The 56,446-nt window shown below is 56.7% G+C and overlaps 1 protein-coding gene and 1 long non-coding RNA gene across 2 annotated transcripts; both read right to left on the reverse strand.

Annotated features, from left to right (window-relative positions):
• Nucleotides 1-1,014: 1,014 nt before the first annotated feature.
• On the reverse strand, nt 1,015-1,886 carry LOC118950609. Its single transcript, XR_005042537.1, has 3 exons — nt 1,875-1,886; nt 1,435-1,496; nt 1,015-1,051 (listed from the first exon to the last, which is right to left on the reverse strand). It is a non-coding gene; the product is annotated as an uncharacterized LOC118950609 (long non-coding RNA).
• A 6,266-nt stretch (nt 1,887-8,152) lies between these two features.
• On the reverse strand, nt 8,153-25,692 carry LOC118950608 (serine/threonine-protein kinase 24-like). Its single transcript, XM_036973782.1, has 6 exons — nt 25,414-25,692; nt 24,909-25,094; nt 23,347-23,498; nt 22,908-23,082; nt 10,401-10,537; nt 8,153-8,482 (listed from the first exon to the last, which is right to left on the reverse strand). Exons 1-6 carry the CDS (start codon nt 25,453-25,455, stop codon nt 8,443-8,445), a joined length of 732 nt encoding a protein of 243 aa, XP_036829677.1. The 5' UTR covers nt 25,456-25,692; the 3' UTR covers nt 8,153-8,442.
• Nucleotides 25,693-56,446: the final 30,754 nt, after the last annotated feature.

A 56,446-nucleotide genomic window follows, 5' to 3' on the forward strand; every position in this document is an offset into this window, starting at 1 on the left:
CACACCTCCTCCACCACACCTCCATTAATACAGTGTATCTATAGACACACCTCCATTAATACAGTGTATCTGTAGACACACCTCCATTAATACAGTGTGTCTGTAGACACACCTCCATTAATACAGTGTATCTGTAGACACACCTCCTCCACCACACCTCCATTAATACAGTGTATCTATAGACACACCTCCATTAATACAGTGTATCTGTAGACACACCTCCATTAATACAGTGCATCAGTAGACACACCTCCATTAATACAGTGTGTCTGTAGACACACCTCCATTAATACAGTGTATCTGTAGACACACCTCCTCCACCACACCTCCATTAATACAGTGTATCTGTAGACACATCTCCATTAATACAGTGTATCTGTAGACACACCTCCTCCACACCTCCATTAATACAGTGTATCTATAGACACACCTCCATTAATACAGTGTATCTGTAGACACACCTCCATTAATACAGTGTATCAGTAGACACACCTCCTCCACACCTCCATTAATACAGTGTATCAGTAGACACACCTCCTCCACACCTCCATTAATACAGTGTATCTGTAGACACACCTCCATTAATACAGTGTATCTGTAGACACACCTCCTCCACCACACCTCCATTAATACAGTGTATCTATAGACACACCTCCATTAATACAGTGTATCTGTAGACACACCTCCATTAATACAGTGTGTCTGTAGACACACCTCCATTAATACAGTGTATCTATAGACACACCTCCTCCACACCTCCATTAATACAGTGTATCTATAGACACACCTCCATTAATACAGTGTATCTGTAGACACACCTCCTCCACCACACCTCCATTAATACAGTGTATCTGTAGACACACCTCCATTAATACAGTGTATCTGTAGACCCACCTCCTCCACACCTCCATTAATACAGTGTATCAGTAGACACACCTACTCCACACCTCCATTAATACAGTGTATCTATAGACACACCTCCATTAATACAGTGTATCTGTAGACACACCTCCTCCACACCTCCATTAATACAGTGTATCTATAGACACACCTCCATTAATACAGTGGATCTATAGACACACCTCCTCCTCCACACCTTCATTAATACAGTGGATCTATAGACACACCTCCATTAATAGTGTATCTGTAGACACACCTCCTCCACCACACCTCCATTAATACAGTGTATCTGTAGACACACCTCCTCCACACCTTCATTAATACAGTGGATCTATAGACACACCTCCATTAATACAGTGTATCTGTAGACACACCTCCTCCACCACACCTCCATTAATACAGTGTATCTGTAGACACACCTCCATTAATACAGTGTATCTGTAGACACACCTCCATTAATACAGTGTATATGTAGACACACCTCCTCCACACCTCCATTAATGCAGGGTATCTATAGACACACATCCTCAACACCTCCATTAATACAGTGTATCAGTAGACACACCTCCATTAATACAGTGTATCAGTAGACACACCTCCTCCACCACACCTCCATTAATACAGTGGATCTGTAGACCCACCTCCTCCACACCTCCATTAATACAGTGGATCTGTAGACACACCTCCTCCACACCTCCATTAATACAGTGGATCTGTAGACCCACCTCCTCCACACCTCCATTAATACAGTGGATCTGTAGACCCACCTCCACACCTCCAATAATACAGTGGATCTGTAGACACACCTCCTCCACACCTCCATTAATACAGTGGATCTGTAGACCCACCTCCTCCACACCTCCATTAATACAGTGGATCTGTAGACCCACCTCCTCCACACCTCCATTAATACAGTGTATCTGTAGACACACCTCCTCCACACCTCCATTAATACAGTGGATCTGTAGACACACCTCCATTAATACAGTGGATCTGTAGACACACCTCCTCCACACCTCCATTAATACAGTGGATCTGTAGACCCACCTCCACACCTCCATTAATACAGTGGATCTGTAGACCCACCTCCTCCACACCTCCATTAATACAGTGGATCTGTAGACCCACCTCCTCCACACCTCCATTAATACAGTGTATCTGTAGACACACCTCCTCCACACCTCCATTAATACAGTGGATCTGTAGACACACCTCCATTAATACAGTGTATCAGTAGACACACCTCCTCCACACCTCCATTAATACAGTGTATCAGTAGACACCTCCTCCACATCTCCATTAATACAGTGTATCTGTAGACACACCTCCATTAATACAGTGCATCAGTAGACACACCTCCTCCACACCTCCATTAATACAGGGTATCTATAGACACACCTCCTCCACACCTCCATTAATACAGTGTATCTGTAGACACACCTCCTCCTCCACACCTCCATTAATACAGTGGATCTGTAGACCCACCTCCTCCACACCTCCATTAATACAGTGGATCTGTAGACCCACCTCCTCCACACCTCCATTAATACAGTGGATCTGTAGACCCACCTCCTCCACACCTCCATTAATACAGTGGATCTGTAGACCCACCTCCTCCACACCTCCATTAATACAGTGGATCTGTAGACCCACCTCCTCCACACCTCCATTAATACAGTGGATCTGTAGACACACCTCCTCCACACCTCCATTAATAGTGTAGCTAGCCAACTTTAGCCAGTTAGCTTGGGTGGGTGACTGCTGGTGTGAGGTCAGGATCAACCCTCCTCCTCGGCCAGAGCGTCCAGTGTGAACGCTGTGAAAGCTCCGAGAGCGAAGCGCCCAGAGGACACTCTGGTACTACCAACCTCCAAAACACACATTTTCTTCTTGTGGGAAGTGCGCTAATGACGTCACCACTGTATGCTCTTTCAGGAGCCCGATTGGGTCCAGACTGAGGAGGAAACCTGCGCACATCCCTGACCACCACCTGAAATGGTCAAGACAGATCTGAACAGGAAGAACACTTGTGTGCGTGTAGAACCCGTCTTTTCAATGTGATCTTCTATTCTGGTCGCAGAAGTCCCATGTCAGTGTAGACACAACCTTATTTCCTGTCCAGTTACGACACAGGAAGTCCCCTCGGCTGGTAGTCTAACTCATAAAGGACCTTAATTGATCAAATCAAGTGAAGAGAGAAAAACCCCAGACACACAAGGCCCTCAAGGCCTGGAGTTTGATACGTGGTGTCCAGGGTCTTCTGCACGTGTGACGAACAGAAATACATCCAGGGACCAGAGTCTGTTAGCAGGAAGTGTTTATTGGTGAGGTCACTGAAAGCTACAGGAGCTTCCATTACCTTGGAGGGGTTCGGAAGACAAGCAGAGGTGATACACACAGACAGTCCTAGAAAGCAGCAGATCGTATAAAGGAACCAAAATGTCCGTGTTTCAGTGTTGGCCGTCTGCGGCCCATATCCTTACTCTGATACTGGACTCTAACGGTATAAACATGTCAGATCTCTCTTCAGTTCATCCCTGGGTAGATGATGCAACTCCTCAGCCTTGTTGCTACAGTAGTCAATCAGAAACATATCGTCAACGTATAAGGCTGGGATTCAATACCATCGGCCCTTTTAAACCCTTAAAGGGGCTACTAGGGTTATAGGGGCTAGCGGTATCATACTAGGGTTATAGGGGCTAGCGGTATCATTCTAGGGTTATAGGGGCTAGCGGTAGGGTACTAGGGTCGTAGGGGCTAATTGTGTGTTTAAAATGTGAAATGACAAGGTTGCAAAATGCTGTTGACCTCTAAAACATAATTTAAGAGCATTTCATTTCTAACGTTGTTTTACAATTTGAAACATCTGCTTTAGCAGGTCGGTGAGTTGCCCATTAAAGGAATGCCATGAAATCAAAGCTAGTGATGACAGACAATAGAGATATATTGAGATGCCCATTAAAGCCATGAAATCAAAGCTAGTGATGACAGACAATAGAGACATATTGAGTTGCCCATTAAAGCAATGAAATCAAAGCTAGTGATGACAGACAATAGAGACATATTGAGTTGCCCATTAAAGCAATGAAATCAAAGCTAGTGATGACAGACAATAGAGATATATTGAGTTGCCCATTAAAGGAATGCCATGAAATCAAAGCTAGTGATGACAGACAATAGAGACATATTGAGTTGCCCATTAAAGCAATGAAATCAAAGCTAGTGACGACAGACAATAGAGATATATTGAGTTGCCCATTAAAGGAATGCCATGAAATCAAAGCTAGTGATGACAGACAAGAGAGACATATTGAGTTGCCCATTAAAGGAAAGCCATGAAATCAAAGCTAGTGATGACAGACAATAGAGACATATTGAGTTGCCCATTAAAGGAAAGCCATGAAATCAAAGCTAGTGATGACGGACAAGAGAGACATATTGAGTTGCCCATTAAAGGAATGAAATCAAAGCTATTGATGACAGACAAGAGAGACATATTGAGATGCCCATTAAAGGAATGAAATCAAAGCTAGTGATGACAGACAAGAGAGACATATTGAGTTGCCCATTAAAGGAATGAAATCAAAGCTAGTGATGACAGACAAGAGAGACATATTGAGTTGCCCATTAAAGCCATGAAATCAAAGCTAGTGATGACGGACAATAGAGACATATTGTTATGGGATTTCCTGGTCTGCGCAAATACAAAAAATCCTTTCAAAATGCATATCATTATTTACTGCCTGTCATCTTCCATGTGTTTCACTATATATTCAGCGCCTGTCATTTTAATTGTGTTCTAAACATATAAACTGTAAAATATAAAATATAAATTGACATGCATTTAAATATTAAACACGAATGTATAATATTTGGTTAATATATAGATATTAGTCCTGATTTAATTAGGCCTATCTTCAGCAGACAATGTAAATGAATGGATCATTTTTTTTTTATAGATGATTTAAAAAGTCTATGCAAATCCAACACTAAATCAGTTTACCCTGATTGGTCAAGTCAACCAACGGGGTTGAGATGTTTGTGATGCATTCTCTATCAAAGTTTAAGTCATGTAGTCAAAAATGATTCATTTACGGCCTATATTGAGGCTAAATACACATATTTTGCAGAACCCTTTTGGTGATATTGTTTCTCTTGGTGTGCCAGTTAAAGGGATGGAGGTGTTGTTCAGGGGTTGGTGGAGACCACATTCACGGGCGGTTCAATTTAAAATGTGCCCCTTTAAAAGCCGCAATGCCTATAAACCGGAATAGGTTTGAATCCCTGCCAGAGTCAACGTATAGCAGAAGACGGACATTAGCAACACTTCTTTTCCTTCAAACACTCGACACAGCTGAGTGAACTCACTGCCCATCAACAGAACAGTGTCTATATATACACTGAGCTGAGAGGAGCTGAGTGAACTCACTACCCATCAACAGAACAGTGTCTATATATACACTGAGCTGAGAGGAGCTGAGTGAACTCACTACTCGTCAACAGAACAGTGTCTATATATACACTGAGCTGAGTGAACTCACTACTCGTCAACAGAACAGTGTCTATATATACACTGAGCTGAGAGGAGCTGAGTGAACTCACTACCCATCAACAGAACAGTGTCTATATATACACTGAGCTGAGAGGAGCTGGGTGAACTCACTACTCGTCAACAGAACAGTGTCTATATATACACTGAGCTGAGAGGAGCTGGGTGAACTCACTGCCCTTCATGGGTTTAAAGCAGTGGATTGTTATAAGGACAAGTGCACACTTGAAGGGAGTACAGATCAGAGGGTAAGAACACATGTAAACTCAGTCCCTGTGTAGTGAACTTCCTGCTGTGGTTGGTTACTATGGTTACTGACCTAGCCCAACAGGGTCAAACTCCCAAAGAAAACCAAGTGCTGTTGAGTTTCACTGCTCAGTAAAACTGCTGAACAAATGTTTACAACGCATCTCAAAAAACAAAGTCAAGGCATTTTGTCCATTAGAGTCTTAAATATTTACCTTCAACATTATCTACAAAAGCACATCATGACTGTTTGTACACGGTGACTGATGTCTGCAACGTCAGTGACAGCTGAACATATATACAGTTTGGTTTGTTTACAAATAAATCCTACACAGCACAGTGCCCCCAGTGGCTTGGAGGAGCCATCCATCTAAAGCCGTTCACCTGAGGTGCACAAAGACTGCTGCAACAGCCCTGAGGAGCAGGGGGGAGTCTGGAGACCACAGAGAGGAGCAGGGGGGAGTCTGGAGACCACAGAGAGGAGCAGGGGGGAGTCTGGAGACCACAGAGAGGAGCAGGGGGGAGTCTAGAGACCACAGAGAGGAGCAGGGGGGAGTCTGGAGACCACAGAGAGGAGCAGGGGGGAGTCTGGAGACCACAGAGAGGAGCAGGGGGAAGTCAGGAGACCACAGAGAGGAGCAGGGGGGAGTCTGGAGACCACAGAGAGGAGCAGGGGGAAGTCAGGAGACCACAGAGAGGAGCAGGGGGGAGTCTGGAGACCACAGAGAGGAGCAGGGGGGAGTCTGGAGACCACAGAGAGGAGCAGGGGGGAGTCTGGAGACCACAGAGAGGAGCAGGGGGGAGTCTGGAGACCACAGAGAGGAGCAGGGGGGAGTCTGGAGACCACAGAGAGGAGCAGGGGGGAGTCTGGAGACCACAGAGAGGAGCAGGGGGGAGTCTAGAGACCACAGAGAGGAGCAGGGGGGAGTCTGGAGACCACAGAGAGGAGCAGGGGGGAGTCTGGAGACCACAGAGAGGAGCAGGGGGAAGTCAGGAGACCACAGAGAGGAGCAGAGGGGAGTCTGGAGACCACAGAGAGGAGCAGGGGGAAGTCAGGAGACCACAGAGAGGAGCAGGGGGGAGTCTGGAGACCAGAGAGGAGCAGGGGGAGTCAGGAGACCACAGAGAGGAGCAGGGGGGAGTCTGGAGACCACAGAGAGGAGCAGGGGGGAGTCTGGAGACCACAGAGAGGAGCAGGGGGGAGTCTGGAGACCACAGAGAGGAGCAGGGGGGAGTCTGGAGACCACAGAGAGGAGCAGGGGGGAGTCTGGAGACCACAGAGAGGAGCAGGGGGGAGTCTGGAGACCACAGAGAGGAGCAGGGGGAAGTCAGGAGACCACAGAGAGGAGCAGGGGGGAGTCAGGAGACCACAGAGAGGAGCAGGGGGAAGTCTGGAGACCACAGAGAGGAGCAGGGGGGAGTCTGGAGACCACAGAGAGGAGCAGGGGGAGTCAGGAGACCACAGAGAGGAGCAGGGGGGAGTCTGGAGACCACAGAGAGGAGCAGGGGGGAGTCTGGAGACCACAGAGAGGAGCAGGGGGGAGTCTGGAGACTACAGAGAGGAGCAGGGGGGAGTCTGGAGACCACAGAGAGGAGCAGGGGGGAGTCTGGAGACCACAGAGAGGGGCAGGGGGGAGTCTGGAAACCACAGAGAGGAGCAGGGGGGAGTCTGGAGACCACAGAGAGGAGCAGGAGGGGGGGGGGGGTCGGGGGTGGTACTCGGGTTTTAGGGGTGGTAGGGGGGGGGGGGGGGGGGGGGGTTGGTTGCGTTTGATTCTCTCCCCTTCAGGCATGGTGCTGCAGAGACACAGGTTAGTTAACTCTGGTTCCAGTCAGTCAGTCAGTCAGACGGACTGGGTCCATACTGATGAGTCTCCCTCTGGTTCCGTCAGACTGGGTCCATACTGATGAGTCTCCCTCTGGTTCCGTCAGACTGGGTCCATACTGATGGGTCCTCCTCTGGTTCCAGACAGACTGGGTCCATACTGATGGGTCTCCTCTGGTTCCAGACAGACTGGGTCCATACTGATGGGTCTCCCTCTGGTTCCAGACAGACTGGGTCCATACTGATGGGTCCTCCTCTGGTTCCAGACAGACTGGGTCCATACTGATGGGTCTCCCTCTGGTTCCAGACAGACTGGGTCCATACTGATGGGTCTCCCTCTGGTTCCAGACAGACTGGGTCCATACTGATGGGTCTCCCTCTGGTTCCAGACAGACTGGGTCCATACTGATGAGTCTCCCTCTGGTTCCAGACAGACTGGGTCCATACGGATGGGTCTCACTCTAGTTCCGTCAGACTGGGTCCTCCTCTGGTTCCAGTCAGACTGGGTCCATACTGATGAGTCTCCCTCTGGTTCCAGACAGACTGGGTCCATACTGATGGGTCCTCCTCTGGTTCCAGTCAGACTGGGTCCATACTGATGGGTCTCCTCTGGTTCCGTCAGACTGGGTCCATACTGATGGGTCCTCCTCTGAGAAGCAGTGTCTCCTTGCTCTTGGGTTAATTCTCCAGCAGTGTTAACAGAGTGACTGGGCTCTACTGCCCCCTCTGATCTCCACAGGTTTATCAAGTTACTAAAAGAGGCCTTGGAGTTGATCACCAAGCGTCGGGTGTGTTCAGGGTTCTCCAGCAGGAATGTGTGACGGACACCTATGGTGTTATCCAGGCTGACCTCTAACCTCTGACTGGACCACAGACAGGGGGCGGGACCTGGGAGAGGCGGGCTGGGGCAGAGAGCCAATCACTAGGGAGAAGAGCACGAAGACTTCCTGCCTGAAGAAAATCTAAGAGAGAGGAGAGAGAAGATGGAGATAGGTTAGGACAGTGGACAGGTGTGGGTTTAGATGTATCTATAGGGGTTAGTGGTAGGGTACTAGGGTTAGCGGTAGGGTACTAGGGTTAGCGGTAGGGTACTAGGGTTAGTGGTAGGGTACTAGGGTTAGCGGTAGGGTACTAGGGTTAGTGGTAGGGTACGGGGGTTATAGGGGTTAGTGGTAGGGTACTAGGGCTATAGGGGCTAGTGGTAGGGTACTAGGGTTATAGGGGCTAGTGGTAGGGTACTAGGGTTAGTGGTAGGGTACTAGGGTTAGTGGTAGGGTACAAGGGTTATAGGGGTTAGTGGTAGGGTACAAGAGTTATAGGGGTTAGTGGTAGGGTACGAGGGTTATAGGGGTTAGTGGTAGGGTACTAGGGTTAGTGGTAGGGTACTAGGGTTAGTGGTAGGGTACGAGGATTATAGGGGTTAGTGGTAGGGTACTAGGGCTATAGGGGCTAGTGGTAGGGTACTAGGGTTTGTGGTAGGGTACTATGGCTATATGGGCTAGTGGTAGGGTACTAGGGTTAGTGGTAGGGTACTAGGGTTAGTGGTAGGGTACTAGGGGTATAAGGGCTAGTGGCAGAGTACTAGGGATATAGGGGTTAGAGGTAAGGGTACTAGGGCTATAGGGGCTAGTGGTAGGGTACTAGGGTTATAGGGGTTAGCGGTAGGGTACTAGGGCTATAGGGGCTAGTGGTAGGGTACTAGGGTTAGTGGTAGGGTACTAGGGCTATAGAGGCTAGTGGTAGGGTACTAGGGGTATAGGGGCTAGTGGTAGGGTACTAGGGTTATAGGGGTTAGTGGTAGGGTACAAGGGTTAGGTTAGTGGTAGGGTACTAGGGTTATATGGGTCTGTGGTAAGGTACTAGGGTTATAGGGGTTAGTGGTAGGGTACTAGGGTTATAGGGGCTAGTGGTAGGGTACTAGGGTTATAGGGGTTAGTGGTAGGGTACAAGGGTTAGGTTAGTGGTAGGGTACTAGGGTTATAGGGGTTAGTGGTAGGGTACTAGGGGTATAGGGGTTAGTGGTAGGGTACTAGGGGTATAGGGGCTAGTGGTAGGGTACAAGGGTTAGGTTAGTGGTAGGGAACTAGGGTTATATGGGTCTGTGGTAAGGTACTAGGGTTATAGGGGTTAGTGGTAGGGTACTAGGGTTATAGGGGTTAGTGGTAGGATACTAGGTTATAGGTGTTTGTGGTAGGGTACTAGGGCTATAGGGGCAAGTGGTAGGGTACTAGGATTATAGGGGTTAGTGGTAGGGTACTAGGGTTATTGGGGCTAGTGGTAGGGTACTAGGGTTATAGGGGTTAGTGGTAGGGTACAAGGGTTAGGTTAGTGGTAGGGTACTAGGGTTATAGGGGTTAGTGGTAGGGTACTAGGGTTATAGGGGCTAGTGGTAGGGTACTAGGGGAATAGGGGCTAGTGGTAGGGTACAAGGGTTAGGTTAGTGGTAGGGAACTAGGGTTATATGGGTCTGTGGTAAGGTACTAGGGTTATAGGGGTTAGTGGTAGGGTACTAGGGTTATAGGGGTTAGTGGTAGGATACTAGGTTATAGGTGTTTGTGGTAGGGTACTAGGGCTATAGGGGCTAGTGGTAGGGTACTAGGGTTATAGGGGTTAGTGGTAGGGTACAAGGGTTAGGTTAGTGGTAGGGTACTAGGGTTATAGGGGTCTGTGGTAAGGTACTAGGGTTAGTGGTAAGGTACTAGGGTTATAGGGGTTAGTGGTAGGGTACTAGGGTTATAGGGGCTAGTGGTAGGGTACTAGGGTTATAGGGGTTAGTGGTAGGGTACAAGGGTTAGGTTAGTGGTAGGGTACTAGGGTTATAGGGGTCTGTGGTAAGGTACTAGGGTTAGGTACTAGGGTTATAGGGGCTAGTAGTCACACCTCTGCAGTCTGTTAACCAGCTGTGTGACCAGGGAGTCAGAGATCCCAGGGTAGGCCTCCTCAGCTAGGAGAATAGCTTCTCTCAGTTCATCTAGAGCCATGGGGTTCCCATTCACTGCCTCCTGACGCTGCTTCAACTGGAGGACAGAGAGACGGGAACAGCAGGGTTAGGAGGGAGGACAGAGTGAAAGTAAACAGCAGGGTTAGGAGGGAGGACAGAGTGAAAGTAAACAGCAGGGTTAGGAGGGAGGACAGAGTGAAGGGAACAGCAGGGTTAGGAGGGAGGACAGAGAGAAGGGAACAGCAGGGTTAGGAGGGAGGACAGAGAGAAGGGAACAGCAGGGTTAGGAGGGAGGACAGAGAGAAGGGAACACAACAGGCGTTGTTGTAGCAGGGTAGTGTGGTGACTGACAGCAGACAGACAGTATGTTGTAGCAGGGTAGTGTGGTGACTGACAGCAGACAGACAGTATGTTGTAGCAGGGTAGTGTGGTGACTGACAGCAGACAGACAGACAGTATGTTGTAGCAGGGTAGTGTGGTGACTGACAGCAGACAGACAGACAGTATGTTGTAGCAGGGTAGTGTGGTGACTGACAGCAGACAGACAGTATGTTGTAGCAGGGTAGTGTGGTGACTGACAGCAGACAGACAGTATGTTGTAGCAGGGTAGTGTGGTGACTGACAGCAGACAGACAGTATGTTGTAGCAGGGTAGTGTGGTGACTGACAGCAGACAGACAGACAGTATGTTGTAGCAGGGTAGTGTGGTGACTGACAGCAGACAGACAGACAGTATGTTGTAGCAGGGTAGTGTGGTGACTGACAGCAGACAGACAGTATGTTGTAGCAGGGTAGTGTGGTGACTGACAGCAGACAGACAGACAGTATGTTGTAGCAGGGTAGTGTGGTGACTGACAGCAGACAGACAGTATGTTGTAGCAGGGTAGTGTGGTGACTGACAGCAGACAGACAGTATGTTGTAGCAGGGTAGTGTGGTGACTGACAGCAGACAGACAGACAGTATGTTGTAGCAGGGTAGTGTGGTGACTGACAGCAGACAGACAGACAGTATGTTGTAGCAGGGTAGTGTGGTGACTGACAGCAGACAGACAGTATGTTGTAGCAGGGTAGTGTGGTGACTGACAGCAGACAGACAGACAGTATGTTGTAGCAGGGTAGTGTGGTGACTGACAGCAGACAGACAGTATGTTGTAGCAGGGTAGTGTGGTGACTGACAGCAGACAGACAGTATGTTGTAGCAGGGTAGTGTGGTGACTGACAGCAGACAGACAGTATGTTGTAGCAGGGTAGTGTGGTGACTGACAGCAGACAGACAGACAGTATGTTGTAGCAGGGTAGTGTGGTGACTGACAGCAGACAGACAGACAGTATGTTGTAGCAGGGTAGTGTGGTGACTGACAGCAGACAGACAGTATGTTGTAGCAGGGTAGTGTGGTGACTGACAGCAGACAGACAGTATGTTGTAGCAGGGTAGTGTGGTGACTGACAGCCGACAGACAGACAGTATGTTGTAGCAGGGTAGTGTGGTGACTGACAGCAGACAGACAGTATGTTGTAGCAGGGTAGTGTGGTGACTGACAGCAGACAGACAGTATGTTGTAGCAGGGTAGTGTGGTGACTGACAGCAGACAGACAGTATGTTGTAGCAGGGTAGTGTGGTGACTGACAGCAGACAGACAGTATGTTGTAGCAGGGTAGTGTGGTGACTGACAGCAGACAGACAGTATGTTGTAGCAGGGTAGTGTGGTGACTGACAGCAGACAGACAGTATGTTGTAGCAGGGTAGTGTGGTGACTGACAGCAGACAGACAGTATGTTGTAGCAGGGTAGTGTGGTGACTGACAGCAGACAGACAGTATGTTGTAGCAGGGTAGTGTGGTGACTGACAGCAGACAGACAGTATGTTGTAGCAGGGTAGTGTGGTGACTGACAGAAGACAGACAGTATGTTGTAGCAGGGTAGTGTGATGACTGACAGAAGACAGACAGACAGACAGTATGTTGTAGCAGGGTAGTGTGGTGACTGACAGAAGACAGACAGACAGACAGTATGTTGTAGCAGGGTAGTGTGGTGACTGACAGCAGACAGACAGTATGTTGTAGCAGGGTAGTGTGGTGACTGACAGCAGACAGACAGTATGTTATAGCAGGGTAGTGTGGTGACTGACAGCAGACAGACAGTATGTTGTAGCAGGGTAGTGTGGTGACTGACAGCAGACAGACAGTATGTTGTAGCAGGGTAGTGTGGTGACTGACAGAAGACAGACAGACAGTATGTTGTAGCAGGGTAGTGTGGTGACTGACAGCAGACAGACAGACAGTATGTTGTAGCAGGGTAGTGTGGTGACTGACAGCAGACAGACAGTATGTTGTAGCAGGGTAGTGTGGTGACTGACAGCAGACAGACAGTATGTTGTAGCAGGGTAGTGTGGTGACTGACAGAAGACAGACAGTATGTTGTAGCAGGGTAGTGTGGTGACTGACAGAAGACAGACAGACAGACAGTATGTTGTAGCAGGGTAGTGTGGTGACTGACAGAAGACAGACAGACAGACAGTATGTTGTAGCAGGGTAGTGTGGTGACTGACAGCAGACAGACAGTATGTTGTAGCAGGGTAGTGTGGTGACTGACAGCAGACAGACAGTATGTTGTAGCAGGGTAGTGTGGTGACTGACAGCAGACAGACAGTATGTTGTAGCAGGGTAGTGTGGTGACTGACAGCAGACAGACAGTATGTTGTAGCAGGGTAGTGTGGTGACTGACAGAAGACAGACAGACAGTATGTTGTAGCAGGGTAGTGTGGTGACTGACAGAAGACAGACAGACAGTATGTTGTAGCAGGGTAGTGTGGTGACTGACAGCAGACAGACAGACAGTATGTTGTAGCAGGGTAGTGTGGTGACTGACAGCAGACAGACAGACAGACAGTATGTTGTAGCAGGGTAGTGTGGTGACTGACAGCAGACAGACAGACAGTATGTTGTAGCAGGGTAGTGTGGTGACTGACAGCAGACAGACAGTATGTTGTAGCAGGGTAGTTGTGTAAGGGGATCATATTTGGAACTATGAACATAATTTTGTCAAACAGATTGTGAACCCAGAAGTTTTAGGGGCAGACTTATGTCATCAGGAGATGAGGTGACTGCCTGCGCATGGCCGGGGGTTGGGTTGGTCTGTCTGACCATGGCCGGGGGTTGGGTTGGTCAGCCTGCGCATGGCAGGGGGTTGGCTTGGTCTGTCTGACCATGGCCGGGGATTGGGTTGGTCTGTCTGACCATGGCCGGGGATTGGGTTGGTCTGTCTGAACATGGCCGGGGTTTGGGTTGGTCTGTCTGACCATGGCCGGGGGTTGGGTTGGTCTGTCTGACCATGGCCGGGGGTTGGGTTGGTCTGTCTGACCATGGCCGGGGGTTGGGTTGGTCTGTCTGACCATGGCCGGGGGTTGGGTTGGTCTGTCTGACCATGGCCGGGGGTTGGGTTGGTCAGCCTGCGCATGGCCGGGGGTTGGGTTGGTCTGTCTGACCATGGCCGGGGGTTGGGTTGGTCTGTCTGACCATGGCCGGGGGTTGGGTTGGTCAGCCTGCGCATGGCCGGGTGTTGGGTTGGTAGCCTGTGCATGGCCGGGGGTTGGGTTGGTCAGCCTGCGCATGGCCGGGGGTTGGGTTGGTCTGTCTGACCAAGGCCGGGGGTTGGGTTGGTCTGTCTGACCAAGGCCGGGGGTTGGGTTGGTCTGTCTGACCATGGCCGGGGGTTGGGTTGGTCTGTCTGACCATGGCCGGGGGTTGGGTTAGTCTGTCTGACCATGGCCGGGGGTTGGGTTGGTCTGCATGACCGGGGGTTGGGTTGGTCTGCCTGACCATGGCCGGGGGTTGGGTTGGTCTGCCTGACCATGGCCGGGGGTAGGGTTGGTCTGCCTGACCATGGCCGGGGGTTGGGTTGGTCTGCCTGACCATGGCCGGGGGTTGGGTTGGTCTGCCTGACCATGGCCGGGGCTTGGGTTGGTCTGCCTGACCATGGCCGGGGGTTGGGTTGGTCTGCCTGACCATGGCCGGGGGTTGGGTTGGTCTGCCTGCGCATGGCCGGGGGTTGGGTTGGTCTGCCTGACCATGGCCGGGGGTTGGGTTGGTCTGCCTGACCATGGCTGGGGGTTCGGTTGGTCTGCCTGACCATGGCCGGGGGTTGGGTTGGTCTGCCTGCGCATGGCCGGGGGTTGGGTTGGTCTGCCTGACCATGGCCGGGGGTTGGGTTGGTCTGTCTGACCATGGCCGGGGGTTGGGTTGGTCTGTCTGACCATGGCCGGGGGTTGGGTTGGTCAGCCTGCGCATGGCCGGGTGTTGGGTTGGTAGCCTGTGCATGGCCGGGGGTTGGGTTGGTCAGCCTGCGCATGGCCGGGGGTTGGGTTGGTCTGTCTGACCATGGCCGGGGATTGGGTTGGTCTGTCTGACCATGGCCGGGGGTTGGGTTGGTCTGTCTGACCATGGCCGGGGGTTGGGTTGGTCAGCCTGCGCATGGCCGGGTGTTGGGTTGGTAGCCTGTGCATGGCCGGGGGTTGGGTTGGTCAGCCTGCGCATGGCCGGGGGTTGGGTTGGTCTGTCTGACCAAGGCCGGGGGTTGGGTTTGTCCGTCTGACCAAGGCCGGGGGTTGGGTTGGTCCGTCTGACCAAGGCCGGGGGTTGGGTTGGTCTGTCTGACCATGGCCGGGGGTTGGGTTGGTCTGTCTGACCATGGCCGGGGGTTGGGTTAGTCTGTCTGACCATGGCCGGGGGTTGGGTTGGTCTGCATGACCGGGGGTTGGGTTGGTCTGCCTGACCATGGCCGGGGGTTGGGTTGGTCTGCCTGACCATGGCCGGGGGTAGGGTTGGTCTGCCTGACCATGGCCGGGGGTTGGGTTGGTCTGCCTGACCATGGCCGGGGGTTGGGTTGGTCTGCCTGACCATGGCCGGGGGTTGGGTTGGTCTGCCTGACCATGGCCGGGGGTTGGGTTGGTCTGCCTGACCATGGCCGGGGGTTGGGTTGGTCTGCCTGACCATGGCCGGGGGTTGGGTTGATCTGCCTGCGCATGGCCGGGGGTTGGGTTGGTCTGCCTGACCATGGCCGGGGGTTGGGTTGGTCTGCCTGACCATGGCTGGGGGTTGGGTTGGTCTGCCTGACCATGGCCGGGGGTTGGGTTGGTCTGCCTGACCATGGCCGGGGGTTGGGTTGGTCTGCCTGCGCATGGCCGGGGGTTGGGTTGGTCTGCCTGACCATGGCCGGGGGTTGGGTTGGTCTGTCTGACCATGGCCGGGGGTTGGGTTGGTCTGTCTGACCATGGCCGGGGATTGGGTTGGTCTGTCTGACCATGGCCGGGGGTTGGGTTGGTATGTCTGACCATGGCCGGGGGTTGGGTTGGTCTGTCTGATCATGGCCGGGGGTTGGGTTGGTCTGTCTGACCATGGCCGGGGGTTGGGTTGGTCTGTCTGACCATGGCCGGGGGTTGGGTTGGTCAGCCTGCGCATGGCCGGGTGTTGGGTTGGTCAGCCTGCGCATGGCCGGGGGTTGGGTTGGTCAGCCTGCGCATGGCCGGGGGTTGGGTTGGTCTGTCTGACCAAGGCCGGGGGTTGGGTTGGTCAGCCTGCGCATGGCCGGTGTTGGGTTGGTATGTCTGACCAAGGCCGGGGGTTGGGTTGGTCTGTCTGACCATGGCCGGGGGTTGGGTTAGTCTGCCTGCGCATGGCCGGGGGTTGGGTTGTTCTGCCTGACCATGGCCGGGGGTTGGGTTGGTCTGCCTGACAGTGGCCGGGGGTTGGGTTGGTCTGTCTGACCAAGGCCGGGGGTTGGGTTGGTCTGTCTGACCATGGCCGGGGGTTGGGTTGGTCTGCCTGGCCGGGGGTTGGGTTGGTCTGCCTGGCCGGGGGTTGGGTTGGTCTGTCTGACCATGGCCGGGGGTTGGGTTAGTCTGTCTGACCATGGCCGGGGGTTGGGTTGGTCTGCATGACCGGGGGTTGGGTTGGTCTGCCTGACCATGGCCGGGGGTTGGGTTGGTCTGCCTGACCATGGCCGGGGGTTGGGTTGGTCTGCCTGACCATGGCCGGGGGTTGGGTTGGTCTGCCTGACCATGCCCGGGGGTTGGGTTGGTCTGCCTGACCATGGCCGGGGGTTGGGTTGGTCTGCCTGACCATGGCCGGGGGTTGGGTTGGTCTGCCTGACCATGGCCGGGGGTTGGGTTAGTCTGCCTGCGCATGGCCGGGGGTTGGGTTGGTCTGCCTGACCATGGCCGGGGGTTGGGTTGGTCTGCCTGACAGTGGCCGGGGGTTGGGTTGGTCTGTCTGACCAAGGCCGGGGGTTGGGTTGGTCTGTCTGACCATGGCCGGGGGTTGGGTTGGTCTGCCTGACCATGGCCGGGGGTTGGGTTGGTCTGCCTGACCATGGCCGGGGGTTGGGTTGGTCTGCCTGACCATGGCCGGGGGTTGGGTTGGTCTGCCTGACCATGGCCGGGGGTAGGGTTGGTCTGCCTGACCATGGCCGGGGGTTGGGTTGGTCTGCCTGACCATGGCCGGGGGTTGGGTTGGTCTGCCTGACCATGGCCGGGGGTTGGGTTGGTCTGCCTGACCATGGCCGGGGGTTGGGTTGGGCTGCCTGCGCATGGCCGGGGGTTGGGTTGGTCTGCCTGACCATGGCCGGGGGTTGGGTTGGTCTGCCTGACCATGGCAGGGGGTTGGGTTGGTCTGTCTGACCAAGGCCGGGGGTTGGGTTAGTCTGTCTGACCATGGCCGGGGGTTGGGTTGGTCTGTCTGACCATGGCCGGGGGTTGGGTTGGTCTGTCTGCCCATGGCCGGGGGTTGGGTTGGTCTGTCTGACCATGGCCGGGGGTTGGGTTGGTCAGCCAGCGCATGGCCGGGTGTTGGGTTGGTCTGCCTGACCATGGCCGGGGGTTGGGTTGGTCTGCCTGACCATGGCCCGGGGTTGGGTTGGTCTGCCTGACCATGGCCCGGGGTTGGGTTGGTCTGTTTGCGTGATGACAGGGGGTTGGGTTGGTCTGCCTGACCATGGCCGGGGGTTGGGTTGGTCTGCCTGCGCATGGCCGGGGGTTGGGTTGGTCTGCCTGACCATGGCCGGGGGTTGGGTTGGTCTGCCTGCGCATGGCCGGGGGTTGGGTTGGTCTGCCTGCGCATGGCTGGGGGTTTGGTTGGTCAGCCTGACCATGGCCGGGGGTTGGGTTGGTCTGTCTGACCATGGCCGGGGGTTGGGTTGGTCTGTTTGCGCGATGACAGGGGGCTGGGTTGGTCTGTCTGAACATGGCCGGGGGTTGGGTTGGTCTGTCTGACCATGGCCGGGTGTTGGGTTGGTCTGTCTGACCATGGCCAGGGGTTGGGTTGGTCTGTCTGACCATGGCCAGGGGTTGGGTTGGTCTGTCTGACCATGGCAGGGGGTTGGGTTGGTCTGTCTGACCATGGCCGGGAATTGGGTTGGTCTGTCTGACCATGGCCGGGGGTTGCGTTGGTCAGCCTGCGCATGGCCGGGGGTTGGGTTGGTCTGTCTGACCATGGCCGGGGATTGGGTTGGTCTGTCTGACCATGGCCGGGGGTTGGGTTGGTCTGTCTGACCATGGCCGGGGGTTGGGTTGGTCAGCCTGCGCATGGCCGGGGGTTGGGTTGGTCTGTCTGACCATGGCCGGGGATTGGGTTGGTCTGTCTGACCATGGCCGGGGATTGGGTTGGTCTGTCTGACCATGGCCGGGGGTTGGTCTGTCTGACCATGGCCGGGGGTTGGGTTGGTCTGCATGACCGGGGGTTGGGTTGGTCTGCCTGACCATGGCCGGGGGTTGGGTTGGTCTGCCTGACCATGGCCGGGGGTTGGGTTGGTCTGCCTGCGCATGGCCGGGGGTTGGGTTGGTCTGCCTGACCATGGCCGGGGGTTGGTTGGTCTGTCTGACCATGGCCGGGGGTTGGGTTGGTCTGCCTGACCATGGCCGGGGATTGGGTTGGTCTGTCTGACCACGGCCGGGGGTTGGGTTGGTCTGTCTGACCATGGCCGGGGGTTGGGTTAGTCTGTCTGACCATGGCCGGGGGTTGGGTTGGTCTGCCTGACCATGGCCGGGGGTTGGGTTGGTCTGCCTAACCATGGCCGGGGGTTGGGTTGGTCTGTCTGACCATGGCCGGGGGTTGGGTTGGTCAGCCTGCGCATGGCCGGGTGTTGGGTTGGTCAGCCTGCGCATGGCCGGGGGTTGGGTTGGTCAGCCTGCGCATGGCCGGGGGTTGGGTTGGTCTGTCTGACCAAGGCCGGGGGTTGGGTTGGTCAGCCTGCGCATGGCCGGTGGTTGGGTTGGTCTGTCTGACCAAGGCCGGGGGTTGGGTTGGTCTGTCTGACCATGGCCGGGGGTTGGGTTGGTCTGTCTGACCATGGCCGGGGGTTGGGTTCGTCTGTCTGACCATGGCCGGGGGTTGGGTTAGTCTGTCTGACCATGGCCGGGGGTTGGGTTGGTCTGCATGACCGGGGGTTGGGTTGGTCTGCCTGACCATGGCCGGGGGTTGGGTTGGTCTGCCTGACCATGGCCGGGGGTTGGGTTAGTCTGTCTGACCATGGCCGGGGGTTGCGTTGGTCAGCCTGCGCATGGCCGGGGGTTGGGTTGGTCTGTCTGACCATGGCCGGGGATTGGGTTGGTCTGTCTGACCATGGCCGGGGGTTGGGTTGGTCTGTCTGACCATGGCCGGGGGTTGGGTTGGTCAGCCTGCGCATGGCCGGGGGTTGGGTTGGTCTGTCTGACCATGGCCGGGGATTGGGTTGGTCTGTCTGACCATGGCCGGGGATTGGGTTGGTCTGTCTGACCATGGCCGGGGGTTGGTCTGTCTGACCATGGCCGGGGGTTGGGTTGGTCTGCATGACCGGGGGTTGGGTTGGTCTGCCTGACCATGGCCGGGGGTTGGGTTGGTCTGCCTGACCATGGCCGGGGGTTGGGTTGGTCTGCCTGCGCATGGCCGGGGGTTGGGTTGGTCTGCCTGACCATGGCCGGGGGTTGGTTGGTCTGTCTGACCATGGCCGGGGGTTGGGTTGGTCTGCCTGACCATGGCCGGGGATTGGGTTGGTCTGTCTGACCACGGCCGGGGGTTGGGTTGGTCTGTCTGACCATGGCCGGGGGTTGGGTTAGTCTGTCTGACCATGGCCGGGGGTTGGGTTGGTCTGCCTGACCATGGCCGGGGGTTGGGTTGGTCTGCCTAACCATGGCCGGGGGTTGGGTTGGTCTGTCTGACCATGGCCGGGGGTTGGGTTGGTCAGCCTGCGCATGGCCGGGTGTTGGGTTGGTCAGCCTGACCATGGCCGGGGGTTGGGTTGGTCTGTCTGACCATGGCCGGGGGTTGGGTTAGTCGGCCTGACCATGGCCGGGGGTTGGGTTGGTCTGCCTGACCATGGCCGGGGGTTGGGTTGGTCTGTCTGCCCATGGCCGGGGGTTGGGTTGGTCTGTCTGCCCATGGCCGGGGGTTGGGTTGGTCAGCCAGCGCATGGCCGGGTGTTGGGTTGGTCTGCCTGACCATGGCCGGGGGTTGGGTTGGTCTGTCTGACCATGGCCGGGGGTTGGGTTAGTCGGCCTGACCATGGCCGGGGGTTGGGTTGGTCTGCCTGACCATGGCCCGGGGTTGGGTTGGTCTGTTTGCGTGATGACAGGGGGTTGGGTTGGTCTGCCTGACCATGGCCGGGGGTTGGGTTGGTCTGCCTGCGCATGGCCGGGGGTTGGGTTGGTCTGCCTGCCCATGGCCGGGGGTTGGGTTGGTCTGCCTGCGCATGGCCGGGGGTTGGGTTGGTCTGCCTGCGCATGGCCGGGGGTTTGGTTGGTCAGCCTGACCATGGCCGGGGGTTGGGTTGGTCAGCCTGACCATGGCCGGGGGTTGGGTTGGTCTGTCTGACCATGGCCGGGGGTTGGGTTGGTCTGTTTGCGCGATGACAGGGGGCTGGGTTGGTCTGTCTGAACATGGCCGGGGGTTGGGTTGGTCTGTCTGACCATGGCCGGGGGTTGGGTTGGTCTGTCTGACCATGGCCAGGGGTTGGGTTGGTCTGTCTGACCATGGCCAGGGGTTGGGTTGGTCTGTCTGACCATGGCCGGGGGTTGGGTTGGTCTGTCTGACCATGGCCGGGGGTTGGGCTGGTCTGTCTGACCATGGCCGGGGGTTGGGTTGGTCTGTCTGACCATGGCCGGGGGTTGGGTTGGGCTGTCTGACCATGGCCGGGGGTTGGGTTGGTCTGTCTGACCATGGCCGGGGTTGGGTTGGTCTGTCTGCCCATGGCCGGGGGTTGGGTTGGTCTGTCTGCCCATGGCCGGGGGTTGGGTTGGTCAGCCTGCGCATGGCCGGGTGTTGGGTTGGTCTGTCTGCGCATGGCCGGGGGTTGGGTTGGTCTGTCTGACCAAGGCCCGGGGGTTGGGATGGTCAGCCTGCGCATGGCCGGGGGTTGGGTTGGTCTGTCTGCGCATGGCCGGGGGTTGGGTTGGTCTGTCTGACCAAGGCCCGGGGGTTGGGTTGGTCAGCCTGCGCATGGCCGGGGGTTGGGTTGGTCTGTCTGACCAAAGCCGGGGGTTGGGTTGGTCTGTCTGCCCATGGCCGGGGGTTGGGTTGGTCAGCCTGCGCATGGCCGGGGGTTGGGTTGGTCTGTCTGCGCATGGCCGGGGGTTGGGTTGGTCTGTCTGCGCATGGCCGGGGGTTGGGTTGGTCTGTCTGACCAAGGCCCGGGGGTTGGGTTGGTCAGCCTGCGCATGGCCGGGGGTTGGGTTGGTCTGTCTGACCAAAGCCGGGGGTTGGGTTGGTCTGTCTGACCATGGCCGGGGGTTGGGTTGGTCTGTCTGACCATGGCCGGGGGTTGGGTTAGTCTGTCTGACCATGGCCGGGGGTTGGGTTGGTCTGCATGACCATGGCCGGGGGTTGGGTTGGTCTGTCTGACCATGGCCGGGGGTTGGGCTGGTCTGTCTGACCATGGCCGGGGGTTGGGTTGGTCTGTCTGACCATGGCCGGGGGTTGGGTTGGGCTGTCTGACCATGGCCGGGGGTTGGGTTGGTCTGTCTGACCATGGCCGGGGTTGGGTTGGTCTGTCTGCCCATGGCCGGGGGTTGGGTTGGTCTGTCTGCCCATGGCCGGGGGTTGGGTTGGTCAGCCTGCGCATGGCCGGGGGTTGGGTTGGTCTGTCTGCGCATGGCCGGGGGTTGGGTTGGTCTGTCTGACCAAGGCCCGGGGGTTGGGATGGTCAGCCTGCGCATGGCCGGGGGTTGGGTTGGTCTGTCTGACCATGGCCAGGGGTTGGGTTGGTCCGTCTGACCATGGCCGGGGGTTGGGTTGGTCTGTCTGACCATGGCCGGGGGTTGGGCTGGTCTGTCTGACCATGGCCGGGGGTTGGGTTGGTCTGTCTGACCATGGCCGGGGGTTGGGTTGGGTTGGGCTGTCTGACCATGGCCGGGGGTTGGGTTGGTCTGTCTGACCATGGCCAGGGGTTGGGTTGGTCTGTCTGCCCATGGCCGGGGGTTGGGTTGGTCTGTCTGCCCATGGCCGGGGGTTGGGTTGGTCAGCCTGCGCATGGCCGGGGGTTGGGTTGGTCTGTCTGCGCATGGCCGGGGGTTGGGTTGGTCTGTCTGACCATGGCCAGGGGTTGGGTTGGTCTGTCTGCCCATGGCCGGGGGTTGGGTTGGTCTGTCTGCCCATGGCCGGGGGTTGGGTTGGTCTGTCTGCCCATGGCCGGGGGTTGGGTTGGTCTGTCTGCCCATGGCCGGGGGTTGGGTTGGTCAGCCTGCGCATGGCCGGGGGTTGGGTTGGTCTGTCTGACCATGGCCGGGGGTTGGGTTGGTCTGTCTGACCATGGCCAGGGGTTGGGTTGGTCTGTCTGCCCATGGCCGGGGGTTGGGTTGGTCTGTCTGCCCATGGCCGGGGGTTGGGTTGGTCAGCCTGCGCATGGCCGGGGGTTGGGTTGGTCTGTCTGCGCATGGCCGGGGGTTGGGTTGGTCTGTCTGACCAAGGCCCGGGGGTTGGGTTGGTCAGCCTGCGCATGGCCGGGGGTTGGGTTGGTCTGTCTGACCAAAGCCGGGGGTTGGGTTGGTCTGTCTGCCCATGGCCGGGGGTTGGGTTGGTCAGCCTGCGCATGGCCGGGGGTTGGGTTGGTCTGTCTGCGCATGGCCGGGGGTTGGGTTGGTGTGTCTGCGCATGGCCGGGGGTTGGGTTGGTCTGTCTGACCAAGGCCCGGGGGTTGGGTTGGTCAGCCTGCGCATGGCCGGGGGTTGGGTTGGTCTGTCTGACCAAAGCCGGGGGTTGGGTTGGTCTGTCTGACCATGGCCGGGGGTTGGGTTGGTCTGTCTGACCATGGCCGGGGGTTGGGTTAGTCTGTCTGACCATGGCCGGGGGTTGGGTTGGTCTGCATGACCATGGCCGGGGGTTGGGTTGGTCTGCCTGACCATGGCCGGGGGTTGGGTTGGTCTGTCTGACCATGGCCGGGGGTTGGGTTGGTCTGTCTGTGCTATGACAGGGGAGAGCTTCTTACTTCGGCCAGAGAAGGAGAGATGATGGTGGAAAACAGCCTCCCTGAAATGCCTCCACTCTCCACTTCCTGTCCCTCTCCCCCGTTCTGCAGTTTCTTAGGATCCTTCTCTCTGATGGTGAAGATCCAGTCATCACTCCCAAAGTTGTTCCCGCCTGACGCCTGCCCATCCTGCTCCCTGATTGGACAAGATAGACCAGAGTCAGGACTCTAATTGGCTCAGCACGACAGCATGACTCAATAGCCTTGGTTAAAGTAGTGCACTGCAAAGGGAAGAGGGTTCCATTTAGTATGCAATCTAGGTCTGATCCTGACTTAAGAGTCAGACTTGTCTGAGTTGGACTCTGCCTGCAGTCTAGGTCTGATCCTGACTTACGAGTCAGACTCGTCTGAGCTGGACTCTGCCTGCTGTCTGGTCTGCCTAGGTCTGATCCTGACTTACGAGTCAGACTCGTCTGAGCTGGACTCTGCCTGCTGTCTGGTCTGCTCAGCCTTCCACCTCCTGTATCTATCCACCAGCTCTGTCAGGTACGATGTCTTCTTGGCGTGACGCACAATCAGCTTGTGTTTCAACAGCTCTTTGGCAGTGGGCCTCTGCAGAGAGAGAGGGGGAAAGGGAAGGAGGAAAGCGGAAGGGATGAGAAGGAAGTTTAAGCAAGGTGAGGAGTGGAGAGACAGGACTGGATACAGAGAGGGTAAAACTATGCAGGCACAGATGCACAAATTACTTCCAAATGCTCTCTGATATTGCCAGGCCAGCGAATGGAAGTAAAATCAGTTGAAAGCAGGTAGGAAACACCTTCAAGCCCCAACGGAACACTTCAAAGGGAAGTAAAACCAGTTGAAACCAGTTGAAACCAGTTAGGTTTGGGGTTTAAACGTGTTTCCTAATAGAACACTTCAAAGGGAAGTAAAACCAGTTGAAACCAGTTGAAACCAGTTAGGTTTGGGGTTTAAACGTGTTTCCTAACAGAACACTTCAAAGGGAAGTAAAACCAGTTGAAACCAGTTGAAACCAGTTAGGTTTGGGGTTTAAACGTGTTTCCTAACAGAACACTTCAAAGGGAAGTAAAACCAGTTGAAACCAGTTAGGTTTGGGGTTTAAACGTGTTTCCTAACAGAACACTTCAAAGGGAAGTAAAACCAGTTGAAACCAGTTAGGTTTGGGGTTTAAACGTGTTTCCTAACAGAACACTTCAAAGGGAAGTACAACCAGTTGAAACCAGTTAGGTTTGGGGTTTAAACGTGTTTCCTAACAGAACACTTCAAAGGGAAGTACAACCAGTTGAAACCAGTTAGGTTTGGGGTTTAAATGTGTTTCCTAACAGAACACTTCAAAGGGAAGTAAAACCAGTTGAAACCAGTTGAAACCAGTTAGGTTTGGGGTTTAAACGTGTTTCCTAACAGAACACTTCAAAGGGAAGTAAAACCAGTTGAAACCAGTTAGGTTTGGGGTTTAAACGTGTTTCCTAACAGAACACTTCAAAGGGAAGTAAAACCAGTTGAAACCAGTTAGGTTTGGGGTTTAAACGTGTTTCCTAACAGAACACTTCAAAGGGAAGTACAACCAGTTGAAACCAGTTAGGTTTGGGGTTTAAACGTGTTTCCTAACAGAACACTTCAAAGGGAAGTACAACCAGTTGAAACCAGTTAGGTTTGGGGTTTAAACGTGTTTCCTAACAGAACACTTCAAAGGGAAGTAAAACCAGTTGAAACCAGTTGAAACCAGTTAGGTTTGGGGTTTAAACGTGTTTCCTAACAGAACACTTCAAAGGGAAGTAAAACCAGTTGAAACCAGTTAGGTTTGGGGTTTAAACGTGTTTCCTAACAGAACACTTCAAAGGGAAGTAAAACCAGTTGAAACCAGTTAGGAAACATGTTTAAACCCCAAACCTAACAGAACACTTCAAAGGGAAGTAAAACCAGTTGAAACCAGTTGAGACCAGTTAGGTTCGGGGTTTGAAAGTGAACACTTCTGAAGCCTAACTCTAAAGGAACACTTACGAAGCTTGGCTCCTTGTTTAGGCAGGCCTCCACAAACTCCTTGAGGGGCTTGCTGTAGTTCCCCTCCAGGGTAGGAGGGGTGTTCTTTGGGATAAGGAACAGCACTTTCATCGGGTGTAGCTCAGAGTGTGGGGGTTCTCCTTTAGCCAGCTCTATACATGTTATACCCAGAGACCAGATGTCTGCCTGCAACACAGAGGGGACAGGGAGAGAGATGTTTCCACCTTCGGACCATCCAAAATGACACCCTACTGTTTATATATTATATTGACCCGAGTCCTATGGGCTAGTGTACTATATAGGGAATAGGGTGCCGATTCAGATGTAGACTTTGTGTGACATTTGGGATAACGTCTTTGTTGTCATTAGAAACAGAACTTCCTGTATGACCCCTGAGTCGTAGGCTGACTGTAACCTCCGACCTCTCACCATAGAGTCGTAGGCTGACAAATCTCTGACCTCTCACCATAGAGTTGTAGGCTGACTGTAACCTTCGACCTCTCACCTTACAGTCGTAGGCTGACTGCTTGATGACCTCTGGAGCCATCCAGAAGGGCGTGCCAACGAAGGTGCTGCGTTTGAGCTGGGTGTCTGTTAGCTGTCCTGCCACCCCAAAGTCTGCCAGCTTCACCTCCCCACGCTCCGACAGCAGGACGTTGGCAGCTGAGGGAGAGATGAGAGCAGTTTGGATCACAATGAAGCCAGGGGTAGGACCGACCAGGACTCAAACCCAGAATGGAACTAGGGGGTAGGACCGACCAGGACTCAAACCCAGAATGGAACTAGGGGGTAGGACCGACCAGGACTCAAACCCAGAATGGAACTAGGGGGTAGGACCGACCAGGACTCAAACCCAGAATGGAACTAGGGGGTAGGACCGACCAGGACTCAAACCCAGAATGGAACTAGGGGGAAGGCCCGACCAGGACTCAAACCCAGAATGGAACTAGGGGGTAGGACCGACCAGGACTCAAACCCAGAATGGAAACAAGGGGTAGGCCCGACCAGGACTCAAACCCAGAATGGAACCAAGGGGAAGGCCCGACCAGGACTCAAACCCAGAATGGAACTAGGGGGTAGGCCCGACCAGGACTCAAACCCAGAATGGAACTAGGGGCTAGGCCCGACCAGGACTCAAACCCAGAATGGAACTAGGGGCTAGGCCCGGCCAGGACTCAAACCCAGAATGGAACTAGGGGGAAGGCCCGACCAGGACTAAAACCCAGAATGGAACTAGGGGGAAGGCCCGACCAGGACTCAAACCCAGAATGGAACCAAGGGGTAGGCCCGACCAGGACTCAAACCCAGAATGGAACTAGGGGGAAGGCCCGACCAGGACTCAAACCCAGAATGGAACCAAGGGGTAGGCCCGACCAGGACTCAAACCCAGAATGGAACCAAGGGGTAGGCCCAACCAGGACTCAAACCCAGAATGGAACTAGGGGGAAGGCCCGACCAGGACTCAAACCCAGAATGGAACCAAGGGGTAGGCCCGACCAGGACTCAAACCCAGAATGGAACTAGGGAGTAGGCGCGACCAGGACTCAAACCCAGAATGGAACTAGGGGTAGGCCCGACCAAGACTCAAACCCAGAATGGAAACAAGGGGTAGGCCCGACCAGGACTCAAACCCAGAATGGAACCAAGGGGAAGGCCCGACCAGGACTCAAACCCAGAATGGAACTAGGGGGTAGGCCCGACCAGGACTCAAACCCAGAATGGAACTAGGGGCTAGGCCCGACCAGGACTCAAACCCAGAATGGAACTAGGGGCTAGGCCCGACCAGGACTCAAACCCAGAATGGAACTAGGGGGAAGGCCCGACCAGGACTCAAACCCAGAATGGAACTAGGGGGAAGGCCCGACCAGGACTCAAACCCAGAATGGAACTAGGGGCTAGGCCTGACCAGGACTCAAACCCAGAATGGAACTAGGGGCTAGGCCCGACCAGGACTCAAACCCAGAATGGAACTAGGGGGACGGCCTGACCAGGACTCAAACCCAGAATGGAACTAGGGGGATGGCCCGACCAGGACTCAAACCCAGAATGGAACTAGGGGGATGGCCCGACCAGGACTCAACCCCAGAATGGAACCAAGGGGTAGGCCCGACCAGGACTCAACCCCAGAATGGAAATAGGGGGTAGGCCCGACCAGGACTCAAACCCAGAATGGAACTAGGGGCTACGCCCGACCAGGACTCAAACACAGAATGGAACTAGGGGGAAGGCCCGACCAGGACTCAAACCCAGAATGGAACTAGGGGGTAGGCCCGACCAGGACTCAAACCCAGAATGGAACTAGGGGCTAGGCCCGACCAGGACTCAAACCCAGAATGGAACTAGGGGCTAGGCCCGACCAGGATTCAAACCCAGAATGGAACTAGGGGGAAGGCCCGACCAGGACTCAAACCCAGAATGGAACTAGGGGGAAGGCCCGACCAGGACTCAAACCCAGAATGGAACTAGGGGGTAGGACCGACCAGGACTCAAACCCAGAATGGAACCAGGGGGAAGGCCCAACCAGGACTCAAACCCAGAATGGAACTAGGGGGAAGGCCCGACCAGGACTCAAACCCAGAATGGAACCAGGGGGAAGGCCCGACCAGGACTCAAACACAGAATGGAACTAGGGGGTAGGCACCACCAGGACTCAAACCCAGAATGGAACCAGGGGGAAGGCCCGACCAGGACTAAAACACAGAATGGAACTAGGGGGTAGGCCCCACCAGGACTCAAACCCAGAATGGAACCAGGGGGAAGGCCCGACCAGGACTCAAACCCAGAATGGAACCAAGGGGTAGGCCCGACCAGGACTCAAACCCAGAATGGAACCAAGGGGAAGGCCCGACCAGGACTCAAACCCAGAATGGAACTAGGGGCTAGGCCCGACCAGGACTCAAACCCAGAATGGAACTAGAGGCTAGGCCCGACCAGGACTCAAACCCAGAATGGAACTAGGGGCTAGGCCCGACCAGGACTCAAACCCAGAATGGAACTAGGGGGAAGGCCCGACCAGGACTCAAACCCAGAATGGAACCAGGGGGAAGGCCCGACCAGGACTCAAACCCAGAATGGAACCAGGGGGAAGGCCCGACCAGGACTCAAACCCAGAATGGAACCAAGGGGTAGGCCCGACCAGTACTCAAACCCAGAATGGAACCAAGGGGTAGGCCCGACCAGTACTCAAACTCAGAATGGAACTAGGGGGTAGGCCCGACCAGGACTCAAACCCAGAATGGAACCAGGGGCTAGGCCCGACCAGGACTCAAACCCAGAATGGAACCAGGGAGTATGCCCGACCAGGACTCAAACCCAGAATGGAACCAGGGAGTAGGCCCGACCAGGACTCAAACCAAGAATGGAACTAGGGGGATGGCCCGACCAGGACTCAAACCCAGAATGGAACTAGGGGGATGGCCCGAACAGGACTCAAACCCAGAATGGAACCAAGGGGTAGGCCCGACCAGGACTCAACCCCAGAATGGAACTAGGGGGTAGGCCCGACCAGGACTCAAACCCAGAATGGAACTAGGGGCTAGGCCCGACCAGGACTCAAACCCAGAATGGAACTAGGGGCTAGGCCCGACCAGGACTCAAACCCAGAATGGAACTAGGGGGAAGGCCTGACCAGGACTAAAACCCAGAATGGAACTAGGGGGAAGCCCCGACCAGGACTCAAACCCAGAATGGAACTAGGGGGAAGGCCCGACCAGGACTCAAACCCAGAATGGAACTAGGGTATAGGCCCGACCAGGACTCAAACCCAGAATGGAACTAGGGGCTAGGCCCGACCAGGACTCAAACCCAGAATGGAACTAGGGGGATGGCCCGACCAGGACTCAAACCCAGAATGGAACTAGGGTGATGGCCCGACCAGGACTCAAACCCAGAATGGAACCAAGGGGTAGGCCCGACCAGGACTCAACCCCAGAATGGAACAAGGGGTAGGCCCGACCAGGACTGAAACCCAGAATGGAACTAGGGGCTAGGCCCGACCAGGACTCAAACCCAGAATGGAACTAGGGGCTAGGCCCGACCAGGACTCAAACCCAGAATGGAACTAGGGGGTAGGCCCGACCAGGACTCAAACCCAGAATGGAACTAGGGGCTAGGCCCGACCAGGACTCAAACCCAGAATGGAACTAGGGGCTAGGCCCGACCAGGACTCAAACCCAGAATGGAACCAGGGGGAAGGCCCGACCAGGACTCAAACCCAGAATGGAACTAGGGTGAAGGCCCGACCAGGACTCAAACCCAGAATGGAACCAGGGGGAAGGCCCGACCAGGACTCAAACCCAGAATGGAACTAGGGGGAAGGCCCGACCAGGACTCAAACCCAGAATGGAACCAGGGGGAAGGCCCGACCAGGACTCAAACCCAGAATGGAACCAGGGGGAAGGCCCGACCAGGACTCAAACCCAGAATGGAACCAAGGGGTAGGCCCGACCAGGACTCAAACCCAGAATGGAACCAAGGGGAAGGCCCGACCAGGACTCAAACCCAGAATGGAACTAGGGGGTAGGCCCGACCAGGACTCAAACCCAGAATGGAACTAAGGGCTAGGCCCGACCAGGAATCAAACCCAGAATGGAACTAGGGGCTAGGCCCGACCAGGACTCAAACCCAGAATGGAACTAGGGGGAAGGCCCGACCAGGACTCAAACCCAGAATGGAACTAGGGGGAAGGCCCGACCAGGACTCAAACCCAGAATGGAACTAGGGGCTAGGCCCGACCAGGACTCAAACCCAGAATGGAACTAGGGGGAAGGCCCGACCAGGACTCAAACCCAGAATGGAACCAAGGGGTAGGCCCGACCAGTACTCAAACCCAGAATGGAACCAAGGGGAAGGCCCGACCAGGACTCAAACCCAGAATGGAACTAGGGGGTAGGCCCGACCAGGACTCAAACCCAGAATGGAACTAGGGGCTAGGCCCGACCAGGACTCAAACCCAGAATGGAACTAGGGGCTAGGCCCGGCCAGGACTCAAACCCAGAATGGAACTAGGGGGAAGGCCCGACCAGGACTAAAACCCAGAATGGGACTAGGGGGAAGGCCCGACCAGGACTCAAACCCAGAATGGAACTAGGGGGAAGGCCCGACCAGGACTCAAACCCAGAATGGAACCAGGGGGAAGGCCCGACCAGGACTCAAACACAGAATGGAACTAGGGGGTAGGCACCACCAGGACTCAAACCCAGAATGGAACCAGGGGGAAGGCCCGACCAGGACTAAAACACAGAATGGAACTAGGGAGTAGGCCCCACCAGGACTCAAACCCAGAATGGAACCAGGGGGAAGGCCCGACCAGGACTCAAACCCAGAATGGAACCAAGGGGTAGGCCCGACCAGGACTCAAACCCAGAATGGAACCAAGGGGAAGGCCCGACCAGGACTCAAACCCAGAATGGAACTAGGGGCTAGGCCCGACCAGGACTCAAACCCAGAATGGAACTAGGGGCTAGGCCCGACCAGGACTCAAACCCAGAATGGAACTAGGGGGAAGGCCCGACCAGGACTCAAACCCAGAATGGAACCAAGGGGAAGGCCTGACCAGAACTCAAACTCAGAATGGAACTAGGGGGTAGGCCCGACCAGGACTCAAACCCAGAATGGAACCAGGGGCTAGGCACGACCAGGACTCAAACCCAGAATGGAACTAGGGGGAAGGCCCGACCAGGACTCAAACCCAGAATGGAACTAGGGGCTAGGCCCGACCAGGACTCAAACCCAGAATGGAACTAGGGGCTAGGCCCGACCAGGACTCAAACCCAGAATGGAACTAGGGGGATGGCCCGACCAGGACTCAAACCCAGAATGGAACTAGGGGGATGGCCCGACCAGGACTCAAACCCAGAATGGAACCAAGGGGTAGGCCCGACCAGGACTCAACCCCAGAATGGAACTAGGGGGTAGGCCCGACCAGGACTGAAACTCAGAATGGAACTAGGGGCTAGGCCCGACCAGGACTCAAACCCAGAATGGAACTAGGGGCTAGGCCCGACCAGGACTCAAACCCAGAATGGAACTAGGGGGTAGGCCCGACCAGGACTCAAACCCAGAATGGAACTAGGGGCTAGGCCCGACCAGGACTCAAACCCAGAATGGAACTAGGGGCTAGGCCCGACCAGGACTGAAACCTAGAATGGAACCAGGGGGAAGGCCCGACCAGGACTCAAACACAGAATGGAACTAGGGGGTAGGCACCACCAGGACTCAAACCCAGAATGGAACCAGGGGGAAGGCCCGACCAGGACTAAAACACAGAATGGAACTAGGGGGTAGGCCCCACCAGGACTCAAACCCAGAATGGAACCAGGGGGAAGGCCCGACCAGGACTCAAACCCAGAATGGAACCAAGGGGTAGGCCCGACCAGGACTCAAACCCAGAATGGAACCAAGGGGAAGGCCCGACCAGGACTCAAACCCAGAATGGAACTAGGGGCTAGGCCCGACCAGGACTCAAACCCAGAATGGAACTAGGGGCTAGGCCCGACCAGGACTCAAACCCAGAATGGAACTAGGGGCTAGGCCCGACCAGGACTCAAACCCAGAATGGAACTAGGGGGATGGCCCGACCAGGACTCAAACCCAGAATGGAACTAGGGGCTAGGCCCGACCAGGACTCAAACCCAGAATGGAACCAAGGGGTAGGCCCGACCAGGACTCAACCCCAGAATGGAACTAAGGGGTAGGCCCGACCAGGACTGAAACTCAGAATGGAACTAGGGGCTAGGCCCGACCAGGACTCAAACCCAGAATGGAACTAGGGGCTAGGCCCGACCAGGACTCAAACCCAGAATGGAACTAGGGGCTAGGCCCGGCCAGGACTCAAACCCAGAATGGAACTAGGGGGAAGGCCCGACCAGGACTAAAACCCAGAATGGGACTAGGGGGAAGGCCCGACCAGGACTCAAACCCAGAATGGAACTAGGGGGAAGGCCCGACCAGGACTCAAACCCAGAATGGAACCAGGGGGAAGGCCCGACCAGGACTCAAACACAGAATGGAACTAGGGGGTAGGCACCACCAGGACTCAAACCCAGAATGGAACCAGGGGGAAGGCCCGACCAGGACTAAAACACAGAATGGAACTAGGGAGTAGGCCCCACCAGGACTCAAACCCAGAATGGAACCAGGGGGAAGGCCCGACCAGGACTCAAACCCAGAATGGAACCAAGGGGTAGGCCCGACCAGGACTCAAACCCAGAATGGAACCAAGGGGAAGGCCCGACCAGGACTCAAACCCAGAATGGAACTAGGGGCTAGGCCCGACCAGGACTCAAACCCAGAATGGAACTAGGGGCTAGGCCCGACCAGGACTCAAACCCAGAATGGAACTAGGGGGAAGGCCCGACCAGGACTCAAACCCAGAATGGAACCAAGGGGAAGGCCTGACCAGAACTCAAACTCAGAATGGAACTAGGGGGTAGGCCCGACCAGGACTCAAACCCAGAATGGAACCAGGGGCTAGGCACGACCAGGACTCAAACCCAGAATGGAACTAGGGGGAAGGCCCGACCAGGACTCAAACCCAGAATGGAACTAGGGGCTAGGCCCGACCAGGACTCAAACCCAGAATGGAACTAGGGGCTAGGCCCGACCAGGACTCAAACCCAGAATGGAACTAGGGGGATGGCCCGACCAGGACTCAAACCCAGAATGGAACTAGGGGGATGGCCCGACCAGGACTCAAACCCAGAATGGAACCAAGGGGTAGGCCCGACCAGGACTCAACCCCAGAATGGAACTAGGGGGTAGGCCCGACCAGGACTGAAACTCAGAATGGAACTAGGGGCTAGGCCCGACCAGGACTCAAACCCAGAATGGAACTAGGGGCTAGGCCCGACCAGGACTCAAACCCAGAATGGAACTAGGGGGTAGGCCCGACCAGGACTCAAACCCAGAATGGAACTAGGGGCTAGGCCCGACCAGGACTCAAACCCAGAATGGAACTAGGGGCTAGGCCCGACCAGGACTGAAACCCAGAATGGAACCAGGGGGAAGGCCCGACCAGGACTCAAACACAGAATGGAACTAGGGGGTAGGCACCACCAGGACTCAAACCCAGAATGGAACCAGGGGGAAGGCCCGACCAGGACTAAAACACAGAATGGAACTAGGGGGTAGGCCCCACCAGGACTCAAACCCAGAATGGAACCAGGGGGAAGGCCCGACCAGGACTCAAACCCAGAATGGAACCAAGGGGTAGGCCCGACCAGGACTCAAACCCAGAATGGAACCAAGGGGAAGGCCCGACCAGGACTCAAACCCAGAATGGAACTAGGGGCTAGGCCCGACCAGGACTCAAACCCAGAATGGAACTAGGGGCTAGGCCCGACCAGGACTCAAACCCAGAATGGAACTAGGGGCTAGGCCCGACCAGGACTCAAACCCAGAATGGAACTAGGGGGATGGCCCGACCAGGACTCAAACCCAGAATGGAACTAGGGGGATGGCCCGACCAGGACTCAAACCCAGAATGGAACCAAGGGGTAGGCCCGACCAGGACTCAACCCCAGAATGGAACTAGGGGGTAGGCCCGACCAGGACTGAAACTCAGAATGGAACTAGGGGCTAGGCCCGACCAGGACTCAAACCCAGAATGGAACTAGGGGCTAGGCCCGACCAGGACTCAAACCCAGAATGGAACTAGGGGGTAGGCCCGACCAGGACTCAAACCCAGAATGGAACTAGGGGCTAGGCCCGACCAGGACTCAAACCCAGAATGGAACTAGGGGGAAGGCCCGACCAGGACTCAAACACAGAATGGAACTAGGGGGTAGGCACCACCAGGACTCAAACCCAGAATGGAACCAGGGGGAAGGCCCGACCAGGACTAAAACACAGAATGGAACTAGGGAGTAGGCCCCACCAGGACTCAAACCCAGAATGGAACCAGGGGGAAGGCCCGACCAGGACTCAAACCCAGAATGGAACCAAGGGGTAGGCCCGACCAGGACTCAAACCCAGAATGGAACCAAGGGGAAGGCCCGACCAGGACTCAAACCCAGAATGGAACTAGGGGCTAGGCCCGACCAGGACTCAAACCCAGAATGGAACTAGGGGCTAGGCCCGACCAGGACTCAAACCCAGAATGGAACTAGGGGGAAGGCCCGACCAGGACTCAAACCCAGAATGGAACCAAGGGGAAGGCCTGACCAGAACTCAAACTCAGAATGGAACTAGGGGGTAGGCCCGACCAGGACTCAAACCCAGAATGGAACCAGGGGCTAGGCACGACCAGGACTCAAACCCAGAATGGAACTAGGGGGAAGGCCCGACCAGGACTCAAACCCAGAATGGAACTAGGGGCTAGGCCCGACCAGGACTCAAACCCAGAATGGAACTAGGGGCTAGGCCCGACCAGGACTCAAACCCAGAATGGAACTAGGGGGATGGCCCGACCAGGACTCAAACCCAGAATGGAACTAGGGGGATGGCCCGACCAGGACTCAAACCCAGAATGGAACCAAGGGGTAGGCCCGACCAGGACTCAACCCCAGAATGGAACTAGGGGGTAGGCCCGACCAGGACTGAAACTCAGAATGGAACTAGGGGCTAGGCCCGACCAGGACTCAAACCCAGAATGGAACTAGGGGCTAGGCCCGACCAGGACTCAAACCCAGAATGGAACTAGGGGGTAGGCCCGACCAGGACTCAAACCCAGAATGGAACTAGGGGCTAGGCCCGACCAGGACTCAAACCCAGAATGGAACTAGGGGCTAGGCCCGACCAGGACTGAAACCCAGAATGGAACCAGGGGGAAGGCCCGACCAGGACTCAAACACAGAATGGAACTAGGGGGTAGGCACCACCAGGACTCAAACCCAGAATGGAACCAGGGGGAAGGCCCGACCAGGACTAAAACACAGAATGGAACTAGGGGGTAGGCCCCACCAGGACTCAAACCCAGAATGGAACCAGGGGGAAGGCCCGACCAGGACTCAAACCCAGAATGGAACCAAGGGGTAGGCCCGACCAGGACTCAAACCCAGAATGGAACCAAGGGGAAGGCCCGACCAGGACTCAAACCCAGAATGGAACTAGGGGCTAGGCCCGACCAGGACTCAAACCCAGAATGGAACTAGGGGCTAGGCCCGACCAGGACTCAAACCCAGAATGGAACTAGGGGCTAGGCCCGACCAGGACTCAAACCCAGAATGGAACTAGGGGGATGGCCCGACCAGGACTCAAACCCAGAATGGAACTAGGGGGATGGCCCGACCAGGACTCAAACCCAGAATGGAACCAAGGGGTAGGCCCGACCAGGACTCAACCCCAGAATGGAACTAGGGGGTAGGCCCGACCAGGACTGAAACTCAGAATGGAACTAGGGGCTAGGCCCGACCAGGACTCAAACCCAGAATGGAACTAGGGGCTAGGCCCGACCAGGACTCAAACCCAGAATGGAACTAGGGGGTAGGCCCGACCAGGACTCAAACCCAGAATGGAACTAGGGGCTAGGCCCGACCAGGACTCAAACCCAGAATGGAACTAGGGGCTAGGCCTGACCAGGACTGAAACCCAGAATGGAACCAGGGGGAAGGCCCGACCAGGACTCAAACACAGAATGGAACTAGGGGGTAGGCACCACCAGGACTCAAACCCAGAATGGAACCAGGGGGAAGGCCCGACCAGGACTAAAACACAGAATGGAACTAGGGGGTAGGCCCCACCAGGACTCAAACCCAGAATGGAACCAGGGGGAAGGCCCGACCAGGACTCAAACCCAGAATGGAACCAAGGGGTAGGCCCGACCAGGACTCAAACCCAGAATGGAACCAAGGGGAAGGCCCGACCAGGACTCAAATCCAGAATGGAACTAGGGGCTAGGCCCGACCAGGACTCAAACCCAGAATGGAACTAGGGGCTAGGCCCGACCAGGACTCAAACCCAGAATGGAACTAGGGGGAAGGCCCGACCAGGACTCAAACCCAGAATGGAACCAGGGGGAAGGCCCGACCAGGACTCAAACCCAGAATGGAACCAGGGGGAAGGCCCGACCAGGACTCAAACCCAGAATGGAACCAAGGGGTAGGCCCGACCAGTACTCAAACCCAGAATGGAACCAAGGGGAAGGCCCGACCAGAACTCAAACTCAGAATGGAACTAGGGGGTAGGCCCGACCAGGACTCAAACCCAGAATGGAACCAGGGGCTAGGCACGACCAGGACTCAAACCCAGAATGGAACTAGGGGGAAGGCCCGACCAGGACTCAAACCCAGAATGGAACTAGGGGCTAGGCCCGACCAGGACTCAAACCCAGAATGGAACTAGGGGCTAGGCCCGACCAGGACTCAAACCCAGAATGGAACTAGGGGGATGGCCCGACCAGGACTCAAACCCAGAATGGAACTAGGGGGATGGCCCGACCAGGACTCAAACCCAGAATGGAACCAAGGGGTAGGCCCGACCAGGACTCAACCTCAGAATGGAACTAGGGGGTAGGCCCGACCAGGACTGAAACTCAGAATGGAACTAGGGGCTAGGCCCGACCAGGACTCAAACCCAGAATGGAACTAGGGGCTAGGCCCGACCAGGACTCAAACCCAGAATGGAACTAGGGGGTAGGCCCGGCCAAGACTCAAACCCAGAATGGAACTAGGGGCTAGGCCCGACCAGGACTCAAACCCAGAATGGAACTAGGGGCTAGGCCCGACCAGGACTCAAACCCAGAATGGAACCAGGGGGATCGCCCGACCAGGACTCAAACCCAGAATGGAACCAAGGGGTAGGCCCGACCAGGACTCAACCCAAGAATGGAACTAGGGGGTAGGTCCGACCAGGACTGAAACCCAGAATGGAACTAGGGGGTAGGCCCGACCAGGACTCAAACCCAGAATGGAACTAGGGGCTAGGCCCGACCAGGACTCAAACCCAGAATGGAACTAGGGGCTAGGCCCGACCAGGACTCAAACCCAGAATGGAACCAGGGGGAAGGCCCGACCAGGACTCAAACCCAGAATGGAACTAGGGGGAAGGCCCGACCAGGACTCAAACCCAGAATGGAACCAGGGGGAAGGCCCGACCAGGACTCAAACCCAGAATGGAACTAGGGGGAAGGCCCGACCAGGACTCAAACCCAGAATGGAACCAGGGGGAAGGCCCGACCAGGACTCAAACCCAGAATGGAACCAGGGGGAAGGCCCGACCAGGACTCAAACCCAGAATGGAACCAAGGGGTAGGCCCGACCAGGACTCAAACCCAGAATGGAACCAAGGGGAAGGCCCGAGCAGGACTCAAACCCAGAATGGAACTAGGGGGTAGGCCCGACCAGGACTCAAACCCAGAATGGAACTAGGGGGAAGGCCCGACCAGGACTCAAACCCAGAATGGAATCAGGGGGAAGGCCCGACCAGGACTCAAACCCAGAATGGAACCAGGGGGAAGGCCCGACCAGGACTCAAACCCAGAATGGAACCAAGGGGTAGGCCCGACCAGTACTCAAACCCAGAATGGAACCAAGGGGTAGGCCCGACCAGGACTCAAACCCAGAATGGAACCAGGGGGAAGGCCCGACCAGGACTCAAACCCAGAATGGAACCAGGGGGAAGGCCCGACCAGGACTCAAACCCAGAATGGAACCAAGGGGTAGGCCCGACCAGTACTCAAACCCAGAATGGAACCAAGGGGAAGGCCCGACCAGAACTCAAACTCAGAATGGAACTAGGGGGTAGGCCCGACCAGGACTCAAACCCAGAATGGAACCAGGGGCTAGGCACGACCAGGACTCAAACCCAGAATGGAACTAGGGGGAAGGCCCGACCAGGACTCAAACCCAGAATGGAACTAGGGGCTAGGCCCGACCAGGACTCAAACCCAGAATGGAACTAGGGGCTAGGACCGACCAGGACTCAAACCCAGAATGGAACTAGGGGGATGGCCCGACCAGGACTCAAACTCAGAATGGAACTAGGGGGATGGCCCGACCAGGACTCAAACCCAGAATGGAACCAAGGGGTAGGCCCGACCAGGACTCAACCTCAGAATGGAACTAGGGGGTAGGCCCGACCAGGACTGAAACTCAGAATGGAACTAGGGGCTAGGCCCGACCAGGACTCAAACCCAGAATGGAACTAGGGGCTAGGCCCGACCAGGACTCAAACCCAGAATGGAACTAGGGGGTAGGCCCGACCAGGACTCAAACCCAGAATGGAACTAGGGGCTAGGCCCGACCAGGACTCAAACCCAGAATGGAACTAGGGGCTAGGCCCGACCAGGACTCAAACCCAGAATGGAACCAGGGGGATGGCCCGACCAGGACTCAAACCCAGAATGGAACCAAGGGATAGGCCCGACCAGGACTCAACCCCAGAATGGAACTAGGGGGTAGGCCCGACCAGGACTGAAACCCAGAATGGAACTAGGGGCTAGGCCCGACCAGGACTCAAACCCAGAATGGAACTAGGGGCTAGGCCCGACCAGGACTCAAACCCAGAATGGAACTAGGGGCTAGGCCCGACCAGGACTCAAACCCAGAATGGAACCAGGGGGAAGGCCCGACCAGGACTCAAACCCAGAATGGAACTAGGGGGAAGGCCCGACCAGGACTCAAACCCAGAATGGAACCAGGGGGAAGGCCCGACCAGGACTCAAACCCAGAATGGAACTAGGGGGAAGGCCCGACCAGGACTCAAACCCAGAATGGAACCAGGGGGAAGGCCCGACCAGGACTCAAACCCAGAATGGAACCAGGGGGAAGGCCCGACCAGGACTCAAACCCAGAATGGAACCAAGGGGTAGGCCCGACCAGGACTCAAACCCAGAATGGAACCAAGGGGAAGGCCCGACCAGGACTCAAACCCAGAATGGAACTAGGGGGTAGGCCCGACCAGGACTCAAACCCAGAATGGAACTAGGGGCTAGGCCCGACCAGGACTCAAACCCAGAATGGAACTAGGAGGAAGGCCCGACCAGGACTCAAACCCAGAATGGAACCAGGGGGAAGGCCCGACCAGGACTCAAACCCAGAATGGAACCAAGGGGTAGGCCCGACCAGGACTCAACCCCAGAATAGAACTAGGGGGTAGGCCCGACCAGGACTGAAACCCAGAATGGAACCAGGGGGAAGGCCCGACCAGGACTCAAACACAGAATGGAACTAGGGGGTAGGCACCACCAGGACTCAAACCCAGAATGGAACCAGGGGGAAGGCCCGACCAGGAGTAAAACACAGAATGGAACTAGGGGGTAGGCCCCACCAGGACTCAAACCCAGAATGGAACCAGGGGGAAGGCCCGACCAGGACTCAAACCCAGAATGGAACCAAGGGGTAGGCCCGACCAGGACTCAAACCCAGAATGGAACCAAGGGGAAGGCCCGACCAGGACTCAAACCCAGAACGGAACTAGGGGCTAGGCCCGACCAGGACTCAAACCCAGAATGGAACTAGGGGCTAGGCCCGACCAGGACTCAAACCCAGAATGGAACTAGGGGGAAGGCCCGACCAGGACTCAAACCCAGAATGGAACCAGGGGGAAGGCCCGACCAGGACTCAAACCCAGAATGGAACCAGGGGGAAGGCCCGACCAGGACTCAAACCCAGAATGGAACCAAGGGGTAGGCCCGACCAGTACTCAAACCCAGAATGGAACCAAGGGGAAGGCCCGACCAGAACTCAAACCCAGAATGGAACTAGGGGGAAGGCCCGACCAGGACTCAAACCCAGAATGGAACTAGGGGGAAGGCCCGACCAGGACTCAAACCCAGAATGGAACTAGGGGCTAGGCCCGACCAGGACTCAAACCCAGAATGGAACTAGGGGCTAGGCCCGACCAGGACTCAAACCCAGAATGGAACTAGGGGGATGGCCCGACCAGGACTCAAACCCAGAATGGAACTAGGGGGATGGCCCAACCAGGACTCAAACCCAGAATGGAACAAAGGGGTAGGCCCGACCAGGACTCAACCCCAGAATGGAACTAGGGGGTAGGCCCGACCAGGACTGAAACTCAGAATGGAACTAGGGGCTAGGCCCGACCAGGACTCAAACCCAGAATGGAACTAGGGGGTAGGCCCGACCAGGACTCAAACCCAGAATGGAACTAGGGGCTAGGCCCGACCAGGACTCAAACCCAGAATGGAACTAGGGGCTAGGCCCGACCAGGACTCAAACCCAGAATGGAACCAGGGGGATGGCCCGACCAGGACTCAAACCCAGAATGGAACCAAGGGGTAGGCCCGACCAGGACTCAACCCCAGAATGGAACTAGGGGGTAGGCCCGACCAGGACTGAAACCCAGAATGGAACCAGGGGGAAGGCCCGACCAGGACTCAAACACAGAATGGAACTAGGGGGTAGGCACCACCAGGACTCAAACCCAGAATGGAACCAGGGGGAAGGCCCGACCAGGACTAAAACACACAATGGAACTAGGGGGTAGGCCCCACCAGGACTCAAACCCAGAATGGAACCAGGGGGAAGGCCCGACCAGGACTCAAACCCAGAATGGAACCAAGGGGAAGGCCCGACCAGGACTCAAACCCAGAATGGAACTAGGGGCTAGGCCCGACCAGGACTCAAACCCAGAATGGAACTAGGGGCTAGGCCCGACCAGGACTCAAACCCAGAATGGAACTAGGGGGTAGGCCCGACCAGGACTCAAACCCAGAATGGAACTAGGGGCTAGGCCTGACCAGGACTCAAACCCAGAATGGAACTAGGGGCTAGGCCCGACCAGGACTGAAACCCAGAATGGAACCAGGGGGAAGGCCCGACCAGGACTCAAACACAGAATGGAACTAGGGGGTAGGCACCACCAGGACTCAAACCCAGAATGGAACCAGGGGGAAGGCCCGACCAGGACTAAAACACAGAATGGAACTAGGGGGTAGGCCCCACCAGGACTCAAACCCAGAATGGAACCAGGGGGAAGGCCCGACCAGGACTCAAACCCAGAATGGAACCAAGGGGTAGGCCCGACCAGGACTCAAACCCAGAATGGAACCAAGGGGAAGGCCCGACCAGGACTCAAATCCAGAATGGAACTAGGGGCTAGGCCCGACCAGGACTCAAACACAGAATGGAACTAGGGGGTAGGCACCACCAGGACTCAAACCCAGAATGGAACCAGGGGGAAGGCCCGACCAGGACTCAAACACAGAATGGAACTAGGGGGTAGGCACCACCAGGACTCAAACCCAGAATGGAACCAGGGGGAAGGCCCGACCAGGACTAAAACACAGAATGGAACTAGGGGGTAGGCCCCACCAGGACTCAAACCCAGAATGGAACCAGGGGGAAGGCCCGACCAGGACTCAAACCCAGAATGGAACCAAGGGGTAGGCCCGACCAGCACTCAAACCCAGAATGGAACCAAGGGGAAGGCCCGACCAGGACTCAAATCCAGAATGGAACTAGGGGCTAGGCCCGACCAGGACTCAAACCCAGAATGGAACTAGGGGCTAGGCCCGACCAGGACTCAAACCCAGAATGGAACTAGGGGGAAGGCCCGACCAGGACTCAAACCCAGAATGGAACCAGGGGGAAGGCCCGACCAGGACTCAAACCCAGAATGGAACCAGGGGGAAGGCCCGACCAGGACTCAAACCCAGAATGGAACCAAGGGGTAGGCCCGACCAGTACTCAAACCCAGAATGGAACCAAGGGGAAGGCCCGACCAGAACTCAAACTCAGAATGGAACTAGGGGGTAGGCCCGACCAGGACTCAAACCCAGAATGGAACCAGGGGCTAGGCACGACCAGGACTCAAACCCAGAATGGAACTAGGGGGAAGGCCCGACCAGGACTCAAACCCAGAATGGAACTAGGGGCTAGGCCCGACCAGGACTCAAACCCAGAATGGAACTAGGGGCTAGGCCCGACCAGGACTCAAACCCAGAATGGAACTAGGGGGATGGCCCGACCAGGACTCAAACCCAGAATGGAACTAGGGGGATGGCCCGACCAGGACTCAAACCCAGAATGGAACCAAGGGGTAGGCCCGACCAGGACTCAACCTCAGAATGGAACTAGGGGGTAGGCCCGACCAGGACTGAAACTCAGAATGGAACTAGGGGCTAGGCCCGACCAGGACTCAAACCCAGAATGGAACTAGGGGCTAGGCCCGACCAGGACTCAAACCCAGAATGGAACTAGGGGGTAGGCCCGGCCAAGACTCAAACCCAGAATGGAACTAGGGGCTAGGCCCGACCAGGACTCAAACCCAGAATGGAACTAGGGGCTAGGCCCGACCAGGACTCAAACCCAGAATGGAACCAGGGGGATCGCCCGACCAGGACTCAAACCCAGAATGGAACCAAGGGGTAGGCCCGACCAGGACTCAACCCAAGAATGGAACTAGGGGGTAGGTCCGACCAGGACTGAAACCCAGAATGGAACTAGGGGGTAGGCCCGACCAGGACTCAAACCCAGAATGGAACTAGGGGCTAGGCCCGACCAGGACTCAAACCCAGAATGGAACCAGGGGGATCGCCCGACCAGGACTCAAACCCAGAATGGAACCAAGGGGTAGGCCCGACCAGGACTCAAACCCAGAATGGAACTAGGGGCTAGGCCCGACCAGGACTCAAACCCAGAATGGAACCAGGGGGATCGCCCGACCAGGACTCAAACCCAGAATGGAACCAAGGGGTAGGCCCGACCAGGACTCAACCCAAGAATGGAACTAGGGGGTAGGTCCGACCAGGACTGAAACCCAGAATGGAACTAGGGGGTAGGCCCGACCAGGACTCAAACCCAGAATGGAACTAGGGGCTAGGCCCGACCAGGACTCAAACCCAGAATGGAACTAGGGGCTAGGCCCGACCAGGACTCAAACCCAGAATGGAACTAGGGGGTAGGCCCGACCAGGACTCAAACCCAGAATGGAACTAGGGGCTAGGCCCGACCAGGACTCAAACCCAGAATGGAACTAGGGGCTAGGCCCGACCAGGACTCAAACCCAGAATGGAACCAGGGGGAAGGCCCGACCAGGACTCAAACCCAGAATGGAACTAGGGGGAAGGCCCGACCAGGACTCAAACCCAGAATGGAACCAGGGGGAAGGCCCGACCAGGACTCAAACCCAGAATGGAACTAGGGGGAAGGCCCGACCAGGACTCAAACCCAGAATGGAACCAGGGGGAAGGCCCGACCAGGACTCAAACCCAGAATGGAACCAGGGGGAAGGCCCGACCAGGACTCAAACCCAGAATGGAACCAAGGGGTAGGCCCGACCAGGACTCAAACCCAGAATGGAACCAAGGGGAAGGCCCGACCAGGACTCAAACCCAGAATGGAACTAGGGGGTAGGCCCGACCAGGACTCAAACCCAGAATGGAACTAGGGGGAAGGCCCGACCAGGACTCAAACCCAGAATGGAATCAGGGGGAAGGCCCGACCAGGACTCAAACCCAGAATGGAACCAGGGGGAAGGCCCGACCAGGACTCAAACCCAGAATGGAACCAAGGGGTAGGCCCGACCAGTACTCAAACCCAGAATGGAACCAAGGGGTAGGCCCGACCAGGACTCAAACCCAGAATGGAACCAGGGGGAAGGCCCGACCAGGACTCAAACCCAGAATGGAACCAGGGGGAAGGCCCGACCAGGACTCAAACCCAGAATGGAACCAAGGGGTAGGCCCGACCAGTACTCAAACCCAGAATGGAACCAAGGGGAAGGCCCGACCAGAACTCAAACTCAGAATGGAACTAGGGGGATGGCCCGACCAGGACTCAAACCCAGAATGGAACCAGGGGGAAGGCCCGACCAGGACTCAAACCCAGAATGGAACCAAGGGGTAGGCCCGACCAGTACTCAAACCCAGAATGGAACCAAGGGGTAGGCCCGACCAGGACTCAAACCCAGAATGGAACCAGGGGGAAGGCCCGACCAGGACTCAAACCCAGAATGGAACCAGGGGGAAGGCCCGACCAGGACTCAAACCCAGAATGGAACCAAGGGGTAGGCCCGACCAGGACTCAAACCCAGAATGGAACCAAGGGGAAGGCCCGACCAGGACTCAACCTCAGAATGGAACTAGGGGGTAGGCCCGACCAGGACTGAAACTCAGAATGGAACTAGGGGCTAGGCCCGACCAGGACTCAAACCCAGAATGGAACTAGGGGCTAGGCCCGACCAGGACTCAAACCCAGAATGGAACTAGGGGGTAGGCCCGGCCAAGACTCAAACCCAGAATGGAACTAGGGGCTAGGCCCGACCAGGACTCAAACCCAGAATGGAACTAGGGGCTAGGCCCGACCAGGACTCAAACCCAGAATGGAACCAGGGGGATCGCCCGACCAGGACTCAAACCCAGAATGGAACCAAGGGGTAGGCCCGACCAGGACTCAACCCAAGAATGGAACTAGGGGGTAGGTCCGACCAGGACTGAAACCCAGAATGGAACTAGGGGGTAGGCCCGACCAGGACTCAAACCCAGAATGGAACTAGGGGCTAGGCCCGACCAGGACTCAAACCCAGAATGGAACTAGGGGGTAGGCCCGACCAGGACTCAAACCCAGAATGGAACTAGGGGCTAGGCCCGACCAGGACTCAAACCCAGAATGGAACTAGGGGCTAGGCCCGACCAGGACTCAAACCCAGAATGGAACCAGGGGGAAGGCCCGACCAGGACTCAAACCCAGAATGGAACTAGGGGGAAGGCCCGACCAGGACTCAAACCCAGAATGGAACCAGGGGGAAGGCCCGACCAGGACTCAAACCCAGAATGGAACTAGGGGGAAGGCCCGACCAGGACTCAAACCCAGAATGGAACCAGGGGGAAGGCCCGACCAGGACTCAAACCCAGAATGGAACCAGGGGGAAGGCCCGACCAGGACTCAAACCCAGAATGGAACCAAGGGGTAGGCCCGACCAGGACTCAAACCCAGAATGGAACCAAGGGGAAGGCCCGACCAGGACTCAAACCCAGAATGGAACTAGGGGGTAGGCCCGACCAGGACTCAAACCCAGAATGGAACTAGGGGGAAGGCCCGACCAGGACTCAAACCCAGAATGGAATCAGGGGGAAGGCCCGACCAGGACTCAAACCCAGAATGGAACCAGGGGGAAGGCCCGACCAGGACTCAAACCCAGAATGGAACCAAGGGGTAGGCCCGACCAGTACTCAAACCCAGAATGGAACCAAGGGGAAGGCCCGACCAGAACTCAAACTCAGAATGGAACTAGGGGGTAGGCCCGACCAGGACTCAAACCCAGAATGGAACCAGGGGCTAGGCACGACCAGGACTCAAACCCAGAATGGAACTAGGGGGAAGGCCCGACCAGGACTCAAACCCAGAATGGAACTAGGGGCTAGGCCCGACCAGGACTCAAACCCAGAATGGAACTAGGGGCTAGGACCGACCAGGACTCAAACCCAGAATGGAACTAGGGGGATGGCCCGACCAGGACTCAAACTCAGAATGGAACTAGGGGGATGGCCCGACCAGGACTCAAACCCAGAATGGAACCAAGGGGTAGGCCCGACCAGGACTCAACCTCAGAATGGAACTAGGGGGTAGGCCTGACCAGGACTGAAACTCAGAATGGAACTAGGGGCTAGGCCCGACCAGGACTCAAACCCAGAATGGAACTAGGGGCTAGGCCCGACCAGGACTCAAACCCAGAATGGAACTAGGGGGTAGGCCCGACCAGGACTCAAACCCAGAATGGAACTAGGGGCTAGGCCCGACCAGGACTCAAACCCAGAATGGAACTAGGGGCTAGGCCCGACCAGGACTCAAACCCAGAATGGAACCAGGGGGATGGCCCGACCAGGACTCAAACCCAGAATGGAACCAAGGGATAGGCCCGACCAGGACTCAACCCCAGAATGGAACTAGGGGGTAGGCCCGACCAGGACTGAAACCCAGAATGGAACTAGGGGCTAGGCCCGACCAGGACTCAAACCCAGAATGGAACTAGGGGCTAGGCCCGACCAGGACTCAAACCCAGAATGGAACTAGGGGCTAGGCCCGACCAGGACTCAAACCCAGAATGGAACCAGGGGGAAGGCCCGACCAGGACTCAAACCCAGAATGGAACTAGGGGGAAGGCCCGACCAGGACTCAAACCCAGAATGGAACCAGGGGGAAGGCCCGACCAGGACTCAAACCCAGAATGGAACTAGGGGGAAGGCCCGACCAGGACTCAAACCCAGAATGGAACCAGGGGGAAGGCCCGACCAGGACTCAAACCCAGAATGGAACCAGGGGGAAGGCCCGACCAGGACTCAAACCCAGAATGGAACCAAGGGGTAGGCCCGACCAGGACTCAAACCCAGAATGGAACCAAGGGGAAGGCCCGACCAGGACTCAAACCCAGAATGGAACTAGGGGGTAGGCCCGACCAGGACTCAAACCCAGAATGGAACTAGGGGCTAGGCCCGACCAGGACTCAAACCCAGAATGGAACTAGGGGGAAGGCCCGACCAGGACTCAAACCCAGAATGGAACCAGGGGGAAGGCCCGACCAGGACTCAAACCCAGAATGGAACCAAGGGGTAGGCCCGACCAGGACTCAACCCCAGAATAGAACTAGGGGGTAGGCCCGACCAGGACTGAAACCCAGAATGGAACCAGGGGGAAGGCCCGACCAGGACTCAAACACAGAATGGAACTAGGGGGTAGGCACCACCAGGACTCAAACCCAGAATGGAACCAGGGGGAAGGCCCGACCAGGAGTAAAACACAGAATGGAACTAGGGGGTAGGCCCCACCAGGACTCAAACCCAGAATGGAACCAGGGGGAAGGCCCGACCAGGACTCAAACCCAGAATGGAACCAAGGGGTAGGCCCGACCAGGACTCAAACCCAGAATGGAACCAAGGGGAAGGCCCGACCAGGACTCAAACCCAGAACGGAACTAGGGGCTAGGCCCGACCAGGACTCAAACCCAGAATGGAACTAGGGGCTAGGCCCGACCAGGACTCAAACCCAGAATGGAACTAGGGGGAAGGCCCGACCAGGACTCAAACCCAGAATGGAACCAGGGGGAAGGCCCGACCAGGACTCAAACCCAGAATGGAACCAGGGGGAAGGCCCGACCAGGACTCAAACCCAGAATGGAACCAAGGGGTAGGCCCGACCAGTACTCAAACCCAGAATGGAACCAAGGGGAAGGCCCGACCAGAACTCAAACTCAGAATGGAACTAGGGGGTAGGCCCGACCAGGACTCAAACCCAGAATGGAACCAGGGGCTAGGCACGACCAGGACTCAAACCCAGAATGGAACTAGGGGGAAGGCCCGACCAGGACTCAAACCCAGAATGGAACTAGGGGCTAGGCCCGACCAGGACTCAAACCCAGAATGGAACTAGGGGCTAGGCCCGACCAGGACTCAAACCCAGAATGGAACTAGGGGGATGGCCCGACCAGGACTCAAACCCAGAATGGAACTAGGGGGATGGCCCAACCAGGACTCAAACCCAGAATGGAACAAAGGGGTAGGCCCGACCAGGACTCAACCCCAGAATGGAACTAGGGGGTAGGCCCGACCAGGACTGAAACTCAGAATGGAACTAGGGGCTAGGCCCGACCAGGACTCAAACCCAGAATGGAACTAGGGGGTAGGCCCGACCAGGACTCAAACCCAGAATGGAACTAGGGGCTAGGCCCGACCAGGACTCAAACCCAGAATGGAACTAGGGGCTAGGCCCGACCAGGACTCAAACCCAGAATGGAACCAGGGGGATGGCCCGACCAGGACTCAAACCCAGAATGGAACCAAGGGGTAGGCCCGACCAGGACTCAACCCCAGAATGGAACTAGGGGGTAGGCCCGACCAGGACTGAAACCCAGAATGGAACCAGGGGGAAGGCCCGACCAGGACTCAAACACAGAATGGAACTAGGGGGTAGGCACCACCAGGACTCAAACCCAGAATGGAACCAGGGGGAAGGCCCGACCAGGACTAAAACACACAATGGAACTAGGGGGTAGGCCCCACCAGGACTCAAACCCAGAATGGAACCAGGGGGAAGGCCCGACCAGGACTCAAACCCAGAATGGAACCAAGGGGAAGGCCCGACCAGGACTCAAACCCAGAATGGAACTAGGGGCTAGGCCCGACCAGGACTCAAACCCAGAATGGAACTAGGGGCTAGGCCCGACCAGGACTCAAACCCAGAATGGAACTAGGGGGAAGGCCCGACCAGGACTCAAACCCAGAATGGAACCAGGGGGAAGGCCCGACCAGGACTCAAACCCAGAATGGAACCAGGGGGAAGGCCCGACCAGGACTCAAACCCAGAATGGAACCAAGGGGTAGGCCCGACCAGTACTCAAACCCAGAATGGAACCAAGGGGAAGGCCCGACCAGAACTCAAACTCAGAATGGAACTAGGGGGTAGGCCCGACCAGGACTCAAACCCAGAATGGAACCAGGGGCTAGGCACGACCAGGACTCAAACCCAGAATGGAACTAGGGGGAAGGCCCGACCAGGACTCAAACCCAGAATGGAACTAGGGGCTAGGCCCGACCAGGACTCAAACCCAGAATGGAACTAGGGGCTAGGCCCGACCAGGACTCAAACCCAGAATGGAACTAGGGGGATGGCCCGACCAGGACTCAAACCCAGAATGGAACTAGGGGGATGGCCCGACCAGGACTCAAACCCAGAATGGAACCAAGGGGTAGGCCCGACCAGGACTCAACCTCAGAATGGAACTAGGGGGTAGGCCCGACCAGGACTGAAACTCAGAATGGAACTAGGGGCTAGGCCCGACCAGGACTCAAACCCAGAATGGAACCAAGGGGAAGGCCCGACCAGGACTCAAACCCAGAATGGAACTAGGGGGTAGGCCCGACCAGGACTCAAACCCAGAATGGAACTAGGGGGAAGGCCCGACCAGGACTCAAACCCAGAATGGAATCAGGGGGAAGGCCCGACCAGGACTCAAACCCAGAATGGAACCAGGGGGAAGGCCCGACCAGGACTCAAACCCAGAATGGAACCAAGGGGTAGGCCCGACCAGTACTCAAACCCAGAATGGAACCAAGGGGTAGGCCCGACCAGGACTCAAACCCAGAATGGAACCAGGGGGAAGGCCCGACCAGGACTCAAACCCAGAATGGAACCAGGGGGAAGGCCCGACCAGGACTCAAACCCAGAATGGAACCAAGGGGTAGGCCCGACCAGTACTCAAACCCAGAATGGAACCAAGGGGAAGGCCCGACCAGAACTCAAACTCAGAATGGAACTAGGGGGATGGCCCGACCAGGACTCAAACCCAGAATGGAACCAGGGGGAAGGCCCGACCAGGACTCAAACCCAGAATGGAACCAAGGGGTAGGCCCGACCAGTACTCAAACCCAGAATGGAACCAAGGGGTAGGCCCGACCAGGACTCAAACCCAGAATGGAACCAGGGGGAAGGCCCGACCAGGACTCAAACCCAGAATGGAACCAGGGGGAAGGCCCGACCAGGACTCAAACCCAGAATGGAACCAAGGGGTAGGCCCGACCAGGACTCAAACCCAGAATGGAACCAAGGGGAAGGCCCGACCAGGACTCAACCTCAGAATGGAACTAGGGGGTAGGCCCGACCAGGACTGAAACTCAGAATGGAACTAGGGGCTAGGCCCGACCAGGACTCAAACCCAGAATGGAACTAGGGGCTAGGCCCGACCAGGACTCAAACCCAGAATGGAACTAGGGGGTAGGCCCGGCCAAGACTCAAACCCAGAATGGAACTAGGGGCTAGGCCCGACCAGGACTCAAACCCAGAATGGAACTAGGGGCTAGGCCCGACCAGGACTCAAACCCAGAATGGAACCAGGGGGATCGCCCGACCAGGACTCAAACCCAGAATGGAACCAAGGGGTAGGCCCGACCAGGACTCAACCCAAGAATGGAACTAGGGGGTAGGTCCGACCAGGACTGAAACCCAGAATGGAACTAGGGGGTAGGCCCGACCAGGACTCAAACCCAGAATGGAACTAGGGGCTAGGCCCGACCAGGACTCAAACCCAGAATGGAACTAGGGGGTAGGCCCGACCAGGACTCAAACCCAGAATGGAACTAGGGGCTAGGCCCGACCAGGACTCAAACCCAGAATGGAACTAGGGGCTAGGCCCGACCAGGACTCAAACCCAGAATGGAACCAGGGGGAAGGCCCGACCAGGACTCAAACCCAGAATGGAACTAGGGGGAAGGCCCGACCAGGACTCAAACCCAGAATGGAACCAGGGGGAAGGCCCGACCAGGACTCAAACCCAGAATGGAACTAGGGGGAAGGCCCGACCAGGACTCAAACCCAGAATGGAACCAGGGGGAAGGCCCGACCAGGACTCAAACCCAGAATGGAACCAGGGGGAAGGCCCGACCAGGACTCAAACCCAGAATGGAACCAAGGGGTAGGCCCGACCAGGACTCAAACCCAGAATGGAACCAAGGGGAAGGCCCGACCAGGACTCAAACCCAGAATGGAACTAGGGGGTAGGCCCGACCAGGACTCAAACCCAGAATGGAACTAGGGGGAAGGCCCGACCAGGACTCAAACCCAGAATGGAATCAGGGGGAAGGCCCGACCAGGACTCAAACCCAGAATGGAACCAGGGGGAAGGCCCGACCAGGACTCAAACCCAGAATGGAACCAAGGGGTAGGCCCGACCAGTACTCAAACCCAGAATGGAACCAAGGGGTAGGCCCCACCAGGACTCAAACCCAGAATGGAACCAGGGGGAAGGCCCGACCAGGACTCAAACCCAGAATGGAACCAAGGGGAAGGCCCGACCAGGACTCAAACCCAGAATGGAACTAGGGGCTAGGCCCGACCAGGACTCAAACCCAGAATGGAACTAGGGGCTAGGCCCGACCAGGACTCAAACCCAGAATGGAACTAGGGGGAAGGCCCGACCAGGACTCAAACCCAGAATGGAACCAGGGGGAAGGCCCGACCAGGACTCAAACCCAGAATGGAACCAGGGGGAAGGCCCGACCAGGACTCAAACCCAGAATGGAACCAAGGGGTAGGCCCGACCAGTACTCAAACCCAGAATGGAACCAAGGGGAAGGCCCGACCAGAACTCAAACTCAGAATGGAACTAGGGGGTAGGCCCGACCAGGACTCAAACCCAGAATGGAACCAGGGGCTAGGCACGACCAGGACTCAAACCCAGAATGGAACTAGGGGGAAGGCCCGACCAGGACTCAAACCCAGAATGGAACTAGGGGCTAGGCCCGACCAGGACTCAAACCCAGAATGGAACTAGGGGCTAGGCCCGACCAGGACTCAAACCCAGAATGGAACTAGGGGGATGGCCCGACCAGGACTCAAACCCAGAATGGAACTAGGGGGATGGCCCGACCAGGACTCAAACCCAGAATGGAACCAAGGGGTAGGCCCGACCAGGACTCAACCTCAGAATGGAACTAGGGGGTAGGCCCGACCAGGACTGAAACTCAGAATGGAACTAGGGGCTAGGCCCGACCAGGACTCAAACCCAGAATGGAACCAAGGGGAAGGCCCGACCAGGACTCAAACCCAGAATGGAACTAGGGGGTAGGCCCGACCAGGACTCAAACCCAGAATGGAACTAGGGGGAAGGCCCGACCAGGACTCAAACCCAGAATGGAATCAGGGGGAAGGCCCGACCAGGACTCAAACCCAGAATGGAACCAGGGGGAAGGCCCGACCAGGACTCAAACCCAGAATGGAACCAAGGGGTAGGCCCGACCAGTACTCAAACCCAGAATGGAACCAAGGGGTAGGCCCGACCAGGACTCAAACCCAGAATGGAACCAGGGGGAAGGCCCGACCAGGACTCAAACCCAGAATGGAACCAGGGGGAAGGCCCGACCAGGACTCAAACCCAGAATGGAACCAAGGGGTAGGCCCGACCAGTACTCAAACCCAGAATGGAACCAAGGGGAAGGCCCGACCAGAACTCAAACTCAGAATGGAACTAGGGGGATGGCCCGACCAGGACTCAAACCCAGAATGGAACCAGGGGGAAGGCCCGACCAGGACTCAAACCCAGAATGGAACCAAGGGGTAGGCCCGACCAGTACTCAAACCCAGAATGGAACCAAGGGGTAGGCCCGACCAGGACTCAAACCCAGAATGGAACCAGGGGGAAGGCCCGACCAGGACTCAAACCCAGAATGGAACCAGGGGGAAGGCCCGACCAGGACTCAAACCCAGAATGGAACCAAGGGGTAGGCCCGACCAGGACTCAAACCCAGAATGGAACCAAGGGGAAGGCCCGACCAGGACTCAACCTCAGAATGGAACTAGGGGGTAGGCCCGACCAGGACTGAAACTCAGAATGGAACTAGGGGCTAGGCCCGACCAGGACTCAAACCCAGAATGGAACTAGGGGCTAGGCCCGACCAGGACTCAAACCCAGAATGGAACTAGGGGGTAGGCCCGGCCAAGACTCAAACCCAGAATGGAACTAGGGGCTAGGCCCGACCAGGACTCAAACCCAGAATGGAACTAGGGGCTAGGCCCGACCAGGACTCAAACCCAGAATGGAACCAGGGGGATCGCCCGACCAGGACTCAAACCCAGAATGGAACCAAGGGGTAGGCCCGACCAGGACTCAACCCAAGAATGGAACTAGGGGGTAGGTCCGACCAGGACTGAAACCCAGAATGGAACTAGGGGGTAGGCCCGACCAGGACTCAAACCCAGAATGGAACTAGGGGCTAGGCCCGACCAGGACTCAAACCCAGAATGGAACTAGGGGGTAGGCCCGACCAGGACTCAAACCCAGAATGGAACTAGGGGCTAGGCCCGACCAGGACTCAAACCCAGAATGGAACTAGGGGCTAGGCCCGACCAGGACTCAAACCCAGAATGGAACCAGGGGGAAGGCCCGACCAGGACTCAAACCCAGAATGGAACTAGGGGGAAGGCCCGACCAGGACTCAAACCCAGAATGGAACCAGGGGGAAGGCCCGACCAGGACTCAAACCCAGAATGGAACTAGGGGGAAGGCCCGACCAGGACTCAAACCCAGAATGGAACCAGGGGGAAGGCCCGACCAGGACTCAAACCCAGAATGGAACCAGGGGGAAGGCCCGACCAGGACTCAAACCCAGAATGGAACCAAGGGGTAGGCCCGACCAGGACTCAAACCCAGAATGGAACCAAGGGGAAGGCCCGACCAGGACTCAAACCCAGAATGGAACTAGGGGGTAGGCCCGACCAGGACTCAAACCCAGAATGGAACTAGGGGGAAGGCCCGACCAGGACTCAAACCCAGAATGGAATCAGGGGGAAGGCCCGACCAGGACTCAAACCCAGAATGGAACCAGGGGGAAGGCCCGACCAGGACTCAAACCCAGAATGGAACCAAGGGGTAGGCCCGACCAGTACTCAAACCCAGAATGGAACCAAGGGGTAGGCCCGACCAGGACTCAAACCCAGAATGGAACCAGGGGGAAGGCCCGACCAGGACTCAAACCCAGAATGGAACCAGGGGGAAGGCCCGACCAGGACTCAAACCCAGAATGGAACCAAGGGGTAGGCCCGACCAGTACTCAAACCCAGAATGGAACCAAGGGGAAGGCCCGACCAGAACTCAAACTCAGAATGGAACTAGGGGGTAGGCCCGACCAGGACTCAAACCCAGAATGGAACCAGGGGCTAGGCACGACCAGGACTCAAACCCAGAATGGAACTAGGGGGAAGGCCCGACCAGGACTCAAACCCAGAATGGAACTAGGGGCTAGGCCCGACCAGGACTCAAACCCAGAATGGAACTAGGGGCTAGGACCGACCAGGACTCAAACCCAGAATGGAACTAGGGGGATGGCCCGACCAGGACTCAAACTCAGAATGGAACTAGGGGGATGGCCCGACCAGGACTCAAACCCAGAATGGAACCAAGGGGTAGGCCCGACCAGGACTCAACCTCAGAATGGAACTAGGGGGTAGGCCCGACCAGGACTGAAACTCAGAATGGAACTAGGGGCTAGGCCCGACCAGGACTCAAACCCAGAATGGAACTAGGGGCTAGGCCCGACCAGGACTCAAACCCAGAATGGAACTAGGGGGTAGGCCCGACCAGGACTCAAACCCAGAATGGAACTAGGGGCTAGGCCCGACCAGGACTCAAACCCAGAATGGAACTAGGGGCTAGGCCCGACCAGGACTCAAACCCAGAATGGAACCAGGGGGATGGCCCGACCAGGACTCAAACCCAGAATGGAACCAAGGGATAGGCCCGACCAGGACTCAACCCCAGAATGGAACTAGGGGGTAGGCCCGACCAGGACTGAAACCCAGAATGGAACTAGGGGCTAGGCCCGACCAGGACTCAAACCCAGAATGGAACTAGGGGCTAGGCCCGACCAGGACTCAAACCCAGAATGGAACTAGGGGCTAGGCCCGACCAGGACTCAAACCCAGAATGGAACCAGGGGGAAGGCCCGACCAGGACTCAAACCCAGAATGGAACTAGGGGGAAGGCCCGACCAGGACTCAAACCCAGAATGGAACCAGGGGGAAGGCCCGACCAGGACTCAAACCCAGAATGGAACTAGGGGGAAGGCCCGACCAGGACTCAAACCCAGAATGGAACCAGGGGGAAGGCCCGACCAGGACTCAAACCCAGAATGGAACCAGGGGGAAGGCCCGACCAGGACTCAAACCCAGAATGGAACCAAGGGGTAGGCCCGACCAGGACTCAAACCCAGAATGGAACCAAGGGGAAGGCCCGACCAGGACTCAAACCCAGAATGGAACTAGGGGGTAGGCCCGACCAGGACTCAAACCCAGAATGGAACTAGGGGCTAGGCCCGACCAGGACTCAAACCCAGAATGGAACTAGGGGGAAGGCCCGACCAGGACTCAAACCCAGAATGGAACCAGGGGGAAGGCCCGACCAGGACTCAAACCCAGAATGGAACCAAGGGGTAGGCCCGACCAGGACTCAACCCCAGAATAGAACTAGGGGGTAGGCCCGACCAGGACTGAAACCCAGAATGGAACCAGGGGGAAGGCCCGACCAGGACTCAAACACAGAATGGAACTAGGGGGTAGGCACCACCAGGACTCAAACCCAGAATGGAACCAGGGGGAAGGCCCGACCAGGAGTAAAACACAGAATGGAACTAGGGGGTAGGCCCCACCAGGACTCAAACCCAGAATGGAACCAGGGGGAAGGCCCGACCAGGACTCAAACCCAGAATGGAACCAAGGGGTAGGCCCGACCAGGACTCAAACCCAGAATGGAACCAAGGGGAAGGCCCGACCAGGACTCAAACCCAGAACGGAACTAGGGGCTAGGCCCGACCAGGACTCAAACCCAGAATGGAACTAGGGGCTAGGCCCGACCAGGACTCAAACCCAGAATGGAACTAGGGGGAAGGCCCGACCAGGACTCAAACCCAGAATGGAACCAGGGGGAAGGCCCGACCAGGACTCAAACCCAGAATGGAACCAGGGGGAAGGCCCGACCAGGACTCAAACCCAGAATGGAACCAAGGGGTAGGCCCGACCAGTACTCAAACCCAGAATGGAACCAAGGGGAAGGCCCGACCAGAACTCAAACTCAGAATGGAACTAGGGGGTAGGCCCGACCAGGACTCAAACCCAGAATGGAACCAGGGGCTAGGCACGACCAGGACTCAAACCCAGAATGGAACTAGGGGGAAGGCCCGACCAGGACTCAAACCCAGAATGGAACTAGGGGCTAGGCCCGACCAGGACTCAAACCCAGAATGGAACTAGGGGCTAGGCCCGACCAGGACTCAAACCCAGAATGGAACTAGGGGGATGGCCCGACCAGGACTCAAACCCAGAATGGAACTAGGGGGATGGCCCAACCAGGACTCAAACCCAGAATGGAACAAAGGGGTAGGCCCGACCAGGACTCAACCCCAGAATGGAACTAGGGGGTAGGCCCGACCAGGACTGAAACTCAGAATGGAACTAGGGGCTAGGCCCGACCAGGACTCAAACCCAGAATGGAACTAGGGGGTAGGCCCGACCAGGACTCAAACCCAGAATGGAACTAGGGGCTAGGCCCGACCAGGACTCAAACCCAGAATGGAACTAGGGGCTAGGCCCGACCAGGACTCAAACCCAGAATGGAACCAGGGGGATGGCCCGACCAGGACTCAAACCCAGAATGGAACCAAGGGGTAGGCCCGACCAGGACTCAACCCCAGAATGGAACTAGGGGGTAGGCCCGACCAGGACTGAAACCCAGAATGGAACCAGGGGGAAGGCCCGACCAGGACTCAAACACAGAATGGAACTAGGGGGTAGGCACCACCAGGACTCAAACCCAGAATGGAACCAGGGGGAAGGCCCGACCAGGACTAAAACACACAATGGAACTAGGGGGTAGGCCCCACCAGGACTCAAACCCAGAATGGAACCAGGGGGAAGGCCCGACCAGGACTCAAACCCAGAATGGAACTAGGGGCTAGGCCCGACCAGTACTCAAACCCAGAATGGAACTAGGGGCTAGGCCCGACCAGGACTCAAACCCAGAATGGAACTAGGGGGTAGGCCCGACCAGGACTCAAACCCAGAATGGAACTAGGGGCTAGGCCCGACCAGGAATCAAACCCAGAATGGAACTAGGGGCTAGGCCCGACCAGGACTCAAACCCAGAATGGAACTAGGGGG

The sequence above is a fragment of the Oncorhynchus mykiss genome, unplaced genomic scaffold (assembly GCF_013265735.2).
Source record: "Oncorhynchus mykiss isolate Arlee unplaced genomic scaffold, USDA_OmykA_1.1 un_scaffold_316, whole genome shotgun sequence".
Taxonomy (NCBI): domain Eukaryota; kingdom Metazoa; phylum Chordata; class Actinopteri; order Salmoniformes; family Salmonidae; genus Oncorhynchus; species Oncorhynchus mykiss.

Coding starts and splice junctions, on each gene's coding strand:
- LOC118950608 (XM_036973782.1), bottom strand. CDS start 25,455: ATGGCTCCAGAGGTCATCAAGCAGTCAGCCTACGACTGTAAG. Junction 10,538..22,907: donor TCTCTCCTTCTCTGGCCGAA/GTAAGAAGCTCT, acceptor TCTGTCCTCCAG/TTGAAGCAGCGTCAGGAGGC. Junction 8,483..10,400: donor CTGGTTAACAGACTGCAGAG/GTGTGACTACTA, acceptor CCTCTCTCTTAG/ATTTTCTTCAGGCAGGAAGT.